Genomic DNA, 72,089 nt, shown 5'->3' with positions numbered 1-72,089 from the left:
TCCAGGGCACTTTGCTACCAAGATTCTGAAAAAGTTGTTTTTTTCCCGAGGGTGTGGTGCTTTTTAATTTTAGAGTATCTCTTTCCTGGCCAATATTAATATTTAATTTTGGCTGGGATTTAGAATAATTTATTTTTTCTCACTACTAAAAGACAACTATTTTGCTTCTATAGTTTACTTTTAGAGCTTATCAATAAATAGAGTATCTGTGGAGTTGTGGCCAGCTTCTGTACTTTTTAGGCAAATGTTCTGATTAGGACGGCTGTGTTCTTGTACTGGCTGTGACATTAACTACTTCGGGCAAGCCATTTCATCTCATGAGCCTTAGTTTCTTTCCAGTATAAAAAGAGGATTGAATGGGTTGGTGAGGATGTGGGGAAATTGGAACCCCTGTACACCATTGGTGGGAATGTAAACGGAGTGCTAAGTCGCTTCAGTCGTGTCTGACTCTCTGCGACCCCATGGACTGTAGTACTCCAGGCTCCCCCGTCCCTGGGATTCTCCAGGCAAGAACACTGGAGTGGGTTGCCATTTCCTCCTCCAATGCATGAAAGTGAAAACTGAAAGTGAAGTCGCTCAGCCGTGTCCGACCCTCAGCGACCCCATGGACTGCAGCCTTCCAGGCTCCTCCATCCATGGGATTTTCCAGGCAAGAGTACTGGAGTGGGGTGCCATTGCTTTCTCCGAGAACTATCATATGATCCAGCAATTCTACTTTTGTGTATGTATTCAAAAGATTTGGAGTCAGAATATCAAAAAGATACTTGCACTCCTGTGTTCACTACAGCACTATTCACAATAACCGAGGTATGGAAACAACCTAAATGTCAACTGATGGATGAATGGATAAAGAAAATATGGCCCAGCATTAAAAAAGAAGGAAATCTTGTCATCTGCAACAAGTTTGAACCAGAAGGACTTACATTAAGTGAAATAAGCCAGTTGCAGAAAGACAAATACTGCCTATTTCCACTTACATGAGGTGTCTAAAATAATCAAGTTCATGGAAGCAGACAGTAGAATGGTGGTTACCAGGGGCTGGGGGAGGGGAAAATAGGGAGCTGCTCAGTGGGTATAATGTTTCAGTTATGTCAGGTGAATAACTTCCAGAAGTCTGAGTAGAAGATGCTGCCTATATTTAACAGTACTGCATTGTGCAATTAAAAAAATTTGTTAAGAGGGTGGATCTCACGTTAAGCGTCATTATCAGAAAAAAGCCTCAAAAACAAAGGGGCATAGAGAACTTTGGGAGGTGATGGATATCTTCATCACCTTGGTTGTGGTGATGCTTTCGTGGGTGTTTGTGTACCTACAAACTCATTAACTATGTATATTAAATTTGTGCAGTTTTTTGTGTATCAAGTATACCTCAATAACACTGTTAACAAATGAAAAATAAATAGGAGAAAAAGGAGGACTGGATTATATAATTTCTAACTCATCCATTTCCAAAATTCATTTAACATATGATTCTGTGCTTCTGATTCTGGGTCAGTGACTACAGGGCAGATTTTCCCCAGATTCCATAAGACTTGTCTACCCCTCTGTTATGGTTATTAAAGGTTTCTGAGTGTTTTCAGATCTGATTAATCTGGCAGAAAGTGTACTGAACAGTTCTCAGTATTCTGCCAGCATATCATAGCAATTGTTTCTCTTTTACAGTGCGATTACTAATTGTAGTTCCCTCTAATCACTTTCAGAAAACCATTCCAGAGGCCAGTTTGAGCCAGAGAGGCAGACAGATTTTCTTTCACCTCAGCCTCTTCTAAATTTCTGCTTTTTAATCTACCTATGTCCTCAAGTGGCTTTCTCACATTAGTAGTACAGTCTTTTTCTATTGCTGCTGTAACATATCATTTCAAATTTAGTGGCTAAGGCAACCCAATTTTTTTAAGTTCTCTAGGCCAGGAGTCTGACACCACTCTAACTGCTAAAATCAAAGTGCCGACAGGGTTGTGTCCTTTCTGCTGGCTCCAGGGGAGAATCTGCTTCCTTGCCTTTTCCAGCTTCTAAAGACTGTGGCATTTTTGGCTTGTGGCTACTTCTGTCTTCAAAGCCAACAATGGCAGGCTGAGTCCTATCCTGTATGGCTCTGACCATGCTTCTACGATTGCATCTGCTTCTCTTTCCCATCTGCTTTCATTTCCCCACTTTATGGACTCTTGTGAACACACTGGGTCCACCTGGATAATTCAGGATAATCTCCATAATTTGAGGCCGGCTGATTAGCCTTCATTCCATCTGCTGCCTTAGTGCTTTGTCATGTAACTCCAAATATTTATAGATTCTTCAGATTAGAACAAGGACATTTTGAGGGGCATTATTATTTAAAAAAAAATATTGTTTATTTGTTTGTATTTGGCTGCACCGGGTCCAGTTGCAGCATGTGAACTCTTAGTTGCGGCGTGGGGGATCTAGTTCCTTGACTAGGGATCAAACCTGAGCCCCCTGAATTGAGAGGGTGGAGTCTTAGCCACTGGCCCACCAGGGAAGTCCCTGGGGGGCATTCTTTTGCTTAGCACAAGAAGAAATCTTTTCAAATTGTAGCACCATCATCCAGACTTTCTACACAGCTTCATCCACACTGTGTCCTTCCTCACAAGGTCAAAGAGTGAGGAGATTTGAAGGATTCAAGTGTGCGCTGGCTAAGAGTTACAAACAAATCCATGTTGGCAGTGTTAGGTTTAGACACAAAGGAAAGATGAAAGCCCTCCCAATACCTCTTACAATTAATAAAATGAACAAATTTTCAGTAAGACTCCCTTGTTTTTCAATCACCAACTCCCTTCCAGAATACACAGTTTATTTGAGGAATGTTTCTCATGTTTAGTAGCCTTAGAGATGGCAGAGTCCTCATTAGTTAATTGAAAAAAAAAAAAAAAAACCCTTCATTTGAGTATCTTTGGGTTTATTCAGGTTGATGTTCTTCAATTTCTTCGTAATTGATGTTGAGTAAAGGAGTACTGCTGCTGCTAAGTCGCTTCAGTCGTGTCTGACTCTGTGTGACCCCATAGATGGCAGCCCACCAGGGTCCCCTGTCCATGGATTTCCCAGTCAAGAGTACTGGAGTGGGTTGCCATTTCCTTCTCCAATGCATGAAAGTGAAAAGTGAAAGTGAAGTCGCTCAGTCGTGTCTGACTCTTCATGACCCCATGGACTGCAGCCCACCAGGCTCTTCCGTCCATGGATTTCCCAGTCAAGAGTACTGGAGTGGGTGCCATTGCCTTCTCCGAAAGGAGTACTACATGCCCTTGAGTTATTAACTAGAGCACTATGTGTGGATAATGGCAAATTATCACCATGCTGCTGCTAAGTCACTTCAGCCGTGTCCGACTCTGTGCGACCCCATAGACGTCAGCCCACCAGGCTCCCCGTCCCTGGGATTCTCCAGGCAAGAACACTGGAGTGGGTTGCCATTTCCTTCTCCAGTGCATGAAAGTGAAAAGTGAAAGTGAAGTCGCTCAGTTGTGTCCGAGTCTTAGTGACCCCATGGACCGCAGCCTACCAGGCTCCTCCATCCATATCACCTCCTAAAGTCATTCCTTCTTTGCCAGGTGTGTTCTACAGGCCTGATGTTCAGAGAAAACTAAGACAACTTCCCACTTCCCAGGTGCCCTATGTTAATGGAAGGACTCTAGGCAAGTAGAGTCTTTCCCTGGTAGCTCAGTTGTAAACAATCTGCCTGCTCTGCAAGTGTCCTGGGTTTGATCCTGGGTCTGGAAGATTCCCTGGAGAAGGAAATGGCAACCCACTCCAGTATCTTTGCCTGGAAAATCCTATGGACAGAGGAGCCTTGTGGGCTGTAGTCCATGGGGTCACAAAGAGTTGGGCACGACTGAGTGACTAACACTTTTCAGGCAAGTAACATCGAAGTCCCCTTGTCAATCACAGTAGCAGCAAAGTAGTTCTTTGCTGAAAAAAAAAAAAATTGGGTGGGCTCTTAGCATGTGATTTTCTTTCTTTAAAATATTTTTTATTTAATCATATATTAGTGCATATGTATGGAATCTAGAAAAATGTAACTGATGAACCTATTTGCAGGGCAGCAATAGAGACACAGAGAACAGACTTATGGACACAGTGGGGGAAGGAGAGGGCTGGATGAAGTGAGAGAGTAGCATTGAAACACATATACAATTCCATAAATAAAACAGCCAGTGGGAATTTGCTGTATGATGCAAGGAGCTCAACCTGGAGCTCTATGATGACCTAGAGGGGTGGGATGCGGAAAGGGGCGGGAGGGAGGTTCAAGAGGGAGGGGCGATATGCATCCCTATGGCGACTCATGTTGTTTCATGGCAGAGACACAACATCATAAAGCAATTAAAAACAAAAAATGCATATATATATATATATAGTTTATTTATTGCCTAGTGACAAGAGATAGGCTTTGGAGTTAGACAAACCTAAGTCTCAATTTTCTCCATGATTCATCTTGGGACCTTGGGAAAGATCCTTAACCTCTCAGAGCCTCAATTGCTTTATCCTTAAAATCAGGATAATATTTTTCTTATACTTTGGTAGAAACATTCATGAAATAACATGTTAGAAATTCCAAGTACAGTGCCTTGCACATGATAGAGGTTTGATAAAGTTATTGTTACTAATGGAACATATGGCACACCCAGCCATGAAATATGACTAATAGAGAATGCTTTTAGAAAGATTATTTTCCTGATTTGTTCTCTTTTGCACTAGAAACTTTTTTTGGTACAAACTTTTAGAAAGTTCAGAAAAGTTTCTATTAGAAAAGTCATGTCTTTCCATTATATAAAGTTTGGAAACTTAAAAAAAAGTAAATAAAATATATCACCATATGTGAAAGAGATGACCAGTCCAGGTTCGATGCATGAAATAGGGCACTCAAAGCCGGTGCACTGGGATGACCCTGAGGGATGGGGCCGGGGAGGTGGGAGGGGGGTTCAGGATGGGGAACACATGTACACCCATGGCTGATTCATGTCAATGTATGGCAAAACCCACTACAATATTGTCAAGTAATTAGCCTCCAATTAAAAGAAATAGATAAATTTTTAAAAATGACATGTATACCCACTTCGTTGACACAACTGCTGTGACATTTTGATGTACTTCCTCTTACTCATGTTCCCTTGTACTTCCTCCAACTCAGTCTTAGTTGGAGGTTTAGATAGATAAGCAACAGAAACTCAAACTAGCTCAAGCATAAATGGAGATTATTGAAAGGACATCCTTGAAATTACTCGAGAATGCTAAGAATGGTACAAGTAACTGAAAAGACAGCAATAACTCTTAGTCTCTTCATTTCTTTAAGGCACGAAGTTTTCTTATCTTGGCTTCCTTTTGGTGTTTTTTGAAGGTCAGCTTTCTCAGCTTTGGATATGCATGTGGTTATTCCAGTTCATGATCTTTGTAAAGTTTCAGGAAAGGCTGAACTGCTGTGTTAAGAGTTCCAAATTCAAGTGGTTTAAATGAAGTTATTTATGTCCCATTCCAGTTAACGGGGTGGGTCTGCTCCATGCAGTCACTGTGGAATCCAGGATTGTTCCGTCTTTTTGCTCTGCCATTCCCTAGAGCATGTCTTTTTCTGCCTGGCTGAAGCTGGTTCATGGACATGTCTGAGTTCCAATTCGTAGGAGACAGTGAAGGGCAGATCTAGTGCAGGAGAAAGAGCTGATCTTTCAGGCAGCAAACAATCTGTAAGTTGCATGCCTTATGCCGTTCATATAACCTCAGCATAATCGTAGATGACAAACTTCAAATGATGACAACAAGACTAGAATTTCAGTTCCTCTCCACTAAGGAATGAGGACAGACCTCAGCTAGATATTTGTGAGAGGAACAGTTTTGGCTCCAGTTTTCTCTGCTGTACCGTCCAAATTTGGGGATCTTTTTCTGTGTATCTCACGATGTTCCTGTTGCACATCAGAAGGCTCCTTCCTTTGAACAGGACATGTCTTACTCTTTGGAGCCAATTTTTAGTTTCCTTCTGCTACTCAAAACACAGAATCCATCTCAGTCTTCAAAAGAGATTGTTGTCAAAGATCATGTCTTTAGTGTTGACATCCTAACTTGTTACCCTTATGGGACTTCGTTTTAGTTACTGATCAGCTTCACTACTAAGGGTTCCTAAAGAGCCTATTCTTGTGGCAAAACTAACTATAATTGCATCCTTGAAAAATGACCTTTTCCTGCTTTTTTATATGTGTAAATAGGAAAGGAAAAATATAGTTCACTTAGCGTATGTGCTAAGTTACTTTAGCCTTGTCCAACTCTTTGCGACCCTATGAACTATAACCCGCCAGGCTCCTCTGTCCGTGGGATTCTCCAGGCAAGAACACTGGAGTGGGTTGCCATGCCATCCTCCAGGGGATCTTCCTGACCCAGGGATTGAACCCGTTGTCTCTTACATTTCCTGCACTGGCAGGCAGGTTCTTTACCACTAGCACCACCTGGGAATCCCTCACATTTGGCTAATATTCCTCTAAATTCTCACTGAACCATATTCTCATAGCATCCAACTATTCCCATAGTAAAAAGCACAAACTTCTGAGAGATTATGTTGTTTATTCTCCAGCTTTATTGAGGTATAATTACCAAGAATATATATATATGAAACTGTTTTCCCCTTCTTCCATACCATAGATATTCCTGACTACCCTAGTGATGGTTGCCCTGGTTTTAGAGTCCTCGTCAGAGTACCTCTATTTGGTGGATTGCCTGGTTATGGTGGTTTTATCTAATGTTCTGGGTTTGGATAGAAATACTGGGTCGAACTGTACAGCAGCATAATCACTGCTCTGTTTCCTCTGTCACGCTGTCATATATCCTCTGGACTAGAGCAGGTCATTTTAATTATTTATTTGCCTACTTCATAATTACAGGCATGCATCCCACACTGTTGAATGGTAAATGTTAAGTTACCACATATAATTTATTACATCAAAACTCTTATTCAGGTATAAAAGGAATCAAAGGGAAACTTCAATGCAGAGATTCTCATTTATTTAGGAATTCACAGGAGCAGCTGGCCTTAAAGTCAGTGGCCTCAATACTTTTGTAACTGTTCCCATTCCAGTAATGATAAGATGACAAAAATAACAATGAAAATCAAAGTCACTGTCCAGTTCAACCAGGTAATTTTTTTTCTGTGTATATAAAGGACTTACTTTAGGAATGAATGATTTGATCTCTATGGTTTGCTTTCTGGTCTAGTTTAAAATAACATCAGAAGCCTTTTAATCTAATGACATCAGGGCAGTAGTTAAAATGTTTAATAGGAGAAGTTGATTAAAGCAGGAAATTATTTTGAAAAAACACCTTAAAGATTTTACTTACCTCAAAAAACATAAACTTATGCTCATTCACCAATAAGGGGAAGACAGAGGATGAGATGGTTGGATGGCATCACCGACTCAATGGACATGAGTTTGAGTGAGCTCTGGGAGATGGTGAAGGACAGGGAAGCCTGGCGTGCTGTGGTTTATGGAGTCACAAAGAGTGGACACAACTGAGCAACTGAACCACAGCAACCAATATTTTTAGTTTAGACCCCCTGTTTCATTTTTTGTATGGTTCCTTGGTTGGAGTTCTGCATCTTTTTTGTACCAACCACACTTGTAATTCATTGTAAGTTCTGGTATGCCTTTTTCAAGTGGAATAATAGCCTGAAGACATGAGCACAGCCACCCACGTGCTGACACCCTCCACATTTTTCAGTTCAGTCGCTCAGTCGTGTCTGACTCTTTGTGACTCCATGGACTGCAGCACACCAGGCTTCCCTGTCCATCACCAACTCCCAGAGCTTGCTCAAACTCATGTCCATCGAGTCAGTGATGCCATCCAACCATTTCATGCTCTGTTGTCCCCCTCTCCTCCTGCCTTCAATCTTTCCCAGCATCAGGGTCTTTTCCAATGAGTCAGTTCTTTGCATCAGGTGGCTAAAGTACTGGAGCTTCAGCTTCAGCATCAGTCCTTCCAATGAATATTCAGGATTGATTTCCTTTAGGATTGACAGATTTGATCTCCTTGCAGTTCAAGGGACTCTCAAGAGTCTTCTCCACATTTCTATGATCATTTAAAAAATTTTTACAATGGTCTCACTCACATCTAATGTGATAGTGTATGAGCTTTAGTGACTCACCTTTATGACATTTTTCTCAAGCATTCCATATGGGTTTTGAAGAAGCCACTACTCTCTTTGCAATCACATATCATTGCCTAATCATGCAATTATGCAATTCAATAAACAAGCGTAAGAAACATAAACAGAGTTGGGAACAAACAATGGAGTCTTGGCAAGCACTTAACTGATGGGAGGAGAACTGAGTGAAGAGACGGGTCAGGAGTCTCTGCGCTGGGCTTCAACAGGCTAAAAGCTTTACAGGGAGGTGGGGGAGCATCAGGTAATGTGGTAGATTAGTCTGGTGGAGGTGGATTAGGTGAGTTCTCCTGGGACTTCCCTGATGGTCTAGTGGTTAAGAATCGGCCTGCCAGTGCAGGAGACATGGGTTTGATACCTGGTCTGGGAAGACTCCATATGTCCTGTGGCAGTTAAGCCTATGAGCCACAGCTACTGAAGCCTGTGCACCCTAGCGCCCATGTCTGCAACAAGAGAAGCTGCAGCAAGGAGAAGTCTGTGCACTGCAATAGAAAGGAGCCCCTACGCTCCGCAATGAGTGAAAGCCTATGCACAGCAACGGAGACCAGTGCAGCCTAAAAAGAGTTGTAGGTCTCCTTATCCCTGCAGACATTGTCACTAAAAATTAAAGAGAGAGAGACAGAGAGTTCTCCTGCATTTCTAAGATTCCTATGAAATATATTTTTTTAGTATATTCATTTTTTAAAATATAAATTTATTTTAATTGGAGGCTAATTACTTTACAATATTGTATTGGTTTTGCCATACATCAACATGAATCCATCACGGGTGAACATGTGTTCCCCATCCTGAACCCTCCTCCCACCTCCCTCCCTATACCATCCCTCTGGGTCATCATAGTGTACCAGCCCCGAGCACCCTGTATCATGCATCGAACCTGGACTGGCGATTCGTTTCATATGTGATATTATACATTTTACAGTGCCATTCTCCCAAATCATCCCACCCTCGCCCTCTCCCACAGAGTCCAAAAGACTGTTCTAGACATCTGTGTCTCTTTTGCTGTCTCACATACAGGGTTATTGTTACCATCTTTCTAAATTCCATATATATGCGTTGCTGCTGCTAAGTCGCTTCAGTCGTGTCCGACTCTGTGCGACCCCATAGATGGCAGCCCACCAGGGTCCCCTGTCCCTGGGATTCTCCAGGCAAGAACACTGGAGTGGGTTGCCATTTCCTTCTCCAATGCATGAAAGGGAAAAGAGAAAGTGAAGTCGATCAGTCGTTTCCGACTCTTAGCAACCTCATGGACTGCAGCCTACCAGGCTCCTCTGTCCATGGGATTTTCCAGGGAATAGTACTGGAGTGGGTTGCCATTGCCTTCTCCATATATATGTGTTAGTATACTGTATTGGTGTTTTTCTTTCTGGCTTACTTCACTCTGTATAATAGGCTCCAGTTTCATCCACCTCATTAGAACTGATTCAAAAGCAAGGTGAAAAGACAGCCTTCAGAATGGGAGAAAATAATAGCAAATGAAGTAACTGACAAAGAATTAATCTCAAAAATATACAAGCAACTCCTGCAGCTCAATTCCAGAAAAATAAATGACCCAATCAAAAAATGGGCCAAAGAACTAAACATGCATTTCTTCAAAGAAGACATACAAATGGCTAACAAACACATGAAAAGATGCTCAACATCACTCATTATCAGAGAAATGCAAATCAAAACCACAATGAGGTACCATTTCACGCCAGTCAGAATGGCTGCGATCCAAAAGTCTACAAGCAATAAATGCTGGAGAGGGTGTGAAGAAAAGGGAATGCTCTTACAATGTTGGTGGGAATGCAAACTAGTACAGCCACTATGGAGAACAGTGTGGAGATTCCTTAAAAAACTGGAGATAGAATTCTGCCTATTGGATTGACCCAGCAATCCCACTGCTGGGCATACACACTGAGGAAACCAGAATTGAAAGAGACACGTGTACCCCAATGTTCATTGCAGCACTGTTTATAATAGCCAGGACATAGAAGCAACCTAGATGTCCATCAGCTGACGAATGGATAAGAAAGCTGTGGTACATACATACAATGCAATATTACTCAGCCATTAAAAAGAGTACATTTGATTCAATTCTAATGAGGTGAATGAAACTGGAGCCTACTATACAGAGTGAAGTAAGCCAGAAAGAAAAACACCATTACAGTATACTAATGCATACATATGGAATTTAGAAAGATGGTAACGATAACCCTGTATGCGAGACAGCAAAAGAGACACAGATTTATAGAACAGTCTTTTGGACTCTGTGGGAGAGGGTGAGGGTGGGATGGTTTGGGAGAATGGCATTGAAACATGTGTATTACGATATGTGAAACGAATCACCAGTCCAGGTTCGATGCATGATACAGGGTTCTCGGGGCTGGTGCACTGGGATAACCCAGAGGGATGGTATGGGGAGGGAGATGGGGGGGTGCTCAGGATGGGGAACACATGTACACCCATGGCTGATTCATGTCAATGTATGGCAAAACCAATACAATATTGTAAAGTAATTAGCCTCCAAAAACAAATACATAAATTTTAAAAAAAGTGAAGAAAGAAGAATTTTGTGATTTGGATGTTTATTATTACCAAAGTACACAGTAGAAAATATGTTCACTGCAATCACTTCTTTTCAACGGAGCTTCATTTTTATCTTTCCTCCTTCTTCTTTAATCCATAATGTGTACTCTGGACAGCACATAATGTTTATCATTTGTTCCTTTTCTTTTGCAAAATGGCAGGTTTTGTAATTTCAGCAAAATGGCCTCAGTTGGGGGAATAAATGAGTTTAATTCTCCTTTAGGTGATTAAAATTGAGAAAAGGTAGGATGTTTCTTTCCTATGTTATATCTTCAGCTTTATAATTTTATGTTCAAGCTAGTTTATTTTTCTAAGTCCTCCCTTTTCTTTTTCCTCCTCTGAAGGCAGTGTAAATCGCTTTACTTTGGAGAAATGTGCCAGCAGCATCCTGCAAAATCTTAGAGGAAGCTTATCTATTGTCATAAATTTTGGAAGATTCATGGATCCCTATAAAAGACATAAAAAGTCAGTGCTTGGAAGTTAATGATGATGATTTTTTACTTTTCTTCCCTTTCATATGCAAGGGGTGGGGGTGGGCATATTTCCTCAATTTTAATGATAGTGATACTTGATCAGAAGTAGTCATTCTCCTCCAGCTTTAATGGGAGGGAGTGACTGCTCATCCAAAAAATAGAGCCTAGTCTGCAGTAAGAGTTATGTGTGTCTGGATGAAAGGAATTGGTTTGGATCTTCTAGCATATATCAATAAGTTTAGTTTCCTTTGTATATCTTACAAAGTTCCTTTCATTTCTTTTACTTTATGAACGGTGGTTGAAGTAGAGGTTTAAAGGGACTAAATATATTGCTGCAATTCCCTGCAACTATTATGCTTCCTTCCATATGTCAGGCCGAAGACAATTATCAATAAAATGTATAGAATTATTATTTGGCACTGACACTTACCACTTATCACACACATTTATAAAGGGCACATGGGATATGTTGGGTTAGGTTTTCCAAGTCTTTACAAATAGCTCTTCTGATCTTTGATTGTTTTAATTCATTTAAAAAGGTGTCTAACACATATTTTTTAATCTTCTGTTTTGTATATTAAAAAAAATCCTCACTATCCTTCATGTCCCACATTCCTAAGGAGAGTTTTCTTTCTTTCCTTTTTGGTTTTTGTTCTTTGGTAAGGAAGCATAATCTTATCTTTTCTCCCTGAAATAATTAAGTGATAGTTTTTCTTTAAATGGAAAAAATGAACTTAAATGGTTCAGTTTAATGGCTGAGCCATTTTTAACTGCTGGTATATATTACAAAAAATACTTCACATTCATTATTTGATATATTACCTAAAACCAAAAGCATTAGATCAGTGAGTCTGTGAGAAAGACTAATCACTTTGGCATTCTCCTGTGAAAATCTTTTCCATTTGTCACTAGTATCTTGTGATGTTTTCTTTGGGGTCCAAGGAATCTTTTACCCTCATGTCTCTTCCCAGATAGGAAATGAGAGACTCTATCTTAAGGAAACAATTAAGGAGAAATATAAATGGTCACATCACCCTGGACATACATTGGGGATATTTCCAAAGTTAATTTCTCCTGAAGGAAGGGCAGTAATCAGGCATTCACTTTGGAAGGTCAAAGTCTTATTTTTAGCCATTTAAAATGGAAATGTTAATAAGAATAAAATTAGAGTAAACAGTCTACAGCCCATGTGAGAATCATCAAAGTTATGAACAAGAGGAGGCATTTAAATGATAAAAATATAATTGCTGAAATCATGTTGGAAAGGAAAAAAGAGATGAGACTGAGAATATGCTGTGGGGTTTTGATCAGATCTTTGCTCTTGTTTACACACCCTCTCAATTGGCCCCCCTCAAGTATCAGGCAAGCTGTGGTCTTCCTCTTGGGTCTGGAGTGGAGGGAGGGTGACCCTTCAGAGAATGGTAGGTAACATATTTCCTCTTCCCATTTCGCACCATGTGCCAGTCTCCTGGCCCAGTTTACTTCTTGCTGGAGCCACACCCACAGGCAGGAGTGGATGCAGGAGGGGATGCCCTTTCCCTCCTCTGAAGGGACGTGGGGCTTTGAGGAGAGATGTCTTTGGAAGGAATGATGCTAAAGCTGAAACTCCAGTACTTTGGCCACCTCATGCGAAGAGTTGACTCACTGGAAAAGACTCTGATGCTGGGAGGGATTGGGGGCAGGAGGAGAAGGGGACAACAGAGGATGAGATGGCTGGATGGCATCACTGACTCGATGGACGTGAATCTGAGTGAACTCCGTGAGTTGGTGATGGACAGGGAGATCTGGCGTGCTGCGATTCATGGGGTTGCAAAGAGTCGGACACGACTGAGTGACTGAACTGAACTGAACTGAACTGTGCTTATAGAAGGGGGCTTTCCAGATGGCTCAGCAGTGAAGAATCTGTTGGCTGATGCAGGAGACTCAGGAGACGGGCTTTTGATCCCTGGATTGGGAAAATCCCCTGCAGTAGGAGATGGCCGCCCACTCCAGTCTTCTTGCCTGGAAAATTCTGTGGACAGAAGAGCCTGGTGGGCTACAGTCCATGGGGTTGCAGAGGGTCAGACACGACTGAGCGACTGAGCATGCATGCGTGTGCTGATAAGGCTTTCTCTGTTTCTCTGGAAATCTAAAAAAGGGACCAGTTGGGCTTCAGGACACCATTTAAAAAACTTAACAGCACTAGAATTGGCACTATTGTTGAAAAAGGCTTTAAGTTTCTGCTTTTTAAGACTTGTCAAGGAAAACATTCAGTTCATCAACAGCTATTCACTGAAGCTTATTTTGTTCTAATGCTCAGAGTTTCCACATCTGCTATCATATGGCTACACCAGGACAGAGCGGGCCCAAGGAAGTTCTTGTTGTGTGTGATTTAAGTTGCTTTGTCCAAGGGGAGACGGGCGGGAGCACCCATCTGATGGGGACCGTGGCCTCTGCAGTCCTGTGGCCTGCCTTTGAGCCCCAGTTCTCTTGCCCACAAGCAGTGGGACCTTCGTAACTTATCCAACCTCACTGTGCCTCAGTTTCCTCATCTGCGATATGGGGGTAATTATGATATCTCCCCCTTAGAGTTGCAGTAAAGGATGGAGAATAGTGTCTGACACATTGTAACTCATGAGCCATGAGTGGAGGAGGCTGAGAATAACAATGAGACTACTTTGCATTTAATGTGAGATGTGACTAAGCTGTACAAAATTGAAGTGACTCATTAAAAAGTGCTACAACAGCAATGAATTTTATTCTACCCCCAAATCTAGGTGTAAGAAATTTCTTTTACTTCTCTAACTCAAATTTAATCTCTTCTGAGCCTGTCTTTCATTTATGTAGGTTGGAGATAATGGCTCACTAGTTACTGGAGTTTTCTCTGTCTCCAGCTTGGGCAAAGGTGCTGTTGAGGCTGAGAGGTGAATTCTACAGTGAGAATGTTTGGGGATAAGTCTTATGTCTTTGGTTTAAATAGATATCTGCTCAAGCTCACATCTCTCCTTGATGGGGAGAGGCTCTTTTGTTCTACAACCCCACCCCCTGACCAACTCCAGATTTATGGTGGGCTCCAAAATCACTGCAGATGGTGACTGAAGCCATGAAATTAAAAGACGCTCACTCCTTGGAAGGAAAGTTATGACCAACCTACATAGCATATTGAAAGCAGAGACATTACTTTGCCAACAAAGGTCCGTCTAGTCAAGGCTATGGTTTTTCCAGTGGTCATGTATGGATGTGAGAGTTGGACTGTGAAGAAAGCTGAGTGCCGAAGAATTGATGCTTTTGAACTGTGGTGTTGGAGAAGACTCTTGAGAGTCCCCTGGACTGCAAGGAGATCCAACCAGTCCATTCTGAAGGAGATCAGCCCTGGGATTTCTTTGGAAGGACTGATGCTAAAGCTGAAACTCCAGTACTTTGGCCACTTCATGCAAAGAGTTGACTCATTGGAAAAGACTCTGATGCTGGGAGGGATTGGGGGCAGGAGGAGAAGGGGACGACAGAGGATGAGATGGCCGGATGGCATCACTGACTCGATGGACGTGAGTCTGACTGAACTCCAGGAGTTGGTGATGGACAGGGAGGCCTGGCGTGCTGCGATTCATGGGGTCACAAAGAGTCGGACACGACTGAGCGACTGAACTGAACTGACAAACAAAATCGTATATGTTTAAAATGTACACTGTGATGATTATGTATATAAGTATACACTGTGAAGGCTTCCCAGGTGCTGCTAGTGGTAAAGAGCCCACCTGCCAGTGCAGGAGACGGGTCTGATCCCTGGGTCAGGGAGACACCTGGAGGAGGGCACGGCAACCCACTCCAATATTCTTACCTAGAGAATCCCATGGGCAGAGAAGCCTGGTGGGTTGCAAAGTTGGACACCACTGAAGCGACTCAGCACACACGCACACATGCACTGTGAACTTATCACCCATCCTCAGATAAATCAACACACTCATCACCTTATGTGCTTGTAGTTTAGTCGCTAAGTCTGTTCAACTCTTTTGTGACCAATGGACTATAGTCCACCAGGTTCTTCTGTCTGTGGGATTTCCCAGGCAAGAATAGTGGGGTGGGTTGCCGTTTCATTCTTCAGTGGATCTTCGTGACCCAGGAATCGAACCCATCTCCTATACTGGTAGGTGGATTCTTTGCCACTAAACCACCAAGGGAGACCACTGTATCATATAGTTACCATTTTTTGTTTGTTTGGTGGTGGTAAGAAGCCTTAAGATCCAAATCTTTAGTAAATTTCAGATATGCAATACAGTATTTTTTTTAATGAGACACAATTGATATTTAGCATATTAGTTTCAGATGTATAATTTAATGATTCAATATCTTATATACATTGTGAAATGATCACAATAATTCTAGTTATTATTGTAGTAATTTACATTGTAGTAATTCCATCAGACATATAGTTACAATTTTTTTTCTTGTGATGAGAACTTTTAAGATCTATTGTCTTCAGTTCAGTTCAGTCACTCAGTTGGGTCCGACTCTTTGTGACACCAGGAACCGCAACACGCCAGGCCTCCCTGTCCATCACCAACTCCTGGAGTCCACCCAAACTCATGTCCATTGAGTCAGTGATGCCATCCAACCATCTCATCCTCTGTCATCCCCTTCTCCTCCCACCTTCAATCTTTCCCAGCATCAGAGTCTTTTCTAATGAGTCAGCTCTTCCCATTAGGTGGCCAAAGTATCGGAGTTTCAGCTTCAGCATCAGTCCTTCCAACAAACACTCAGGACTGATCTCCTTTAGGATGGACTGGTTGGTTCTCCTTGCAGTCCAAGGGACTCTCAAGAGTCTTCTCCAACACCACAGTTCAAAAGCATCAGTTCTTCAGTTGTCAGCTTTCTTTATAGTCCAACTCTTAGCAACTGTCAAATGTACATTACAGTGTTATTAACTATGTCACATGCTGTATGTTCTTCAGAGCTCATTCATCTTAAAGTTTGAACCCTTTAATCAGCATCTCCCCATTTCTCCCACCCCCAGCCCCTGGCAGCCACCATTCTATTCTATGAGTTCCTTATTTTTTTTCGAGTTCACATTTAAGTGATATGACACAGCTTTTCCGTTCTGTGACCAGTCAGAGGCTGGGTCTTTGTGAGGCTAGCTGCTTGCTCAGGTGCTCCTCCCGTCTGGTCTCCCTACCTACACAAAACCGACATTCCTTTCAGAGGTCCTGCTGTCCCCTCACTTTGCAGAACCTTTTTTGTTGTAGATCCCACAGCTCTCAGTTCCTTTCCTAGATCTCAGGAGAAGCTATTCTTCCAACCGCTTACCTTATTTCCTTCTTTTCTTTCCCTTCAGACCCCGCCTCACTCCCTAAATATGTATAGACTTTAAGGGAAAAAGAAAATTCAGAAAGATGCATAATCTTTAGGCAATTTCTGCTTGGGCCTTATCACATGAAGTTCCCTGAAAAGAAAACATAAAGACCTAGTGGCCGTTTTGTAACCAGGAAGGGAAATTATAGGAAAAAGAAAACGCATGTGAATTTCACCATATGGGTTTCAGCAATAATTTCAGAGTGGAACAGGGGACTTAGGCTTTTCTAGAGTTCCTCACACGCTCCTTTGACACTTGTAAGAACCATCTTATCAGTCACTCCTTGAAATCAACAAGTCATGTCACAGGCAGTTAATGCCGTTTTAGTCATTTCCAACCTATTTTTACCACCCATGTATTTTCTTTCATTGGCAAATGCAGCACGATTCTTCTCAGAACAGAGATCTGATGGTGGCAGTGCAGTGCAGTGCAGATTCCAGCGATGCAAACACACCGAGGTAACACTGAAACAATTATATTTGCCCTGAATTTTAAAATAGATGTTCGTTTTATAGTGTTGGGAGAGATTATGCAGAGGTCGTGACTGCCGTCTGACCCGCCATCTGGACTGGGGCAATTGGAGGCTTCCCCGCCCCAGCCTGCTCTTGGAATGTACATTCTGCCCACCACCATTCCATAGCCGGAGCTGCTCCGAGGATTGCACCTTGAGAGAGTCAAGTGCTGTTGAGACCATCTGAACTGAACATATGATGGAACCTCTATATGAACTTTAAAGATACTGATGGACGGGTGTGGAGTTCTACTCATTTTGCCTTGGCCTCGGACAAGCCTGGGAAGTTCCCTTGCTGATTAAACCACGTTAACTTCTCTTGCTCATAAAACCTGCCACTTACCAATCCCAAGTGGCCACTGTCTCCTTGACCTGTGTGTGTGTGTGTGTATGTGTATGTTTAGGGAGGAAGGGGAACAATTTGCAAGCCAATACATAGAACTGAAACAAGCCAGTCACCATAACTTCTGTAAAATATGACCTACTGGATCACACAAAACAAACCTGTGAACTTCGGCTATCTGTGACCTTGGAATACTTATGTGACTTTGAAGAAATTCTTGACAACCTGCTACTTCCCAGGACAGGCACATTCATCTCTTTTGTTTTTCCTTACTGTTTCCTTTCTTTCTACTATTCTCTTCCTCATTATTTACTCTTTGTATCTCTCGATGTTCTCTGTCTCCTTTCTCTGTACTTTCCTTAATTTTCTATTATAGAATAGTTATCTTCCAGCCCCACTGGGGACAATCAGGACTACAGAGATTATAATTTCCTACACGGAGATGTTTTCTTTCCTTTCGTCTGAAGAACTGCTTCATTTTCTCATTAAGAGAATGTTGCATATGTGTAATGCGGTATCCTTTTTTTTTCTAGCCCAGATATCTAAACTTTAATTTAGGGAACCAACACACTCTCAATAAATACCATTCCTCGAGTTCTCATCAGAGAAAATAGGATAATAAGGTCAATTTTCTCTTCACCAGAACAAGTGTTTAGGTTTCTAAGTTGATACTCCCTTGGATATTTTTAAGACCTCGCATTTATATTGAGGTCAAGACTTTAATTGTGAAAGTCCAAAGATTTTTGCTTCCCTTAGGAAGCCACTCAAGAAAAAATGCTGTTGCTATTTTTGCAGCAGCATTTTTCTGGAGGCACTTATTGTCAGTTAACATTGCTTCAAGTGAGCAAAAATTATGTATCAGCAATTCAACCAACTATAAAGATAATAGAAATAGTTTCTGTCCTCTAGAACAGTATTCAGCAAACTATCAAGATTGCCAGGAGAAATATCAATAACCTCAGATATGCAGATGACACCACCAAAGCGAAGAAGAACTAAAGAGCCTCTTGATGAAAGTGAAAGAGAGTGAAAAAGTTGGCTTAAAACTCAACATTCAGAAAACTAAGATCATGGCATCTGATCCCATCACTTCATGGCAAATAGATGGGGATAAGAGTGGAAACAGTGACAGACTTTATTTTGGGGGCTCCAAAATCACTGCAGATGGTGATTGCAGCCATGAAATTAAAACACACTTACTCCTTGGAAGAAAAGCCATGACTAACCTAGACAGCATATTAAAAAGCAGAGACATTGCTTTGCCAACAAAGGCCCATCTAGTCAAGGCTATGGTTTTTCCAGTAGTCATGTATGGATGTGAGAGTTGGACTATAAAGAAAGCTGAGTGCCGAAGAATTGATGCTTTTGAACTGTGGTGTTGGAGAAGACTCTTGAGAGTCCCTTGGACTGCAAGAGGTCCAACTAGTCCATCCTAAGGGAAATCAGTCCTGGGTGTTCATTGGAAGGACTGATGCTGAAGCTGAAACTCCAATACTTTGGCCACCTGATGCGAAGGGCTGACTTATTTGAAAAGACCCTAATGCTGGGAGGGATTGAGGGCAGGAGGAGAAGGGGACAACAGAGGATGAGATGGTTGGATGGCATCACTGACTCAATGGACATGAGTTTGAGTAAACTCCGGGAGTTGGTGATGGACAGGGAGGCCTGGCGTGCTGCAACCCATGGGGTCGCAAAGAGTCAGACATGACTGAGCGACTGAGCTGAACTGAACTGATGGTCTGTGGGCCAAATTTTGCTCACTGCCTGTAAATAAAGGTTTACTGGGACACAGCTTCGCTCATTTCTCCCCCGAAGTGGCTATGGCTGCTTTTGTGCTGCAGTGGCAGGGTAGAATAGTTGTCACAGAGACAGCATGGTTTGAAAACCCTAAAGTACTCTCTCGACCTTTGCAGAGACTGTTTCTGACCCTGCTAAGGAAGCCAACACTGAAGTGTGGGGAGTGGTATGGAGTGGACCGGGAGACACAGGCCCCTTTTTGCTCACTTTTATTATACTTTATGCTGGATAAAGAGGCAAAGCCTGCTGTTTCCATTGTGACCACTACATACTTCTTATGTAGTACTTGTCACTGAGGAATTGCAGTTATTATTTTTAAATAATTGTCTCTCTTACTGTTGCTGCTGCTGCTGCTGCTGCTAAGTCACTTCAGTCGTGTCTGACTCTGTGCGATCCCATAGACGGCAGCCCATCAGGCTCCACTGTCCTGGGATTCTCCAGGCAAGAACACTGGAGTGGGTTGCCATTTTCTTCTCCAATGCATGAAAGTGAAAAGTGAAAGTGAAGTCGCTTAGTCGTGCCCGACCCTTAGCGACTCCATGGACTGCCACCTACCAGGCTCCTCTGTCCATGGGAGTTTCCAGGCAAGAGTACTGGAGTGGGGTGCCATTGCCTTATCTGCTCTTACTGTTAGATTGTCTTATTCAGCAGACACTGAGGATCTACTTTGTGCCAGGCATTGCTCTAGGCGTGGAAGGTATGGCAGTGTGTAACAACAACAACAACAAAATATTGGCACACCTTTTTTTTCTTTCTTTGCTCTCCTTCTACCTCCACCATGGAGTTCACAGTCTAGATCTGGGGTTGCAAATCAAAATGGCTTCAGAGACCAGGCTGGTAATGTGAGTGAGTGAAGCAGTCTGTTTGGGATGCAATGCCAAAATACCATAGATGGGGTGGCTTATAAACAAATGTTTATTTCTCATAATTTGGAGGCTGAAAAGTCCAGGGTCATGGGGCCAGCCGGTTCAGTGTCAGCTTCTCGTTGACAGACTTCTTCTCACTGTAACCTCACATGACTCAAGGGACAAGCAAGCTCTCTGGAGCACTGATCCTATTCATGAGGGTCACACCCTCATGACCTAACGGCCTCCCCAAAGTTGCAACTCCTGGTATTATCCCCCTTGTGGGTTAGAATCTCAATATGTGAATTTTGCAGGGACATGAACATTCAGACCATAGCACCAGGTATAAGATAGATTCACCTAAAAACAATAATTTTTGTGTTTGTTTTGGCTGTGCTGGGTCTTCATCACTCTGCGTGGGCTCTGTTTGTTTTGGCTGTGCTGGGTCTTCACTGCTCTGCGCGGGCTCTCTCTAGTTGCAGGGCATAGCCGTCTCCTTGCTGTGGCTCCTCTTGCTGCAGAGCACGGGCTCCAGGGCGCTCGGGCTTCAGGAGTCACAGCACCTGGGCTCACTAGTTGCTGCTCCCGCTTTCTAGAACACTGGCTCAGTAGTTGTGGTACGTAGCTTAGCTGCTCCTCGGTATGTGGGACCTTCCCAGATCAGGGATCCAACTCATGTGCCCTGAATTGGCAGGTGGATTCTTTACCACGAACCACCAGGGTAGCCCAGTTGTGAATGTTTTTAACATTTCCTTTCCCCTATAGAATTCTCTTATCAACAGATCATAGCTCATCTGCTTCTGTTGAAAGTTGGTTTTCCAGGCTTGCTCAACACAGGTTCTTGGGTAAGAAACAGTCAAGAGACTGTCTCTATGATCTGTTATTTCCATTCAGCATTCTGCATCCACAGATGTTTAAATGTAGATGTCTGATAACTCTTTGCAACTCTCTAAATCCTACTTTAGTTTGTAAATAGCCATCTCAAGAGAAAACTAGGAAGAAAATCAAGTGAAAGGCGTTTCTGCAGATGGATTCAGATTAGCATTATTCATTAACCTCAGCAGTTTGCGCTGGTTAATAATCGCTAACACACTGCACTTGGGAGATTACTTATTAGGTGGTATAAATGTCCCTTCAAAGACATTCTTGCTATTTCATTTAAAAGGCAATGAATTAGCTCTGGACATCTGCCAGCTATAATTTCCATCTAGTGGAACTGTGCTCCTACATAGCATATTAGATTATAGTGCTGGGAAAATTTCACCATCAAGCAACATCTTGTTTCCTAGTGAGGGAAAGAATTGAAGACAAGAACAGTGTCAGGAATGATGGTAAAACTTACGTATTATTTTTTGACACAAATTGTCTTATATTTATTTTAAAGTATCAAGTAAATACATACTTAGATCAGGAAATAGATGCAATATGACATATTATTTTGAAGCATGGTATGGAGTGTGATAGTTCAGATTCTAGAGGCATACAGACCTGGGTTCTGTCTGTCAGTCACCTGCTAGGTGTGATGTGGGCAAATTACTCAACCTCTATGAACCTCAATTTCCTCAGAGCAAAAGAAGGATAATAATAGTGATTCTGTGTGATGTTTTGAAGGTTAAGCATTCAGTGCTTGGAAGGTTCTTAACAGAGTGAATGGCACAGGTGGTGGTGGTGGTGTTGAGTCACAGAGTCATGTCCAACCCTTTGTGACCTCATGGACTGTAGCCCACAAGGCTCCTCTGTCCGTGGGATTCTCCAGGCAAGAATACAGGAGTGGGTTGCCATTGCCTTCTTCAGGGGATCGTCCTGATCCAGGGACCAAACCCATGTCTCCTGAATTGCAGGCAGATTCTTTACTGCTGAGTCACCAGGGAAGCCCCTGTGGCACAGGTAAGGCCCTTAGTAAATGGAAGTTATACTTATTATTCAATCAAATTCTTCTAGAAATTAATCTATTCCTTGTTTTAAAATTTGATGTATAATTTTGGAAAAAAATCTTTTAGACATCACTTTGTAGGGTTTGAAATGAGAATGACTAGTTTAGGGCTCAGTGTCTATCATTTATCAGTGTGATCCTGGACAGGTCATTTGTTCATTCCTGCACTCATCCACTTATGTATTCAGCGTAACTTGGTTCTATTCTATGGCAGCTTTTAGATACGGTGGATAAAGAGTGAAGAAGAAAAGACAAGGTTTTTATCTCTATAACGGTTACACTGTAATATGTTAGACAAAAAAAGTATATAACAAAATAAATGTCAAAATAATAAAAGAAAATACTTTGAAATGATATTATAAAGAAAAACAGGCCACTGTGTTGGTAGGTAATTGTGAGGGACGGCACTAGAGTGTAGCAAGGTTTGAGATGTTATTTCATTTAAGACTTGAATCACAAAGCAGCAAAAATGCAGAGATCTTTGAGAAGAATATTCTAGAGAGAACTGTCGAGGAAGTTCATGGACACCATGGTGAAGAATTTGGATTCAATTTTAAGAATAATAGAACGTCACTGGAAAATTTTAATCAGGAGAAAGGCATGTTCTGATTTTTATTATTTAGTCTTTTGGGGGATCTTTTTCCTCCATGTGAAAAGTGGACAATAATGGTAGTTACACAATAGGATACCAGAGGTTTAAAAGAACAGTGCAAATAAAGTGCTTGGTACTGACATATATAACCTCAAAATACAGGTTGAGCATTATTATTTTTGTGTAGTTGGTGCTGTTTTCACTACAGCTGCTTTGGACTGAATCGTGTCACCCTCCCCCCATTTCGTGTGTTGAAGTGCTAGCCACCCAATGTGACTGTGTTTGAGATAGGGCCTGTAGGAGGTAGTTGAAGTTAAATGAGGTCGTAAGGATAGGCCTTTGATGGGCTGGTGCTCTTATGAGACTAGGAAGAGACCCCAGGAGGTGAGTTTGGATGGAGTAATCTCCATCCAGTCTTACTTGGTTTTCTATGTGAACAGCAGCAAGCATCTGGTAAAAAACACTGGCCAGTGGTAGACGTATTGTCCATGAAGATGAACCAGGAACAAGATTTATTTTAGCTAATACTCTGAGTACATGAACTAAGCAGTCGTGACTTCTAGGTTCATTAGCTCTGAAGCAATGCTTTGCAAATCTGTCTGCATTTACTAATGACTGCGAGATTTTAAAAATCATAGATTCCTGGATTCTACCTAGAGAGATTTTGATTTAGTAGTTTAGTGATGGAACCCTGTAATATGTATTTTTGACACAATATCTCAAATGCTCTGCTAAATTTGGAATGTACTGGTTTTAGAATATAAAATGATGTCATAATTTTTATTCAAAAACATCAGCCTTTATCTAGAGGACATCTGTCCCTAGGAGATTATGGTTATTTAAACTGAGAGCTTAGTTTTTTTTTTTTTTTTAATGAAGCTCTGCTATGTAAAACATGATTTTAAGAAGCTACGTAGGACCACTCTTTGGTTCAGTGCTTGAGAATCTGCCTGTCAGTGCAGGGGACATGGGTTCGAACCCTGGTCCAGGAAGATTCCACAAGCTGCTGGACAACGAAGCCTGTGTGCCAGTTTTTGAGCCCAGGCTCCAGAGTCTGTGAGCCATAACTAGTGAAGCCCACTCCCTCTAGGACCCTTGAGCTGCAACTATTGAGCTCAGATGCAGTGACTACGGAAGTGTGGGCGTCTAGGGCCGGTACTCAGCAAGAGAAGCCACTGCAGTGAGAAGCCCGTGTACCTCACCTAGAGAAGCCCCCACTTGCTGCAACTAGAGAAAAGCCCACGGACAGCAAAGAAGACACAGTGAAGCCAAAGTGAATAACTAAACAAATAAACTAAAAAAGCTGTGCAGACTGAGAGCACAGACATGTGGACATCAAGGGGGGAAAGAGGGTGGGAAGAGGTGGGCGATTGGGATGACACATATACACCATTGATACTATGTATAAAATAAATGACTAAGGAGAACACATAGCTCAGGGAACTCTGCTCAGTGCTCTGTGGTGACCTACATGGGAAGGAAATCCAAAAAAGAGGGAATCTATGTATGGCTAGTTCACTTTGCTGTACAGGAGAAACTAACACAACATTGGAAAGCGACTATACTCCACCAGTAATTCATTGAAAAAAAAAATGTGCCTCAAAATGGCTTTGTACATGTCCTCTGGATGTTGAATTTATAGACTGAAATCCCAGTGACACTACTTACTAGCTATGCAATGTTGGGCAAATTGTTTGACTCATTTTATTCATCTGTGACTGAAATGATGATGATAATGCCCCAAATCCTAGACCAAGTCATATTTAAAACCGACATAAGAAGAAATACAAAGTCTGAATAGTCCCGTCTATTAATTGAACCCATAATTAAAAACTTTTCCACAAATTAAACTACATCTCAGGTGACTTTGCTAGTTTATTCTAGAAAATAATAAGAAATAAGGTCACTCTTACACAAACTCTTTCAGGTAAAGGGGAAGGATAGAATACTTTCCACTTGCTTTTTGAAGATTGCAAAACAATAATAAATCCTGAAAAGCATTTATGAAGAAAGAGTTGTTATTGGTCATGCTCAACCATTGTACAAAACAGTTAGCGTTAGCTGGCCTGAGACTCCATCCTTAGAAAGGCCTGTTTGCAGCATTAGCTCTTGGCTGGTGTCTGGAAACTTGGATTTCAGGAGTATTCCCCCTGTTCCCTGGTTGATGAGTGACACACTGGGCCTAAACAGTTTGTGCAAGAAACACGATTGCTCTGGGAATCTGGAATTTTAGTATGTGCTAGGCAGGATGCCTCGGAGACGGCAATGGCACCCCACTCCAGTACTCTTGCCTGGAGAATCCCACGGACAGAGGAGCCTGGTGGGCTGCAGTCCATGGGGTCGCTAAGAGTCGGACACGACTGAGCGACTTCACTTTTACTTTTTGCTTTCATGCATTGGAGAAGGAAATGGCAACCCATTCCAGTGTTCTTGCCTGAAGAATCCCAGGGATGGGGGAGCCTGGTGGGCTGCTGTCTATGGGGTCACATGGAGTCGGACACAACTGAAGCGACTTAGCAGCAGCAGCAGCAGCAGGCAGGGTACCTATGTGACCAGCCCGGGATTATTAACTCTGGACACTGAGTCTCTAATGAGCTTGCCTGGTTGACAATACTTCTTCTGTGTTGTCACAGTTAAATGCTGGAGGGATTCAGCATGTCCTGACTCCACTGGGAGAAGACTCTTGGAAACTTGTTCTTGGCTTTCTCCATACTTTACTTCTTGTGCTTTTTGCCTTTGTTGAATTTGCTCTGTATCTCTTTGCTTGTATAACTAAATACGGAATCCTGTGAATCCTTCTAATGAGCCATAAAACCTGAAGGCACCGCTGGAGACCCTCAAAAGATACATGCACTACAGCTTTAACCAATATGATGTCATGAAAGAGCAATAAAAGATACAAGAATTATTTACATACGATCATGTGTGTAGAATTAAAAAAAATAAGTTTAGCAAGGCTGCTAGGTGCATCATCAAAGGTTTTCAAATTGGCCACATTTCTTTTTAACAGTAATAGAGTATAAGAAAATCCAGCAGTATCAAATAGTATTAAGGACTCTGTGTTGTTGTTGATTAGTCCCTAAGTCGCTTCCGACTCTGCAACCCTATGGACCGTGTAGCTCACCAGGCTGCTCTGTCTGTGGGATTTCCCGGGCAAGAATACTGGAGTGGGTTGCCATTTCCTTCTCCAGGGGATCTTCCTGGCCCAGGGATCGAATCCACGTCTCCTGCATTGGCAGGTGGATTCTTTACCACTGGTCCACCAGGGGGGCACTAAGGACTAGAGTAAATCTGAGAGATGTGTAATACTGTTCTCAGAAGAAATAGAAAATACTACTGAGAGAAATGAAAGAAGACCTAAATATTTCTATGGATGTGCTATATTCATGGATTAGAAGACTCAGTATAATAAATATGAAAGCATTTTCCAAATTGATTTATAGATTTAATGGCATATCAATTAAAATTCCAATTATTTTTTAGTGAAAAGTGTCAAGCTGATTTTAAAATTTATATGGAAATGTCAGGGACCAAAAATAGTCAAGACTCCTTTGAAGAACAAGATCTAACCTAGGTCTCCTGCATTGCAGGCAGATTCTTTACCATCTGAGCCACCAGGGAAGCCCAAGAACAAGCCAGGAGGACTCATTTTATTCAATAGTTGCCATAAATAAATATATGTAAAATGTTTTTATATAAACATGCTTTTTGCATATTGTCTATGTATATACATATATTTACATATGTACATAAATAAGTAACTATTTTTATTTATGACAATAATTTTATTATGGTGCAGCAGGGAATGAACAGTCTTCTCAATGTGCTGAATCAATTGTTTAACCACATGAAAAACAATATCCTGGGTCTCATAGAAATCATTCCAGATGAGTTATGGGCATAAATATGAAAAAGTAAAACGATAGTCAGTAAAGCTGCTAGAAGAGAACTTTACACTCAGTGGAACTTTACATGATGTCAGAAATATTCTGTAACCATGCTGTCCTTTACAGTAGCCACTAGACTCATGGGCTTGTTGAGCCCTTGACATGTTGCTAATGTGAATGAAAAACTGAATTTTTATGTCTTAAAAATTTTAGTTGATATAAATTTAAATTTCAATAGCCACGTGTACCTAGTGACTATAGTAATGCACAGTGCGGTTCTTTAATATATTATAGGAAACTATGTTTATAGCCTTGAGATGAGGAAAGATTTCTTAAACAGGACAGCAAAATGAGCAATTAAAAAGGGAAATATAATAAATTGGACTACATTAAAGTGAATACTTCTTGTTCCTACAAACTAAGCCATGAGATAATAGTACCCTCAATTGAAAACAGTTAAAAAATATCAAGCATTAATGATGATGTGCAGTGACAGGGATCCTCACACAGTGTCAGGAGGCATGCAAGTTAGTTCAACTGCTTTGAAGATAGTTTGGTATTTGTGTCCTGAAGTTGGAGGTATGTGTGCCCTATAACTCAATCAGTATTTTCCCAACAGCAACACAAGCATATGTGTTGTAAATGACATGCCCAAGTATAGTCAAAGCAGTATTATTAGTTACAGCCCCAACCAAGAAAAAGCCCAAATAGTCATCATGAGTAAAATGAATATATGAATAATGGTAGGTTCATACAATGAACTTTTTAAAATAATAATACAAATGAATCACAGCCAGGGAAGTAAACATGGCTTAATCTAATAAATATAGAATAAAAAAGGCAGACTAAAGAGAATATATAATGTCTTATTCCCCTTCTATAAAATTTAAAAAAAGGCAAAAGGGGACTGTGGGTTTAGAAGTCAGGATAGAAGTTGCCTTGGATGAGGATTAAAGAGTAGTGATTGGAAAGGGGCTTGAGGGAACCTCCGGGGTGAACGGTGTCTTATTTCTTCACCTGGAAACCGCTTGCTTGGATATGTTTGCTATGTGATGATACATAGTTATGTGTTGTGCACTTTCCTGAATATGTGCTTTACCTCCAGAGAAAGGCCAGTTGACGAACAAATTAGATAATAAAAAGTGAGCTACAAAATAGAGTAAATATAGGTATTAAGACAGCTCATTCAAGTACAGAAAACAATGCACTCATTTCAGAAATAATGAGAGCCATCCTGTCCCTGTGTTGATTCAGGGCTCACATCCGCGTTCAGGTCTGGTTTCGGCTGGTGCTGCAGGACCCGCGGGTGGGCAGCAGAGGACCGCTTGGCTTCCACCCAGCGAGCGTGTGAGGCGGGCCTGCGGGCGGGTGGCTGGTAGCTGGGAGGCCTGGCAGTGGTCTGGGGACAGATGTCCTGGCTGGTGGCTGAGGGCTCTCAGACTGGCAGCAGGCAGGCAGTGAGCGTCCAAGCCGGCAGGTGGTCGGTGCCGGGGGGATGATTGCAGGTAGTACTGACCTGCACTTGGTGCTGTGCTAATAGAGCTCGGAGATCGCTCCATGCCCCGAGGAAAGGAAGGGAGGGATGCCATCAAACTCACAGAGGAACATGGCACAGGCAGGAAATCAGGCGCGATGCAGTTCTGAGAGAAGGGTTCCGTGTGGACGTTTTGGCATGAGTCTCGGAAAGTGAAAGTGAAGTCGCTCAGTCCTGTCCGACTCTCTGCGACCCCAGGGACTGTAACCCGCCAGGCTCCTTCGTCCGTGGGATTTTCCAGGCAAGAGGACTGGAGTGGGCTGCCATGAGTCTCCAAACCTGGTGGTGTTTTGAGTCTACAGGTGGGAGGCTGGGCAGCTTGGAGCCTAGGAGAGGGAACTTGGTTGCTATACAGTTTATGGAACCTAGGAAAAAATAATAGAAGTCATAAAATGTGAGCACCAGAGGGGAAGGTACAGCATACCGAATTCAACTCCCTCATTTTGTAGGAAAGGAGACTAATATTATTGAATACCACCCATTAATTCCTTTTTATAAGTGAATCCATTTGATCCCTCGTAACTATCCTGTGAATTAAATAGTATTATCTTAATTTTGGGCTTCTCAGGTGACTCGGTAGTAAAGAATCTGCCTGCAATGCAGAAGACGCAGGTTCGATCCCTAGGTTGAGAAGATTCCCTGGAGAAGGGCATGACTACCTGCTCCAGTATTCTTGCCTGGAGAATTCCATGGACAGAGGAGCCTGGTGGGCTACCGTCTGTGGGGTCGCAAAGCAGTTGTGCATGACTTCACAACTAAACAAGATTTTACACACGTGTCAGAGAAGTTAAGGAACTACCTCTGTGTCAGAACCATCGGTGCCATTTCCACTGTATCAAATAGCACATTATGGCAGAGTGGGGTCTAAAATTCAACCCTCAACTTGTAGGGTTATTCTATTTACAATGTGACAGAAATGACTGTAGTTTTATTTAGATGGATTGACTGAAAAGAGGATTACAATTTCAGTACCTCTCCTACCTCACTTGAGCTGAAAACATGGGTGGATTGATAGTTTAAGTGGGAAGCAAGGGTTTCCTGTGTTTGAGGGTTATTGAAAATCTGATTTCTGCCCAAAATGGACTCAAATACAGAGGGATGCTTGAATGGATCAGCCATATCTTTGGATTCCAGTTGAATTTTCCATGTTCAGAGTTAGGTCAGGAAAACCAGAGTGCGTAAAGAAAAAAATAAGAAAAAACTCAAATAGGAAACTTCTAGCCAACCATTCTGAAGCTCTTTTTGGATGAGAGGTGAGCTGATGGACCGGGGAGAGGCTAATGACACCTTTGCAGCAGACTACGGTCACAGACGTATTAGCCCTGAGGCAGGAGTGGGAAAGACAATGGAAACACTCTGCTAGGAGAGAGAGGAGGAGGATTTCCAAAGCCACCTGAAAGGCGAAATAATTACAGTCACCTCAAATTTAGCCAGAAACATAGCATGGACCAGTTGCTTAACACCTTTATTCATCGTGTCTGAATTGCAGATAAAAGCTTTTTGTCTGCTTTCCTTATGGAGACATAAGAATACATGTAATTTTTGTTGTAAGAATGTTCCAACGATTTCGCAGAGAACCATATCTAAAGACAGGGTGTTGTTATTACTATTTCTTTCTGCCTTGTGTCTAAGGGAGATTTTGAAAGATACTATCAATGGGTTAGGTGGGTCAGGGATAAAACGTACCCCATCCTCCAGGAGCTTGAAATCTGTAGACCACAGACCATTTTCTCTGCCAGCCACTACATGTAGAAATGGAAATGAATACTTATCAGTATGTGGATAATGTCAGAGACTTCACTGCCTTGTCTGCTGGTGTTTAATCTCTAAAGACTCTGTTGTTGTTTAGTTGCTAAGTCATGTTCAACTCTCTGTGACCCCGTGGACTGTAGCCTGCCAGGCTTCTCTGTTCATGGGATTTCCCAGGCAAGAATACTGGAGTGGGTTGCCATTTCCTCTTCCAGGGGATCTTCCCGACCCAGGGGTCAAACCCACGTCTCTTGCATCTCTTGCACTGGCATTCTTTACCGCTGAGCCACCAGGGGAGGCCCCTGTGTTGTTACCTTGCATTAAACTCTCGCATTGTCATATGAGTTTTCTTATTCTATCTCTGTGTCGTGCTCTGTATTTTCTCCCTTTTTCTCTTCCGGCCTGTCCCCCTCCCTTCCTCCCCCCTTCTTTCCTTTATTTTAGGCATTCACTGACTGACATGAAAAGTAAAAATTTTTGTCATGGGAGTTCTCTTTTTCTGTGTGATGCCAAATATCCGAATACTTGGAAACACCTGGTGATTTGGCAGATTCTGTTCAGAATATTGGGCTTCCCAGGTGGGCGCTATGGTAAAGAAGTAGCTTCCCATTGGGCGCTAGTGGTAAAGAGTCTGCCTGTCAATGCAGGAGATGTAAGAGACACAGGTTCAATGCCTAGGTCGGGAAGATCCTCTGGAGGAGGGCATGGCAACCCACTCCAGTATTCTTGCTTGGAGAATTCCCATGGACAGAGGAGTCTGGCAGGCTATAGTCCATAGGGTCGCAAGGAGTTGGACACGACTGAAGCAACGGAGCACGCATGCATGTTCAATAAAAGACACATGGTCCTGTTTTGGAGTAGGCGTCATAAATAAAATGCTCCAGGGATAAGAGACATGTGGTTCTTTCAGTCCAGATTTCATTTTCTCCTGTGGTAAAAGATACTTATACAGAGAAAAATATTCATGACTGTGATGTAAAAAAAGAGACTGTGCCTGCTTGATGATGAACTATTGATACTCAGACTAGGGTCTGCAGGCAAGGTTGGGAGGGTAGGAACTGTAGCTATTAGTCACCATATGGAAACATGGGTCTAGTTTACACATATTTTTCAATTTTTCAAGAAAATCCAGACATTTCCATTTTTAATGTGCAATATCCTCTCTTTCAAACATTAGCAATGATTTAAAAAATCTTTTGAAATACCTCTTTAGGGCAAATAAAATATGCCTGTGTGTCAAATTCTGTTCACAGATCTTTGTCTACAGTCTTTGTGATAAGATCTTGGTGAGAAATTTGGATTTTAATTGCATACAATGGGAAATTATTGACTAGTTTTAATAGCAGTGATATATATAATCTATATTTCCAAAACAACCTCTTGGCCACTGTGTGGAGAGTGGCTTCTGGGTGGGCAAGAGTAAAAGAAGGTCATGGCCTTTATCCAGGTAAGAGTGGTAGCCCTGATATGTGGAGGTGGCCATGGAAGTAGATGAATCTGAGTTACAATAAATTAGAAAAAAGCAGAATCAAGACTGTCTCAGAGATTTGAGGCTGAAGCAGGGTAGAATGTGATGCCATCTACCAAGACAGTGAACAGGGGAAAGGATTAAGTTTCAAGTAGGAGCAGAACTCAGGAGAAGGCAATGGCACCCCACTCCAGTACTCTTGCCTGGAAAATCCCATGGACGGAGAAGCCTGGAAGGCTGCAGTCCATGGGGTCGCTGAGGGCCAGACACGACTGAGCGACTTCACTTTCACTTTTCACTTTCATGCATTGGAGAAGGAAATGGCAACCCACTCCAGTGTTCTTGCCTGGAGAATCCCAGGGACAGGGGAGCCTGGTGGGCTGCTGTCTATGGGGTCACACAGAGTCAAACATGACTGAAGTGATTTAGCAGCAGCAGCAGGAGCAGAACTCAATTTTGGATAAGTTCTTCCTCTAATTTCTTACATGGAATGCTTAGTTCACTTATTATTTCTGTTAAAATTAATAGCATTTCTGTTTGACTCTATCAAGATTGTTATTTTTATTTTTTGGTGATTTCCTTCAATAGTCTATCTTATTTTTTATTTCCTTTCTGATCCAGACTTATTTAGGAGAACATTTTAAAATAACTAAGTGGTTCTGGCTTTGTTATTGACTTCTGTTATTGAATTGTGGTTAGAAAGTGGAGTCTGTTCAGAGTCTCCTTTTATAAATTCATCAAGATTTTCTTTGTATCTGAAAGAAAACTGGTTCTTTTGGAAAGAAGTACATATTTTATATCAATTTTATTTTACCAGGGCTTCAAAATCTGAGGGCTTCCCAGGTGGTGCTAGTAGGAAGAATCTGCCTGCCAGTGGAGGAGACATAAGAGATAAAGGTTTGATCCCTGGGTCAGGAAGATCCCCTGAAGGAGGGCATGGCAACCCACTCGAGAATTCTTGCCTGAAAAATCCCATGGACAGAGGAGTCTGGCAGGCTACAGTCCATAGGGTCGCACATGAGTCAGACATGACTGAGTGATTAAGCCTAGCACATCCAGATTTACTTCAAGAAAGAATTATTGTTCTATTTAAATTAGAGTCTCTATCAGTGAAAACAGCTAATATAAAATTAACCTCATGAGGTTATGTTACCATTTTCCACATGTGAGTTTTCAAATGAACATTTCCTACAGAACCATTTACTTTAGATACGACTTTGACAAAGGTGGTTTCATTTTGGACCTTGTCCAAAGAAGCTTGCCCTCTTCCAAGGGATGGAGGCAACTGAAGCTCCTCCAGCATTACCAGGCGTCTTCAGGACTCTCATTACTGGACCGTGTTCCAGCCTTGCGCCACCTGCAGGCTCCAGGATGTGCTGCTCTTTGCATCACAGATGCTTCTCTCTCAAGTGTGTGCTTATTGTGATTCCCTCAGCTGCTTGCATCTCCTCTTTCTTTCACAAACCCTCATTTCTGTGAGTTCTTTGATAGCAACCCATGAAGTCCTGAATCTCATACACATGTATTTCTTGGAACTTCCCTTTCCAAAGACATATTTTGCAGCTGCTCTGCAATAGAGTGACAGTCTTGTTACTGCCATTTTAAATGGGTTCTTTTAGCCTCTTTTCTCTTCTTTTTAGTAAGCAGATGAGCAGAGAAAACTCTTGGCAAACCTCTATTTCTCATTTTGTTCATCTGTTTTTTTTTTTTTTTTCAGTTTCCTTAAACTATTTGGGAAAGTATAAAGTGTTTATTTCATAAGCATAGTTAATATTTTATACTCATTATATTTTATATTCCTCTGTCTGTGGAATTCTCCAGGCAAGAATACTGGGGTGGGTAGCTATTCCTTTCTCTAGGGGAATCTTCCCGACCAGGGATTGAACCCAGGTCTCTTGCACTGTAGACAGATCTTTACCATATGAGCCAGCAGGGAAGCTCCTTATACTCATTATAAGATATTCAAGAGTAAACCTGTTTGTTTATTCTATACCACTTTGGATTTCAATTTACACATTTGTATATTCTCTTTGTTAATAGTTGAACTCAATTTTTAGCAGAAAGACAATATGAACAGGAGTCTAATGAAGTGCATTATAGCAAAAGTTCATGCCAAAGAGAGTCTATCTTACACAGTTTCTGAAATACCACCAAAGTGAAAGTTGTGCTCAAGGTGAGGTGAGGTAAAGAATTAAATTCAAATTCTTTTCTGAATGGTAGCCAATATTTCTAGTGTATATTGAAAATAAAGTAGCCTACCAGTTACTAAGTAGGCTTGAATGTATTATTATAGGAAAAAAATTATATGGGATTTAAATGCCAGCTCAGGAGGAGAGAGGCCTAAGTTAGCTTTCTTGCCTCCTCTGGTTCCATTTAGCTGCAGCTTGCTTCTGAAAGAAGCAATCAGCAGTGGTTTATGATGCTCAGACATTTCTATGATGCATGCTCACTGAAAATCATTGATGTTTCTGCTTTAACTAGATTTAGCTACTTTGAGTTGAAAGCACTGTGCTGCCTGAAATCCCATTTTACTAAACCTGCCAGTGAGTAAAACCACTGAGTCCTTCAGGAAAGTGCACAGTTAGGGAAAGCTGCTAATTACAGCTACAATCAGCGCTAAAGCTCTACCTTAAAGGTACACAAATTCTGCCTGCTTCAGCGGGTCTTTCTATCCAACCCATGTGGTGCCATTCATGTGGCGTCATGTGGCTTAGCCTCTTTTCATGTGTTTCCTGGGATCCTGTGATTTTTGTGTCCCTGCAAAAATGCTTTGCAAGCAAGGCCATGCATCTTGTAGATATCTTTCCTTTCCATTCCTGGGATTCTAGGCTTTTCCCATCTACCCTCTCTCCCACTCCCCTTTAGCAAAACAGATACTTCTTTAAAAACTAAACCAGCCTCACACGCCATTATTTGTAGAACTGGCCCCCTCTGCAGAGAATATGTTACCTTGGGAACCAAGACAAATTATAGACTTATGGATTATAAAGTTCTTTTTTACTTTAATGAAAATTTAATTTGTTATGAATGGTTCATCATAGCATATGCCAAGAAGAGCATGCCAGAAATAACAATCTGAAGGAACACACGGGATCTAACGCTTCCATACTTTTCCAAGAGTAAAGGAGATCGTTGAACAACACATGTCAAATGCTATTACTGTCATATTGTTGAGGCCATCTGTTAAAAACCAAGATCAGGACCTGCTGCGTTCATTGAATTTGCAGTTCTGAAAAGGACAATGTCAAATGAAATTAAGTTGATTCTGTTAAGAGGAGAGTACCTGAGGGATTAAAACTTTTTTTTTTTTTCCATAAAGATAAGCCCATGTGATTTGTGTTGATGTCAGTAGGAATATAGCAGCCTTGGAAAAAAAAAAACAACTTGAGTTATTTCACTATCCAGTTTTTGTAACACAAAATTGCAACAACAGTTTGTACATTTAGATATATATTTGAATGTATACTGTAAGGATGCAGAATATGGATATATATCAGATACAGTTGTACTAGGAAGATCTGAAATCTTTCAGAATAGATCAAGGATGACTGTAAAAGAATATCTGATAGCTTATAAATGAAAAAAAAATGTGCTGTTTCCTTTGATATTCTGTTGAGGCCTGAAAGTGGAATTTGAGTGGTTTTAATGAGATTCTTGCACACTTTTCAGCCATTCTTGCTTTTGTATTGAAATATCAATCTGGTTTTAGTAAATAATTATGTGGGTCTCCCTGTCTTCTAGAATGTTTCTTTGGATGGTATTTCAAGTGTCCTTGCTAGCATTCCATTTGTCTGTATTATATGCCTTGCCCCCCGTTCTCCCCCAGTTTAGCTTGGCCTCATACAAAGAGCCAAAAAATATATATATTCTTTCTTTCTCATTCTGTTTCTTAACTGATCAGGCTCTGTGACTGGTGTTCTTTAGTAAAAATGTAGTTGCCTAAAGCATTAGTTCTTCATCAGTGGCTGAATGCATCACAGATCATTTTTCCATCTTAGTTTCTTTATCTATAGAATATTTAGAGTGGATTTAATGATCATATATGTCCCTTTTATCTCTAGAAGCTCAGGATCACAGGAACACTGAAATCTTGCATGTGTCCGTAAAGTGATGTAACATGCCCTGTTTAAATTTTATCTTGGCAAATGATATAAGGTTAATTATACATATATAAGTTGCAAAGAAAATGTTAAGAAGAAAATCATTGTGAAGATGATAATGTTTGACAGAAATCTTTACCCACTAGATGAGAACATACTTTCTGAATAGTTCTCAAATTTTTTCCTTTTTTAAAAAAAGTCTTATTCCATGTGATAGCTTACTGTGAATGATGTCGGATTCGTGATCTCTGAAGAAGATTTAGCTCTGGGACCAGGGACCAGGCTTGATCACTCAAGAGCTTTTGTGCAGCAGAGCTTTATTAAAGTGAAAGAGGACAGAGAACACTTCTGACACAGACATCAGAGGGGGTGGAGAGTGGCCACTCACTAGTCTAGGCAAGGAAGCTATATACTTTTTAATTAGTTATTACAATAAATCCAAAGAATGTCTCAAGGTTGTAAAGATTTTACTAGGCCCACTCCCATAATTTACATTTTAAGATAACAGAATTAGCCAGAAGGTTTTCAGGAAGGAGAAACTGTCCTCAAGCAGGACACATTGTTGTTATATAATCCTTAGTACAGAGTTTAAACTGAGTTGTTTGTTGTGTAATCATCAGTTCTGGGCTTAAAGAAAAAAACATTTTATGTGACAAAGACTAAGCAATGTAGAAAAAAAAAGTTTGTCGTTTCCTCCTCCTTGAGAACCCTAGACCCCTGTCTCCTCCTCGGGCTCCCCAGACTTCTTATCAACCTGCCTAGAAACTGACTCTCTCACGTTTCACCAAAACTTCACGTGTATTATGTATGTATATATGTATGTATGCATGTATCTGTCAAATATCTTTCGAGGTCATTAAATGACTCAGATGCATGAGACTTGTTTCTCACTTACTGTCTGTGTATGAGGGGCGGAGCTGTCCCCTTGTTAGGATAAGCTCAGAGAGTTGTCCCTGGTCTTCCCTTGCATGCAGCTGAGGATGAAGGGAAAAGTAAGTGAGCTCGGGAACAGCACTAAACCGCTGTGGACCCAGATAGTTAGAACGATATGGTTAGACCAAAGCAGTGGGGGTGGCTATGGCTGGGAGAGGCGATTCCCTATAATGATTCTGGGTGGGTTTTATTTTGCTGGAATTTATCATTTGTTGTTCTCCTTCCTAGAGATTCCAAAAGGGGACATAGATATTAAGAACTGTATTTAAATCAAAAATAACATCTGAGTAGATACCTGATGGTTCTGTCTAACATGCTGTAGCACAAGTCTTGGGTCGGGAAACTCCTGATTCCCTCTTAGCTGATAGTTGACCTGCAGGGTAGACCCACTCTGACTCACCCAGCCACAAACTGGGAATTAATGTCTCTCAAGTCACTTTAGTGATCCTGTCCATTTGTGCAGTGGATCCAGGGTCTGCCTCAGGCCCTGACTCATCTGTAACCTTGTTATATACCTTAGTTGGATTCTGGAGAATTCAGCTAGTAAGGAAGTGGCTGGTAGTGGAAGCACAGAGCAAGTCACCCCTGTAGGCAGAGCAGAAACACAAGGAGAAAGGCAGAAAAGTCCCCAACACCAGAAGTTCATATATAAATACTAACAGTGGTGAATTTGGTTGATGGCTCCGTTTCTTGGTTCTACCTACAACTTTCAAGGAGCGTGTTGATTATTTTCCATACTTTTAAAAGGATTTGTCTTAATGAGATTGCACTTATTTACAAATGGATACTGGGGATCAAAATGCCTTATGCTTTGGGTTTTATACGTATAATAAAGAGAAATCTGCTTATGTGTTTGTTTGGCCAGGCCACTCAAGATGGCTCTTCTCTTGCTGTCTGTACATCCCTTGCTTCACCAGTGCCCGCTTCACCTACACCCTAACCACAGGACTCTCCGATTCTCTTAATCATAGGGCTTAGTCAGTAACTGCCTGCATGCTTGCCCCTGGCCCTGGGCGCGGGTGTCCCTGGTCACTGATGAGCCTTCCTTTCCCCCTGAGAAGACTGTAGCTGAGTCCCGCCTGCAGTCTGCCGTACGCAGTGGGGTGTCACTCGGTGAATTTGCTCCTGACTTGTAAGATGCCCTGTCTAATAAACCATCCATGTCTCTGTCACAGTCTCTGGGCTCTGTTTTCAGTTTCACGTCTGAGCAAGTACAAATGCAGGCCTGTAGGGTGCAGCCTAACAGTGCTTGGTGGAAATTTCCTGTGAACTTATTTTATTCTAGTGACATTATAAGACACTGATTCATTATGTCTCTTCATAGATTAAGAGATGGTCCCTAACCCACTGAGAAGATTTAAACTGAGTTTTACATATATGATTAAATTAGACAAAAGATGATCTACTACAAAGAAGGCTCTGTAGGGTACACAAAATGAATTTTTTTTTTTTTGCTTTTGAGGATCTTAGAGTTTGATTTAAAAATGTCAGTACTGTACTTACTGATTCTACGTTATATATTTTATCATTTATAATACTGAGATTCTTCTTACAGTTGATGGCATGACAGAGTGAAGTGGCAGCATTAAAAATTTCTTAATGGTAAACAACATTATGTATCTTACAGCTAATGTGTTCAGATTCAATGAGATGTGGTTAGCACGAGAAACTTGGGCAAGTTTATCTGCCATTACCCTTGATAAGCATGTGCTGTGTGTGGATTGTGGGTTAGGAAAGAGGAATCTGTAGTTCTATTGGTTGATTTCAGTTTTCCAGTTTTCACCTGCCTCTCATTGTGTGATCTCTCACCGGCTGTAAGTGATTCTAGGGTTTAAAGGTCCAGGATTATCCTACAAGATGCAAACCAGTGACCTCATTTGGCATTCAGCAGAATAAACATATACTGGTTTGGCCAGCAAGTTTGTACAAACTTTTTGGCCAACCCATTACATATCTCTTGCAACACTGAAGGGAACACTGGATTTTCTAGAGTTACAGAAGGATAACATGAAGGACTTCAATCATGTGACAATGGAAGAGATTTTTAAAGTCACATATGACTACATATAATTTTTTCCATCATAACTAAAAGACCAGGTAAGATATGTCTTCATTTTATACAACAAAGCAGGATATGGTGTTTGGGCATTGGTATGAAGATTATATGATGTCTAAGCTATTTCTATGCATTTGTGATTTGGAAAACATATTAAATGCCTATTATAGGCAAAGTGAGTGTAATAGAGATGGCAAGATACATCATTATGAGTTTTGCCTTCAGGGACTTATATGATATAGAATATGTTATAATATAATATGATATAATTGTAGCAAAGTATATACAGATATTTAAACGAGTTAATATTTGTAATTATTGATATTATTAAATGAGTTAATATTTTAAAATGTATTTAGAACAGTATCTAGGATATTGTAAGTGCTAAATGAAAGTGTTTATTGAAAGAAAGAAAGACACAGAGGAAGCATAAACTATAGTCTGGGGTCAGTGATCTAAGAATGGTACCCCAAATTCTATGGAAATTCAAACAGGTATATTCCAGTTAGGGGTGACCATAGAATCAAAGGAATTTCTGAGCCAAGCTTGTAAAGAACAGTAGGATTCCAGTGGAGAGAGAAAAAAGCACTCCTGATCCAAAGAGTGTCAGAAGAAAAATACATGTACACTAGCTTGTCTTACTACATAAGAGTAGGTTTAATTGTTGCAGGTAGGAGCAAGGGGAGTGAGAAAGGCTGAAGATGCAGGAGCCAAAAAGGACGAGTTAAGAGGTGATGAGATCCAGAGACAGAGGGGTTAGTCTTAGATAAGAGATGTGACATCTATTCCTCTAAGGAACAAAGGAAGGAGAGGCAGATGAATTAATTTTGGGGGTACAGAGTTTGTGACTGATGGCTTCTATTTTCTCTTTGAAATAGGAAGGAGATAAGGTTTTGTGATGATTTGGAAGGGGATGGTGTGTGTAGTGGGGGTGGAGTGGGTGAGGATTGATTAGAGTCATGGAAGTTTGCAATAGCTGCTCTGAGAGTGGAAGGGAAAATAGAACAAACACAAGAATAAAAAAGTATTACCCAGCAATGCCGAAGGTCTGTTTGAGATTGGAAACAATAACATAGTAGCAAGCTGGTATGATCCCCTTAGCAATCCTTAGATGCTGAGGTGTAGGAGCAGAAGAATTGTCTTGGAAGTTGCAGCTCAATAGGGGAAAAATAATCAAGAGTGTATTCAGAGAGAAGAAGGAAATAGAGGGGGTGAGGAATTGGAAGGCTGAAAGAAGTCAATAGTTAGCATTGATGGGCATGAGGGAGTGGGCTACATGCAAGTCTAGGAGGCTCTGCTTGTAGAACAGAGTATTAGTCTCAGGTATTTAGGCTGAGTCAGCTCTCAGTGGTGGAAAAAGTGTTGTTGGATAATCACCCACACTGATACTGAATTATCTCAACTTGCAGAGTCCTCCGTGGATCTTGAGAAATGATGGGGAGGGCAATAGATGATAATAAGGAAGGCTGTAAGGAGTGATGGGGGAATCACAGGTACTTTAAGGAAGCAAACGCACATTAAAAAAAAAAATCAAAGGTGTAAAGAGCTAAGATGATCTACAAGAAACAGTGGCAGAATGGAGAATGATGTCCAAATATTTTAGCGTTGAAGTACACGGATTGTAGGATAATGAGCATTTGAGAGGTAAGTAAAAACAGCAGTATTTTTCAGGGAGAGACATGCCTTGAAAATTAGGTAGATAGCAGTTTAGCATTCTGGACGATGAAATCAGGCAAAGCAGAGTCAAATACAGAGAGCGCTGTGCCGGGGTCTAGCCCCGGCTGATCCAGGGTATTCGAAGGAGAGATGGCATAGGCGACCTATTTATTTAAATATTTATCAAAGATATAAAGAGTAATAGAATGAGGATAGCTCAGTGAGGAAACTCAGTGGAGAAAAGAGGCTGAAATAAGGATAGCTCAGTAGGAAAATTCAGTGAAGAAAGAACGACATGGGGAGACCAAGTTTCGGTGAACAAGGCCCGCACTTTTTTTTCCAAAGTAGTTTTATACCTTAAGTTATGCATAGAGGATAATGGGGGGAGGGGTGGAGTCATGCAAGGACAGCAGTTCCCGGTTCTAATCGAAGCCAGGCTTCCAAACTTATCATATGCAAAAGTTCAGGTGATTTACATCATCTTCTGGCCAGGAGGCCTGTTAACATTTTAAGAAACATCTTTCTCTAAAGGTGATTATTCCAAAGTCAGGCACCAGCCTCCAAAAAAGCATTGGACAAAGCTGCATTCCTATAGGGCAAAGGTGAGGTGGGCTCAATCAAGAAAAGAATTAACTCAAGGGTCCAAGGTTACAAACATTGAGGCTACTACTTACATTTCTATACACCCATTATATCAATCAGTACACTGCCAAGGACATAGTAGGTAAGGGGTATGGAGACTTAGCAGCAAACATTGGCCCAATAAGTGAAAAACCCTTCACCACTACAATTTCTAATCAATCTTTTAACTACTCAAAGGAATCTGTGTTTAGACAGTTTAGAACATCTCCTGCCTCTCACAGTTGGGAGGCTCTGAGCAATCACATGTGGCCTGAAAAACCTATTCAGGCAGGCTAGAGGACTTCCAAAGGAGTTTGTAGGTTGAAACACTGTCACACCCAGGAATTATTAACTGGAGCTGTAAGCTAACTCTTTTTTCAGAGAGGTAGTGGGGGACAGCCCCCCGTAAAGTCAGAGGTGTAGGTGAAAGCACAAAGCAGAAAGTAGGCAGACTCTGATTTTGGGGGTAGATGCCCGAGAATTTCCAGGGGGACTCCTGAGGCTCGATCCCGCCTTTGCGTATGCCAAGCCTCCTTCCTCGTGACCTTTGTCATGGGTGGAGCTCCTGCTCCCGGCAGTGATAGATAGAATTCCAGTTGAGCTATTCCAGATCCTGAAAGATGATGCTGTGGAAAGTGCTGCACTCAATATGCAATATGCCGGCTCCCGGCAGCGCTGTATCCAGCGTACCATAACCTTGCCAAGCCTCAGTGTCCTGAGGTAAAATGGGAATAATAATTGTATGTGCTTACTGCCTAAAGGCTATGGTATTTCTGGCGTATTTCACAGATACCTTATCTTTAGTTCCTTTCAGTTTTTTTATTTTTTTCCCCCCTTATTTTCCTGAATTTTAATGCTGAAGTGTTACAGGGCTCAGGCTTCCCAGGGCTCAGTGGGTAAAGAATCTGCCTGCAGTGCAGGAGATGTAGGAGATGCTGGTTCCATCCCTGGGTCGGGAAAATTCCATGGAGGGGAGCATGAAAAATCCAACTCCAGCATTCTTGCCTGGAAGACTCCATGGACAGAGAAGCCTGGCGGGCTACAGTTGATAGGGTCACAAAGAGCCGGACACGACTGAGCGACTGAGCATGCACGCACGTCATAGGGCTCAGACCTTGTTCTGCTTTCTTTTCTTTCCTCCCCTCTCCTCAACCAACCTAATGGTTTTATTTTATTTAAAAAAAATTGTTTATTTGGCCATGCAGCATCCTAGTTGTGGTACATGGAATCTCTGATTTTTTTGTGGCGTGTGAACTCTTAGTTGTAGCATATGGGCTCTAGTTCCCTGACCAGGGATCAAACATAGTGGCCCTGCAACAGGAGCAGGGAGTCTTGGCCACTGGACTACCAGGGGGTCCCAGGCTAATGGTTCTAAATATCAACCATATGCTGATGACTTCTAAAATTTTATCTCTAATACAGAACTTTTTCTTAAACCTCACACCCATATATCCACCTGGTTATTAGATATCTCCACTGGATGGCTAATACATAATACATCTCCAACAACAGGGATGTATCCAAAACTGAAATCCAGAACTTCTGCTTCAAACCTGCTTCACCCACAGCTTTCTCCATCTCACTCATGGTGGCTCTCCCCAGTTCATTCAGTTCAGTGGCTCAGTTGTGTCTGACTCTTTGTGACCCCAGGGACTGCAGCACACCAGGCTTCTCTGTCCATCACCAACTCCCAGAGCTTGCTCAAACTCATGGCCATCGAGTTGGTGATGCCATCCAACCATCTCATCCTTTGTTGTCCCCTTCTCCTCCTGCCTTCAATCTTTCCCAGCATCAGGGTCTTTTCCAATGAGTCAGTTTTTTGCATCAGGTGACCAAAGTATTGGAGTTTCAGCTTCAACATCAGTCCTTCCAATGAATATTCAGGCCTGAGTTCCTTTAGGATGGACAGGTTGGATCTCCTTGCAGTCCAAGGGACTCTCAAGTCTTCTCCAACACCACAGTTTAAAGCATCAATTCTTCTGCACTCAGCTTTATTTATAGTCCAACTCTCATATCCATACATGACTACTGGAAAAACCATAGCCTTGACTAGACGGACCTTTGTTGCCAAAGCAATATTTCTGCTTTTTAATATGCTGTCTAGGTTGGTCATAACTTTCTTTCCAAGGAACAAGCGTCTTTTAATTTCATGGCTGCAGTCACCATTTGCAGTGATTTTCGAGCCCCCCCAAAATAAAGGCTCTCGCTGTTTCTATTGTTTCCCCATCTATTTGCCATAAAGCGATGGGACTGGAGGCCAGGATGTTAGTTTTCTGAATGTTGAGTTTTAAACCAACTTTTTCACTCTCCTCTTTGACTTTCATTGAGAGGCTTTTTAGTTCCTCTTCACTTTCTGCCATAAGGGTGGTGTCATCTGCATATCTGAGGTTACTGATATTTCTTCCAGCAACCTTGATTCCAGCCCAAACCTTTGAAGTCAGCCTTGTTTCTCTCTCTCAGACCCTACACCCACCTGGCCTCTGTCTTCAAAGACTGTCCTGAAACCAGCTGCTTCTCACTGCTTCTGCTGCTACCACCTAGATCTGAGTTCACCTCCTGCACTATCTCTAGCATTGTGCTCTACCATCTTTTCTCAGTAGCTTGAGCTTGCTAGATCAGATCAGATCAGATCAAAGTATTGGAGTTTCAGCTTTAGCATCATTCCTTCCAAAGAACACCCAGGACTGATCTCTGTCAGAATGGACTGGTTGGATCTCCTCCCAGCTTGCAGTCTTTTCAAGGGACTATTTGCATGAAGTCTTCTTCAACACCACAGTTTAAAGCATCAATTCTTCTCTCACAGTCCAAGGGACTCTCAAAGTCTTTCTTTATAGTCCAACTCTCACATCCATACATCCACTGACTGGAAAAAAAACCATAGCCTTGACTAGATGGACCTTTGTTGGCGAAGTAATGTCTCTGCTTTTGAATATGCTATCTAGGTTGGTCATAACTTTCCTTCCAAGGAGTAAGCGTCTTTTAATTTCATGGCTGCAATCACCATCTGCAGTGATTTTGGAGCTCCCCCAAAATAAAGTCTGACACTGTTTCCACTGTTTCCCCATCTATTTCCCATGAAGTGGTGGGAATGATCAGATGCCATGATCTTTGTTTTCTGAATGTTGAGCTTTAAGCCAACTTTTTCACTCTCCACTTTCACTTTCATCGAGAGGCTTTTGGGTTCCTCTTCACTTTCTGCCATAAAGGTGGTGTCATCTGCATATCTGAGGTTATTGATATTTCTCCCAGCAATCTTGATTCCAGTTTGTGTTTCTTCCAGTCCAGCGTTTCTCATGATGTGCTCTGCATATAAGTTAAATAAACAGGGTGACAATATACAGCCTTGACGAACTCTTTTTCCTATTTGGAACCAGTCTATTGTTCCATGTCCAGTTCTAACTGTTGCTTCCTGACCTGCATAAAAATGTCTCAAGAGGCAGATCAGGTGGTCTGGTATTCCCATCTCTTTAAGAATTTTCCACAGTTGATTGTGATCCACACAGTCAAAGGCTTTGGCATAGTCAATAAAGCAGAAATAGATGTTTTTCTGGAACTCTCTTGCTTTTTCTATGATCCAGCAGATGTTGGCAATTTGATCTCTGGTTCCTCTGCCTTTTCTAAAACCAGCTTGAACATCTGGAAGTTCATGGTTCACATATTGCTGAAGCCTGGCTTGGAGAATTTTGAGCATTACTTTACTAGCGTGTGAGATGAGTGCAGTTGTGCGGTAGTTTGAGCATTCTTTGGCATTGCCTTTCTTTGGGATTGGAATGAAAACTGACCTTTTCCAGTCCTGTGGCCACTGCTGAGTTTTCCAAATTTGCTGGCATACTGAGTGCAGCACTTGCACAGCATCATCTTTCAGGATTTGGAATAGCTCAACTGGAATTCCATCACCTCCACTAGCTTTGTTCGTAGTGATGCTTTCTAAGGCCCACTTGACTTCACATTCCAGGATGTCTGGCTCTAGGTCAGTGATCACACCATCGTGATTATCTGGGTCATGAAGATCTTTTTTGTCCAGTTCTTCTGTGTATTCTTGCCATCTCTTCTTGATATCTTCTGCTTCTGTTAGGTCCATACCATTTCTGTCCTTTATCGAGCTCATCTTTGCATGAAATGTTCCTTTGATATCTCTGATTTTCTTGAAGAGATCCCTAGTCTTTCCCATTCTGTTGTTTTCCTCTATTTCTTTGCATTGATCGCTGAAGAAGGCTTTCTTATCACTTCTTGCTATTCTTTGGAACTCTGCATTCAGATGCTTATATCTTTCCTTTTCTCCTTTGTTTTTCACTTCTCTTCTTTTCACAGCTATTTGTAAGGCCTCCCCAGACAGCCATTATGCTTTTTTGCACTTCTTTTCTATGGGAATGGTCTTGATCCCTGTCTCCTATACAATGTCATGAACCTCATTCCATAGTTCTTCAGGCACTCTATCTATCAGATCTAGGCCCTTAAATCTATTTCTCACTTCCACTGTATAATCATAAGGAATTTGATTTAGGTCATACCTGAATGGTCTAGTGGTTTTCCCTACTTTCTTCACTTTAAGTCTGCATTTGGCAATGAGTTCATGGTCTTAGCCACAGTCAGCTCCTGGTCTTGTTTTTGCTGACTGTATAGAGCTTCTCCATCTTTGGCTGCAAAGAATATAATCAATCTGATTTCGATGTTGACCATCTGGTGATGTCCATGTATAGAGTCTTCTCTTGTGTTGTTGGAAGAGGGTGTTTGTTATGACCGGGTGCATTTTCTTGGCAAAACTCTATTAGTCTTTGCCCTGCTTCATTCCGTATTCCAAGGCCAAATTTACCTGTTACTCCAGGTGTTTCTTGACTTCCTACTTTTGCATTCCAGTCCCCTATAATGAAAAGGACATCTTTTTTGGGTGTTAGTTCTAAAAGGTCTTGTAGGTCTTCATAGAACCGTTCAGCTGCAGCTTCTTCAGCATTACTGGTTGGGGCATAGACTTGGATTACTGTGATATTGAATGGTTTGCCTTGGAAACGAACAGAGATCATTCTGTTGTTTTTGAGATTGCATCCAAGTACTGCATTTTGTACTCTTTTGTTGACCATGATGGCTACTCCATTTCTTCTGAGGGATTCCTGCCCGCAGTAGTAGATATAATGGTCATCTGAGTTAAATTTACCCATTCCAGTCCATTTCAGTTCGCTGATTCCTAGAATGTCAACATTCACTCTTGCCGTCTCTTGTTTGACCACTTCCAATTTGCCTTGATTCATGGACCTGACATTCCAGGTTCCTGTGCAATATTGCTCTTTACAGCATCGGACCTTGCTTGTATCACCAGTCACATCCACAGCTGGGTATTGTTTTTGTTTTGGCTCCATCCCTTCATTCTTTCTAGAGTTATTTCTCCACTAATCTCCAGTAGCATATTAGGCACCTACTGACCTGGGGAGTTTCTCTTTCAGTATCCTATCATTTTGCCTTTTCATACTGTTCATGGGGTTCTCAAGGCAAGAATACTGAAGTGGTTTGCCATTCCCTTCTCCAGTGGACCGCATTCTGTCAAATCTCTCCACCATGACCTGCCCGTCTTGGGTTGCCCCACTGGCATGGCTTAGTTTCATTGAGTTAGACAAGGCTGTGGTCCTAGTGTGATTAGATTGACTAGTTTTCTGTGAGTATGGTTTCAGTGTGTCTGCCCTCCGATGCCCTCTTGCAACACTCACCGTTTTACTTGGGTTTCTCTTACCTTGGGCGTGGGGTATCTCTTCACGGCTGCTCCAGCAAAGCAAGAGATCTTTGAAAATAAAGTCAGGTCACAGCGCTGTCTAGTGGATTCCATTTCTCTTAGAAAACCCTGTCCTTACACAAGCCTGCAAGGCTGTCCTTGATCTGCCCTCCCCTGCTCTCATCTTGTCCTTTCTCACCCTACTGTAGTCTAAGGCCTGTTTATTCCTTGAGCTGGTCACTTATACTCTTCACTCTACAACTTTTGTGCTTACCATTTTCTCTGCTTAGAACGCTCTTTCATCAGGTGCTTTTTGGGGCTAACTTTCTTATATTTCCCTGGAGAAGGGAAAGGCTACCCACTCCAGTATTTTGGCCTGGAGAATTTCATGGACTGTATAGTCCAAGGGGTTGCAAAGAGTCAAACACGACTGAGTGAATTTCACGTCACTTCACACTTCTTACGTGTAAATCTTTGTTCAAATCTTGGGACTTCCCTAGTGGTCCAGTGGTTAAGATTACGTTTCCAATGCTGGGATGTGAGTTTGATCCCTGGTGGGGGAACAAGAATTCCAATGCCACAGGGAGTGATTTAAAAAAAAAAAAAAAAGAAGCTGGTACTGACCACCTTGCTTAGAAATCAATGCACCATGTAGAGCCTTCCTATGGCACTCATAATCTCCTAACCCTGCTTTACTTTTTTATCATCTCCTTATACACTACTTATTTAGTTTAAAACATGAAAAGATGCTCAACATCACTCATTATCAGAGAAATGCAAATCAAAACCACTATGAGGTGCCATTTCACGCCAGTCAGAATGGCTGCGATCCAAAAGTCTACAAGAAATAAATGCTGGAGAGGGTGTGGAGAAAAGGGAACTCTCTTACACTGTTGGTGGGAATGCAAACTAGTACAGCCACTATGGAGAACAGTGTGGAGATTCCTTAAAAAACTGGAAATAGAACTGCCTTATGATCCAGCAATCCCACTGCTGGGCATACACACTGAGGAAACCAGAATTGAAAGAGACACGTGTACCCCAGTGTTCATCGCAGCACTGTTTATAATAGGCAGGACATGGAAGCAACCTAGATGTCCATCAGCAGATGAATGGATAAGAAAGCAGTGGTACATATACACAATGGAGTATTACTCAGCCATTAAAAAGAATACATTTGATTCAGTTCTAATGAGGTGGATGAAACTGGAGCCTATTATACAGAGAGAAAGAAAAACACCAATACAGTATACTAACGCATATATATGGAATTTAGAAAGATGGTAACAATAACCCTGTATATGAGACAGCAAAAGAGACACTGATGTATAGAACAGTCTTTTGGACTCTGTGGGAGAGGGAGAGGGTGGGATGATTTGGGAGAATGGCATTGAAACATGTATAATATCATATATGAAATGGGTCGCCAGTCCAGGTTTGATGCATGATACTGGATGCTTGGGGCTGGTGCACTGGGATGACCCAGAAGGATGGTATGGGGAAAGAGGAGAGAGGAGGGTTCAGGATGGGGAACATGTGTATACCTGTGGCAGATTCATGTTGTTATATGGCAAACCAATACAATATTGTAAAGTTAAAAAATAAAATAAATTAAAAATTTTTGTTTATTCATTTATTCTGGGCTGTGCTGGGTCTTCATTGCTGCATGTGGGCTTTCTCTAGTTGCAGCAAGTGGGGACTGCTCTCTCGCTGTTAAGCACAGACTTCTCATTGTGTGGCATCTCTTGTTGCTTAGCCTGGGCTCTAGGGCACGAAGGCTTCAATAGTGGTGTCTCATGGGCTTAGTAGCCTTGTGGCATGTGGGATCTTCCAGGAACAGTGATCAAACCTGCATCCCCTGCATTAGCAGGTGGATTTTAACCACTGGATCACCAGGATAGTCTTTTAGATGCTATTTAATTTACTTATTATGCGTATTCTTTATTGTTCATCTCCCTATGCAATGAAAACCCCATATGAGCATGATCTGCTTTCACCACTAATGAACACGAAGAATCTAACGTGGTACTTGGCAAGTGGTGGATACTCAGTAAATATTTGTTCAAAGAATAAAACAATGAGAAAGTGAATGTATGACTATAAAACCTTTCTATACACTGGTGTGGTGGTGGTGGTTTAGTCGCTAAGTCATGTCTGACTCTTGCGACCCCATGGACTGTAGCCCACCAGGCTCCTCTGTCCTTGGGATTTCCCAGGCAAGAATACTGGAGTGCGTTGCCATTTCCTTCTCCATCTATATACTGGACGTTATGCTAAGTACTGCATTAATGCTACTTGTTATTATTGTTGTTACTTTTTAGTTGAGGGAGAGGAATAAAGAATACATTTTAGAAAGGTTTGAAAAAAAGGAAAAAAAGGATAAAGAGGAAGACTGTGATGTTGACATGGGCTGGCGAGTAGATTATGACCTTAAAATAAACCCTAGCGGGCTATTGTTTTCTCTGTAGGAGCTCTCTAGAAGAAGTCACCTTTGGGAGAGAGAGTTAGGAAATAATTTACCCAGAAATAATTATCACTATCAGGAAATGAGTCTTTTCCCACCCTGACTCGCCCAATGGAGACTACTTATAAGTCATTATCTTGGTTAAGTTTTATTAATCTTTGGGCACAGAGCGCAGTGGTGCACTTTACTGGGGGACATTCTTCACCAATGAGGTTTTAAAGCTCTTGGGGGAGTATTTGAATGAGAATTTGAATGTGATAGCAGGATTGATTTAGGAGATATTGTTCACATTTTCCTTACTTTTTCTTTTCTTTTTTACATCTTGAATGTTTGGGCAATTAGTGAGCTTAAGAGAGAACGGCACAATTTTAGCTTGGAGAATATGAGATTTTCTAATTACTTTGAGTTTTTAATGCCTCTAATATGTTGACGCTTTGATTGTGTACTGCCCATTAATTTAAATATTGAAATGGCTTATTGCTTTGTTGGATCTGAAAGATTTATGATACACCCAGGGATATAGGTGCACCTTTTTGCCTTAAATTCACCTTTCATTTGATAGACTTCATTCATACGCATCATGGACAATGCTGGAAATGCAGAAAGAAGAAAAACTAGCCCTTGCCGCATCCCCAGAGATAGCCATGTTAGCCTACTGCTGTGTTGTACATGTTCTATTGAGTCATTTCAAAAGGTGGATGATTTCCCTTGGGATTTGTTCATTTGCTGTGTCAAGGTAGTAATTCCTAACCTTTGCTAGGATTGTGGGCTGTTCTAAGAATCTAATAAAAGCTATAGATTCCCTTCCCTTGAATCTTCATATGCTCATGCACACAACTTTTGCATATTATCAGAGGTTTCATGAACAATCTGAATCCTATAATAACTGGTGGATTCTAGGTTTAAATCCTTGATATACAGCATAAGCCTTTATACACACTGAGGGAACCAGAATTGAAAGAGACACTTGTACCCCAATGTTCATCACAGCACTGTTTATAATAGCCAGGACATGGAAGCAACCTAAATGTCCATCAGAAGATGAATGGATAAGAAAGCTGTGGTACATATACACAATGGAGTATTACTCAGGCATTAAAAAGAATACATTTGATTCAGTTCTAATGAGGTGGATGAAACTGGAGCCTATTATACAGAGTGAAATAAGCCAGAAAGAAAAACACCAATACAGTATACTAACGCATATATATGGAATTTAGAAAGATGGTAACAATAACCCTGTATATGAGACAGCAAAAGAGACACTGATGTATAGAACAGTCTTTTGGACTTTGTGGGAGAGAGAGAGGGTGGGATGATTTGGGAGAATGACATTGAAACATGTATAATATCAAATATGAAATGAGTCACCAGTCCAGGTTCGATGCACGATACTGGATGCTTGGGGCTGGTGCACTGGGACGACCCAGAGGGAGGGTATGGGGAGGGAGGAGGGAGGAGGGTTCAGGATGGGGAACACATGTATACCTGTGGCAGATTCATGTTGATATACGGCAAAACCAATACAATATTGTAAAGTTAAAAAAAAATAAAATAAAACCTTTTAAAATCTGATAAATGATGAAAAATTAAAATGCTTTCCTATTATGCTCACACTTATTCAGATCAAACCATAGTGAATAGTTGTGTTAGCTGTTCAGTTGTGTCCAACTCTTTTCAACCCCATGGACTATAACCTGCCAGGCTCCTATGTTCATGGAATTCTTTAGGCAAGAATACTGGAGTGGATTGCTATTCCCTTCTCCAGGGGATCTTCCTGACCCAGGGATTAAACCCAGGTCTCCTGCATTGCAGCAGGCAGATTCTTTACCATCTGAGCCACTAGGGAAACCTGGTTGAATATGTGTTGCTTTTATCTGCCTGGCACCCATTTTTATCCTTCTCTTTTGGTAACACTGCTCAATTGCTTGGTTATAAGGATGGGTATGTGACTCAGGCTGCAGTGAGAAGATCTGACTTTAGAGTAGCTAAAGTATAAACTAAAATTAAACAGAGATGAATATTTTACCAAATGTGTAAGAATCTAGGCATCCAAATGTTTATTTCCCACTGTAATTACTTTGGGAGTTTCATTTCAATTATGTTGTCTTGGTTCAACATACTTTTGAATTTATTTTCTGAAATTGCCTTTAAAGCAAGTTTTTGAGGAATATAAGCAAGTCACATCATCAAAACTTTTGGTTGTAAGTTATAGTAGACCCCACACAAATTAATTAAATAAGAAAGTAATTTATTGGTCCATGTCTTTAGAAACTTTAGGGGAGAGCTCTGCTTTCAAACACAGATAGACCAAGAAACTCAAATAATTTCATCAAGATCTTGTGTTGTTTCATTTGTGTTGACTCCATTCTCAGGTAGGATTTTCCCGTGTGGTGGCAAAAGTTACTATCATTCTTTCAGGCTAAAATCTATCAGAAGCAGACAGCGTCATTTCTGGTAGTTCCCAGATAACTCGGACTTAGACCTCATGCTCACAGTGAAACTACCTTTGAAGCCAAGGGAATGCACTGTGGCTTTTGGTTTCATTCAGGGGCATGTGCCTCTCCATGGAATCTTTGTTTTTATCCAATATGCATGGACCAAGAAGGTCCCTGATAGTCCAGTTGGTAAAGAATCTGCCTGCAATTCAGGAGACCCCAGTTCAATTCCTGGGTCAGGAAGATCCGCTGGAGAGAGGACTGGCTACCCACTCCAGTATTCTTGGGCTTCACTTGTGGCTCAGCTGGTAAAGAATCTGCTTGCAATGAGGGAGACCTGGGTTCGATCCCTGAGTTGGGAAGATCCCCTAGAGAAGGGAAAGGCTACCCACTCCAGTATTGTGGCCTGGAGAATTCAAAGAGTCAGACATGACTGAGCGACTTTCACTTCCATGGACCAAGAGTGGAGGAGGAGATTAAGGGTCAAAATAGGGGGCTATTGTTGGAAGAAGCAAATCTTCATTCTACAGTCAATATGACTCTTTTAAAATCTCAATTTATTTGTGGCTCAAAACATCAACTTTCTTCACAAGTTGCTGTTTGTTGTTGTTTAGTCACCAAATAGTATCCAACTCATTGAGACCCCATGGTCTGTAGCCTGCCAGGCTCCTCTGTCCATGGGATTTCCTAGGCAAGACTACTGGAGTGAGTTGCCATTTCCTTCTCCAGGGCATCTTCCCAACCCAGAGGTCAACCTGCATCTCTTGCATCTCCTGTATCAGCATTGGCAAACAGGTTCCTTACCACCATCACCACCTGGGAAGCCCAGGAAAGCCAGGTATGACCCTAAATAACTGTTGATAATAATGAAGGTAATTTACTAATGTCAGAGGATTCAAAAGAATATGTTTTAGATTGTAATATTCATTCCAAGAGGGCAGAGATAATACCTGGGAAAATACAATTTACTCATAGGAGTTATCTCTAAATTTAAGTAAAACAGAAGGAATAAGAAATAATACAAATAAATCTAAAATAGCAAGTAAGCAACTATTGACTTTTTTATAGTATTTTTAAAAATTAATTTATTTTAATTGGAAGATAATTTCTTTACCAAATTGTGGTAGTTATTGCTGTACACCGACATGAATCACCCATGGGTGTGCATGTGTCTCCCCGTCCTGAACCCATGCTCCCACCTCCCTCCTCACCCCATCCTTCTGAGTCATCCCAGAGCACTGGGCTTTGAGTGCCCTGTTTCATGCATCGAACTTGCACTGGTCATCTATTTTACATATGGTAATATACATGCAACTATGGACTTTTAGCCTGCATTCCTTTTTTTTTAACCTCCGTGCATCTCCCACCCGTTGGCCCGCAGAGCCCGAACCTCAGCCAGGCCCGGACGGAAGTCTAGCCTGCATTCTTAAAGGCTGTATCTTTAAAAGAGATTAGGAAATTCTCATGAGAGTCTGAAACACTGAATTATAGGGAAAAAAAAGTCAATCTAGTAAATTCTGTTCTGAAAAACATGCTAAATAAAATGTGATTTCTTGCGGATGTTCCTGTGGGCTCAAAAATTATATGAAATCTGTGTTACTGGTTTTAATGTTCTATGTGATCAAGCTTATTGTGGGATTTGTACATTTTCTATTTGGCTTACTTTTGTCTGTTGATCTAGCAGTTTCTGATATGAACGTGTTAAAATCTTACTTAAATTGTTGATTTAGCTATTAATCTGTCCTAATTTTTAGTGATTTAAAAAATAAACATACATTTCAAGGCTACATACATATATATACCTGTGATTTTTGTATATTATTCATGTAATATTCTTTTTATCAGTATATGATGTTTCTCTTTTCCCTTATATTTTCTACCATAAGTTCTATAACCTGCTTTATTTCTTATTTTCCTGGGATATTTTCTGTTCTCTTATTGATATTTCTGTATACTTTCTTTACTTTTTTACCCATTAATATTTACCCTTGGATTCACTGCCTTTTGACTGAGTATGGTTCATTTATATTCAATTAAATTTTTCCCTCAAACGTTTCTGTCATCTTATTTTTTGCTTTCCATTTACAGTTCCTTTCACTTATTTTTCCCTTTTATATGCTCCATTAGGTAGATGACAGTTTTTCTTCTATTTTAAAAATAAACAGTTTATTTTTATACTTGTGGTGTATACTTTTTTACTCCCAACTTAGTAACACTTAGAATTGTGCTTATTTTTCCATATCAAACAATTACACTGAATAGGATAAGATATATTCTAACTTCTCTCATATCCCTCTTAAATCTTCCCTTAAACTTCATTGTACTATTAGTATTGTCTAGAACTTTAATTTTAGGTTTTTATGCATATGCATTTATGGTTACTGCTTATTAGGTAAAAGCAAATTAAGTTTTGCCTCATCCTTACTTCTCAAACCTTATTGTTTCCCCTTGGGTTCATTACTTATTATGTTGGAGTATATTTCTCAAGAGTTCTTTCAAACAAAATCTTTGTATGATAAGTTTTTGTGATCTCTTAAGGCTTTGAATAACTTTATCTCATCATTACATTTAGGTAATAGTTTAGCTGGATATAAAATCACAGATCCCAAACTCGTTGTTCAACATTCTGTAGATTTTTATTACAATATTTCATGTATCAGTGTTCAGTTCAGTTTAGTCACTCAGTCGTGTCTGACTCTTTGTGACTCTGTGGACTGTAGCACGTCAGGCTTCCCTGTCCATCACCAAGTCCCAGAACTTGCTCAAACTCATGGCCATTGAGTCAGTGATGCCATCCAACCATCTCATCCTCTGTCGTCCCCTTCTCCTCCTGCCTTCAATCTTTCCCAGCATCAGGGTCTTTTCTAAAGTTCTTTGTATCAGGTGGCCAAAGTGTTGGAGCTTCAGCTTCATCATTTGTTCTTCCAATGAATATTCAGTAGTGATTTCCTTTAGATTGACTCTTTTGATCTCCTTGCAGTCCAAGGGACTCTCAAGAGTCTTCTCCAACACCACAGTTCAAAAGCATCAATTCTTTGGCACTCAGCTTTCTTTATGGTCCAACTCTAACATCCATATGTGACTACTGGAAAAACCATAGCTTTGATTAGACAGACCTTTGTTGGCAAAGTAATGTTTCTGCTTTTTAATATGCTGTCTAGGCTGGTCATGGCTTTTCTTCTAAGGAGCAAGTGTCTTTTAATTTCTTGGCTGCAGTCACCATCTGCAGTGATTTTGGAGCCCCCCAAAATTAAGTCTGTCTCTGTTTCCACTGTTTCCCATCTATTTGCCATGAAGTGATGGGACTGCATGCCATGATCTTAGTTTTCTGAATGTTGAGTTTTAAGCCAACTTTTTCACTCTCCACTTTCACTTTTATCAAGAGGCTCTTTAGTTCCTCTTTGCTTTCTGCCATAAGGGTGCTGTCATCTGCACATCTGAGGTTATTGATATTTCTCCTGGCAGTCTTGATTCCAGCTTGTGTTCATCCAGCCTGGCATTTCATATGATGTACTCTGTATATAAGTTAAATAAGCAGGATGACAATATATAGCCTTGACGTACTCCTTTCCCAATTTGGAACCAGTCTGTTCTTCCATGTCCAGTTCTAACTATTGCTTCTTGACCTGCACACAGATTTCTCAGGAGGCAAGTAAGGTGGTTTGGTAGTCCCATCTTTTTAAGAATTTTCCACAGTTTATTGTGATCCACACAGTCAAAGGCTTTGGCATAGTCAATAAAGCAGAAGTAGATGTTTTTCTGGAACTCTCTTTCTTTTATCTATGATCCAGCAGATGTTGGCAATTTGATCTCTGGCTTCTCTGCCTTTTCTATATCAATGTTACTGTTGAGAATTTGATATCCATTTGATTCTTCTTACATTGTAAGTTGTTTACCTTTTTACTCTAAAGGAGTTAAAATTTTAGAAAAATTTTAATATAATTTCACTAAGCCTGGATTTTGAAAACTTATGTGTTTGACACTTTATGTTTTTGCTTCCTGTCAATTTCATTAATTTTTGTTTAAAATTATTGGCTTAGTTTAGTTTTTGTGTAAGGTGTTCTATTTATTATGTTTCTTTCAGAATCTGTATTCTCCTCAAGGGCTTCTGATACTTTTATAGATGTATTTTTTCCTCCTTTACAGATGCAGCTGGTTTGAATTGCAGTGTTGACTTGCAGTGTTGACTTTGAGGGGATGGGCATAAACTCTGGCTCTAGTTTGTACTCCTGAGGTAAATTTAAGATTTCAGTGCACAGGGAGAGACCCTTGTGTGTAATCTGGGTTTTACCTTGTCCAGTTTCCTCTGCTTCAGGTGTCGCCACACCTGGCTCCATCCAGAGGCCAGCCCAGCACCTTTGTATGTAATTACGTAGCCCACAGGGTGAGGAAGAGGAGAGGAGGGGATATTCAGTTGCCAGTCCTGCTAGGTTTCATCATTATAGTGCTTTATCCTGCTGCATTCGAATGTTTCTCTGATATTATTTCTTTAGCATCTGTGCCTTCACTGCTGTAGTGAAGTGGCAATCAGTGTTCTCACAGGGCAATGGGGAAGAGAGGAGAAGAGTTCATAGAAAACTCTCTGAGCCATTCTGGTGTGGCCTCAGATCTTCTCAGTCTCCAGCAGACTCTTCTTCCTCAGTGGGAAGAAGCAGCCCTCTGACTCCCCAAAGCTTTCTTGTGGTTTATGTGCAAGCAGGGCTCTGAGATCCGTCAGTCTCCCCACTTCTCCTGTGAGATTAGATGTTGGCAGTGGGACCATCTGCATATACTTGGAGTAATTTCTTGTCCTGAACTTCTTGCTACATTGTTAGAAACTGGAAATCATTGTTATGTTATAAATTTTTGCTACATTTATTTCTCATATTGCACATTAATGTAAGGACATAATAGTATAATGAAAAAAACTATGACAATAACACATTTTAAATATTTTATTCTCTCAATATATCTCTCAATACTTAAGAATCTTCATCCATAGTTGGAATATTTTATGCATTTAAAATATTTATTTTTTTTAAAGTGTTTCTTAATAATCACTAGACTTCTGAAAGGCTTTATCTGAATGTTAGGAAAGCCTTTATATTAGCTGACAAAAAATTTAAGTCAAAGAGATAGCTATGACTTGGAGTGGCATTCATTCTTCATTGTCCCAACAAACATATGCAGCATCTATCCTGTGTCAGGCAATGTGCTGAGTGAAGTGACAAATATAGAGAATGTGATGTGACTCTTGCCCTCAGGGGCTGTGCAGTCAACTAAAATCACAAGAACAGCTATAAGATCATTTTAACTCAGAGCAACCTATGATAATTTACATTTCCTGCTTTGGAATCTATTGTCACAACTTCTTTATAAAACCAATTTGCCTCTTTTCCATATTGTTTTTTTTTTCTTGTTAGAATATATGTCCCTTAGAATGCATTTCTCTTATAGCTCTTATTTTTTTAAAATTTTCTTTAATTTTAGCAAGAATATTTACTGAGATCTGCTTTCTTAACACTTCTTCAGTATGTAATACAGTATTGTTTACTATAGCACACTATTGTGCAGCAGATCTTTAGAACTTATTCATCTTGCATAAGTGAAACTTTGTGCCCATTGATTAGCAATTTTCCATTTCCCCCCTGCCCAGTCCTTGGTAAACACCATTCTACTATCTGATTATATAATTTAATTATTTTAGATACCTCATATAAGTGAAATAATATAGTATTTGTCTTTTTGTGACAGGCTTATTTTACTTGGCATAATGTCTTCAAAATTTATCTATGTTGGTGCATATTGCGGAATTTTCTTCTTTTTCAAGGTTGAATAATATTTGTATGTATATACCACATTTTTGTTGCCCATGGACAGACATTCAGGTTGTTTCCATATCTTGGTCACTATGAATAGTGCTGGAATAAACACTGTGTGCTGACATCTCTTCAAGATCCTGATTTCAATTCTTTTGAATAAATATCTAGAAGGGCGATTACTGGATTAACTGGTAGTTTTGAGAGAGTTATGATCTTAGTTTTCTGAATGTTGAGCTTTAAGCCAACTTTTCCACTCTCCTCTTTCACTTTCATCAAGAGGCTTTTTAGTTTGTCTTCACTTTGGGCCATAAGGGTGGTGTCATCTGCATATCTGAGGTGATTGATATTTCTCCAGGCAATCTTGATTCCAGCTTGTGCTTCTTCCAGCCCAGTGTATCTCATGATATACTCTGCATATAAATTAAATAAGCAGGGTGACAGTATATAGCCTTGATGTACTCCTTTTCCTATTTGGAACCAGTCTGTTGTTCCATGTCCAGTTTGAACTGTTGCTTCCTGACCTGCATACAGGTTTCTCAAGAGGCAGGTCAGGTGATGGGATATTCCCATCTCTTTCAGAATCTTCCACAGTTTATTGTGATCCACACAGTAAAAGGCTTTGACATAGTCAATAAAGCAGAAATAGATGTTTTTCTGGAACTCTCTTGCTTTTTCAATGATCTAGCAGATATTGGCAATTTGACCCCATCACTTCATAGGAAATAGATGGGGAAACAGTGGAAACAGTGTCAGACTTTATTTTTTGGGGCTCCAAAATCACTGCAGATGTTGATTGCAGCCATGAAATTAAAAGACTCCTACTCCTTGGAAGGAAAGTTATGACCAACCTAGATAGCATATTCAAAAGCAGAGACATTACTTTGCCAACGAAGGTCCGTCTAGTCAAGGCTATGGTTTTTCCAGTGGTCATGTATGGATGTGAGAGTTGGACTGTGAAGAAAGCTGAGCACTGAAGAATTGATGTTTTTGAACTGTGGTGTTGGAGAAGACTCTTGAGAGTCCCTTGGACTGCAAGGAGATCCAACCAGTCCATTCTAAAGGAGATCAGTCCTGGGTGTTTTTTGGAAGGATTGATGCAAAGGCTGAAACTCCAGTACTTTGGCCACCTGATGCGAAGAGTTGACTCATTGGAAAAGACTCTGATGCTGGGAGGGATTGGGGGCAGGAGGAGAAGGGGACGACAGAGGATGAAATAGCTGGAAGGCATCATCGACTTGATTGACATGAGTCTGAGTGAACTCTGGGAGTTGGTGATGGACAGGGAGGCCTGGCGTGCTGCGATTCATGGGGTCGCAAAGAGTCGGACACGACTGAGTGAACTGAACTGAACTGAACTGAGAGAGTCAGTTTCTAGGCAGGTTGGTAAGAAGTCTGGAGTCCCCGAGGAGGAGAGAGGGGTCTGGAATTCTCAAGGAGGAGGAAAGGACAAACTTTCTTTTTTCCTACATTCCTTAGTCTTAGTCACATAAAATGTTTCTTTTTCTATAAGCCCGGAACTGATGATTATACAACAAACAACTCAGTTTGAATTCTGTGCTAAGATGGGGAACACATGTATACCTGTGGCGGATTCAGTTTGATATTTGGCAAAACTAATACAATTATGTAAAGTTTAAAAATAAAATAAAATTAATAAAAAAAAATAAATTCTGTGCTAAGGATTTTATAAAAGCAATGTATCCTGCTTGAGGACAGTTTCTCCTTCCTGAAAACCTTCATGACTAATCCTGATATCTTAGAATGTATATTATGGGAGTAGGTCTGGTAAATTCTTTCCATTGTTAAGTTCTAATCCTGTTATTTTAAAATGTAAACTGTGGGAGTGGGTCTGGTAAAATTTTTACAACCTTGAGACATTCTTTTGATTTATTGTAATAACTAATTTAAAAAGTATATAGCTCCCTTGCTAACACTAGCGAGTAGGGCACTCTCTGCCCCCTCTGATATCTGTGTCAGAAGCTTTCTTTGTCCCTTTTCACTGTAATAAAACTTCTGCCACACAGAGCCCTGTGCTCAAGCCTGGTCTCTGGTCCTGAAGCTAAATCTTCGGAGATCATGAATACAACATCATTCACCGTAAGCTATCAGTTCTATTTTTAATATCTTGAGGAATCTCCATACCGTGTTGCATAGCAGCTGCATCATTTTGCATTCTGGATCAATGGGGTAACTTCCTTGATTGTTAAAAAATCACATCTTAGGTGCTAAACATAAATGTGCTATGATAGGAAGTATAGGGGATAAAAGAGCATCTTTGTGTTTCCAGGAATAGTGAAAATGCAATTTGACATGGGTTGCCTCTTGGCTTTAGCTCAAATCCTCTTTCCTCAGGTAAGCTTTCAAACTTTTCTTGATCATCTTGAAATATCTCTTCCCTCTGAGCAGAAATTTCTCAGAAACACAGAGAAGGGCTGAAAGCTTTTGTCATCATTTCTGTCTTTTGGATCCAACTTGTTTTCCTTTGAGAAAACAAACATCCACCTGATATAGCTGAGAAAACCTGTTAGTGTGGGCTGCCTCCAGCAGTTCAGCATCACCTTGGCTAGGTTGCTGCCAACACCCACAGACCCCGTTATTGCTATTCTCAGAAGCACACATCCCACTTTTATTTAAATAGCATAAAGATTGCAGCTGGAAAAGAGAACAATACCCAACCCGGCATTTGAAGTCCATATTATAAACACAGACTGGAGAGCCTCTAGGGAGGGTAACACAGTGGTCCTTGATGAGAGAGATTAGAAGCATGGCAAAATTAAATGTTTAAAGGTATTTGGAAATCACTAGTTCTGTTCCCCTCATCTTGGTGCTAGAGGTAACAAATGCGCCTGTCAGTGCAGGAGACATAAGAGATGAGGGCTCGATCCCTGGGTCAGGAAGATCTCCTGGAGGAGGGTGTGGCAACCCACTCCAGTATTCTTGCCTGGACAATCCAGTGTACAGAGGAGCCTGGTGAATTGCAGTCCATAGGGTCACAAAGAGTCAGACACGACTGAAGCAACTTAGCATGCATGCATACACCTCACCTTAAACTGAAATCCAGCTTGGTCAAAAGACTTGGTTGAATTAACACCAGACTTGTGACTGGAACTCAGGCTTTTTTTTTTTTTTTTACTGATTTTGAAATGCTCTTCCTATCATATCCAACTATGCATACCGTGTATTTCAGATATGTAAATCAGTGATAGCACACCAGGAGTATGTTTTTCTATAGATCTGGGTTTTGTAAGCCAGAAAAATTTTAGTTGATTTGGGATTGCATGGAGCAATTTGCTAAAATTTGTCATTCCTCTATTTAGCGGGATGGTTAATTTTATGTGCTAACTTGGCTAGACATAGTGCCAGATATGTGGTCAAATATTATTCTTGCTGTTCATGTGACAGTGTTAGGGAGACTAACATTTAAATCAGTGGACTTTGAGTAAAGCAGATGGCTCTCCATAATATAGGTGGGCCTTATCCAATCAGTTGAAGGTCCTCGAAAAATAAAAAACTGACCTCTGCCCAGCAAGAAGGACTTCTGCTAGTAGATAGCCTTCACACTTGAACTGTAATTTTGGCTCCTCATGTGTCTCCCCTGTAATAACTCACCTTGCAGATTTTGAACTGGATGAGCCATTTCCTTAGAATAAATCTTTTTTCTCTATACATATACATCTTATTTGTCCTGTTACTCTGGAGAGCTCTGACTAATACATTTAAAGAAACACTTGTCTCTCTTGTCTAGCACTTGGACCTTACATATGTGGACCCAGAGCACCTTGTTTGATGTTTTGGGTCATCATATACCAGCATCTATCCCTCTAATACTCTGTAGACACAAAGATGCTTCTCTTATATTTTGGTACTAGTAACAGGGATCACTTCATAATATTATCCTGATGTGTCTTTCTCAAATTCTGAGACAAGTGCTGCTGGCTCTATCTGTTGAGCAGTGAGGCAGGCTTTTGGCTCAGGTGCCAGAGAAGGCAAGAAAGCAAGTACACAGTGACTCAGTTTTCATTTTCTTCTCTGAAAAATTGTCCAGCCCTCCATCTTGCTTTGCCAAGACCTTCCCAGATTCTCTGAACCATCTTCCTTTTTATTGCTTGGGTCACTTTCAGTCATGAGTAGCAGTAACCTGACACAAACTAGCTTAAGCCCAAAGTGAATTTTATTTGTTTGTGTGATAAAAACAAAACAAACAAGCGAAAGAAAAAAAAAGCTTGACATAGAGTCCTGGGGTAGATGACTTCAGAACCTCAGATACGTTCATTAAGAACCATTCTCTCCCCGTCTCTGCACTTGGCTTTCCTATGTGTTGTGCCGTTTTCAGGCTGGCTATCCTAGTCTTGGTGAGATGCAGTCAGCCGCTCCTAGCTCATACACTGCTCATTTAACACCACAGGAAAAAGACTGCTGCCCCAGCATTCTAGAAAAGTCCTGCGCCTGACTTTCACCCTGAGTGGGCTTCCTTAGTGGCTCAGAGGCACCCCACTCCAGTACTCTTGCCTGGAAAATCCCATGGATGGAGGAGCCTGGAAGGCTGCAGTCCATGGGGTCGCTGAGGGTCGGACACGACTGAGCGACTTCACTTTCCCTTTTCACTTTCATGCATTGGAGAAGGAAATGGCAACCCACTCCAGTGTTCTTGCCTGGAGAATCCCAGGGACGGGGGAGCCTGGCGGGCTGCCGTCTATGGGGTCGCACAGAGTCAGACACGACTGAAGTGACTTAGCAGTAGCAGTGGCTCAGAAGATAAAGAATCTGCCTACAGTGCGGGAGACTGGGGTTTGTTGCCTGGGTTGGGAAGATCCCCGGAGGAGGAAATGGCAACCCGCTCCAGTATTCTTGCCTGGGGAATCCCATGGACAGAGGAGCTTGGTGGACTACATACAGTCCATGGGGTCCCAAAGAGTCGGACACGACTGAGTGACTGACACGCTTTCTATCCCTGAATATGCTGATTAGTTTACTCCTAGATCATATGACCATCTTCTTACTTAAATTAGGACTGGCCTCAATCAAGCCACGTGTACAAGGAGCAAGGAAGAAGCAGTTTTCTCAAAGGAAAAGGGAGCACAAATACCAGGGAAACAAAAGCAACAGACGACATGGCAACATCCCTGTCAAGTCTGGGCAGCCGTAATGTGTCGGGAAGGGGGTTGAGGAAAGAAGAAGCTCAGTCTCGAATAGTTACGTTTCTTTATCTTAAAAAAAATGCTCTTGGCTTTGTTAAAAGGTAATTGACAAAGTTGAAATATGTTTACAGTATGCAATGTGACGATTTGATAAATGTGCACATTATATGTATGTTATTCGTACGTATGTATCATACATTCAGTTGCTGCTGCTGCTAAGTCGCTTCAGTCGTGTCTGACTCTGTGCAACCCCATAGACGGCAGCCCACTAGGCACCCCTGTCTCTGGGATTCTCTAGGCAAGAACACTGGAGTGGGTTGCCATTTCCTTCTCCAGCGCATGAAAGTGAAAAGTGAAAGTGAAGTCGCTCAGTCGTGCACGACTCTTAGCGACCCCATGGACTGCAGCCTACCAGGCTCCTCCGTCCATGGGATTTTCCAGGCAAGAGTATTGGAGTGGGTCGCCACTGCCTTCTCCATTGTACATTCAGTACACATATACAAATGCCTGTGAAATATCCCATGGTTCTGGGTTACTGGAGTCTGGAAATAAAGAAGACTGAGCTAGAGAGCCTCCTAAGCTTTAGAAACAAATTACACTTCCTGGAAACAAATTACACCTTCCAGGAACATTTGAATAGTTTGTAGTTCCTTATGTTATAGTACCATTTTTCTCATTGATTATTATCAGCTCCTGAGCCTTCTCCTCTAGTCTTTTTTGTAGCTTGCCATAGTATTCAGATTGAAATATTGGGAAGTGTATTTCATGAGGAAAGGGGTTTAGTCCTTTGCTCGCTCTTTTATTTGCAGTGCCTAGAAGAGTACTAGGCCCATGATAGACACTCAAAGGATATTTTTGGAATAAATGGTTTGATAAATTGCACACGTTATTTTATATCTGGCCTCACCATGAATGGGTAAATGTCATGGTAACAAGTTTTATTTTGTTTATTATGCTTTTCATCATTCTTTCCAGTTGAACTTTTTAAATTAAACTTTTTCTTGAATAAAATTATAGACTCAAATGTTATTGTAAGAAATAACACAGACAGATCTCATGTACTCTGTTTTGCCAGTGGCAACATTTTGCAAACTATAGTACAGTATCATAACTGGGATGTTGACATGTTGACATCAATGTAGTCAGTCGGGTTGACCTTCCCTCTCTCTTTCTCTGTGTGTGTGTGTGTGAGTTTGTGGTAAATTGTTTCATGGCCACAAGTCCTTCACATCCAATATACATCCTTTTGCCATGTGACTTGCTGTTCCCACACTCCAGGGTAAACTCTCTTTCTCCAGACCCTTGAATTTGGGCCAGACTTATTTGGCTGTGATCAACAGAATGCGGCAGAAGTTATGTTGTGTGAGTGTTAGTCTTGGCTTCCAAAGACCTTGCATCTTTTATCATCTCTCTTGATGTATTTTCCTGAGACTCCGCTCACCGCACCCGACTTGAAGAATATATTCTAGGCTACTGGGGGTGAGGGACTGGAAGGGGGCAAACCGAGGGAGCCCCCACAACAGCTAGAGCCAATTCTGGACGTGTGAGTGAGGCAATCTTGGACCTTCCAGCCTGGCTAAATGCATTAGTAAGACCAGGTGAAATCAGCAGAAGACTGGCCTAGTCAAAGCTCACATAATTATGAAAAGTAATAAATCATTGTTGTTTTATATTTTGGAATGTTTGTTACATAGCAGAGGGTAACTGAGATAGTAGCATCTCACACTGAAAATTTTTAGGTATAAAGACTCAGATTTTAATCCTTGGATTATGATATGGTCACTAGCAGATGAGGATTAACTATGTGTAGCTTGGATGTTTTTCCCTTAAATACATTATCTGTCAATTGCTTCCATCTTGTCATGTTTCCACTCAGCTACAGATCAGGAAGCCCTGATTAATACCAGCCTTACTTTATCTACTTTTTTAGCATGCAGAATTTTTACTGGTATCTGACAAAGCAGTTTCATGGTTTCATGTAGATATAGACCCAAACCTGGTTTCTTAGGTTAATATTTATATAGATTCAAATCTAGCCAAATAAATGTTTCAGTAGAAAAATCTACATTACCATATTATAAATATTGAAACTTAGAGTTTAGGCTCAAGAAGAAAATTTAAAAACTCTATGTTTTCTGAAAAGCATTCAGCTCTTTATTTTTGTGTTGATCCTCATGTTAATAGCCATGATAAATCTTTAGATGTAGTCCAGGAAGATACATTATTTCAGAAATCCCAAGAAAGCATCTGGACATGCAGATATTTCGATAGATAGTGAAAATATGAATGAGTTTATATTTACTGGCTCTTTATATCATTTCTCTTTTAGATACATTAGAGATTAATCATATAAACCGGTAAGTAAGATTATCTTTGCATAGTGGTTAAGAAATCAGTCTTTGGTGTTAGACTCCCATCTAATCCTATCACTTACAGACTGTGGAATCTTAAGCAGGTTGCTTAATTTCCTTGTGCCTCAGTTTCTGCATCTATAAAATAGGGATGATAATAATACCTGTCTCATGTTTGTTGTGAATATTAAATGGGAAAATGCACCATCCCTACCACATTGTAATCACTCAGTGTTACTTAATGCTCCATCTCCCTTTTATTCCTCCCCTGATTGCCACCATCATTAGTCTTCATTCTCTCCTTGGTTGACCACTAATAGGAATTGTCTTATTCCCAGATTCTTCTCCCAGTGCTAGGACTCTGAACATTGAACACAAATCTAATGACTTGTTGTCTGACTTAAGCTTTAGGTGGTTACAGTTAGTAGATGTTTATGATGAGGCCAGCAATATGTAGCATGGGAGAAACTCCATGGGTTCAACTGGCTCACCATGGTGTGTTCATTATTGTCAATTATTTTTCTTCCCTGGATATCACTTACACTTTCTCTGAAAGTGTTAGTCCCTCACTTGTGTCTGACTCTTTGCAACCCCATGGATTGAAGCCCACCAGGCTCCTCTGTTCATGGAATTCTCCATGCAAGGATACTGGAGTGGGTAGCCATTCCCTTCTCCAGGGGATCTTTCTGACCCAGGGATTGAACCTGGGTCTCCTGCATTGTAGGTGGATTCTTTACCATCTGAGCCACCAGGGAAGCCTTTCTCTGAGGGAGGAGATAAATAAACATTTCTGAAAATTGCTGCCTCCTGGTCTTTTTGGGTTTAGGTGAAGAATAGTCCCCTTGAAATGGTAGCAAACTTTCCTTATCCTGGCAATACTTACCTCTCTAAGACGTATTGTGATCATGACCCAATCATTCTACCAAAGTGCAAGGCTTGTTTAAATTTATTGAATCATTGGCTGGGTTACTTAACCACCTCACATACATGGTGGGGTTGTATCAGTCTGCGAATGGATGACAGCTCAGGCCTTAACAAGATTCCTTATTCTTTCTTCTGAATAGCTGTGATTCATCTCAGCTGCTAAATTCATCCCGGGGTACATACATTCTGAGTCTTCTGGATGCAAATAAAGCTGCATGGGATGTATCCAAATTCATAAGTAAATGAAGAGTAAAGTGGTATGCTGATGTGACTGCAGTCAGACTAATTCCAGTCTATTTGCCCTTCATCATTTCTGTGTCAGCGTAGCCATACCAAAGTGGATTCTGTGAAGCTGATTGAATCACAGCCCCTAGAAGCTTTAATAAGCTGCTAAAATGTAAATACTGACCCAGGGAATTTTGCATGGCTAATGAAGGCAGAGTTCAGTGTCCATGATTATATTGCCCAGCTTTACTGAAACAGCCAATAAATGTTTACACATCCGTTTGAACTGCTCAGTTTGCCTGGTCACAGTATAGGTGGGGTGATGATATGTTTCAATAACAACTTAGCTCTTTCAGGGAGAATAGCGCAAAGCAAATGAAGCATTAGACACAGGAGGAGTCTGCGTTGAGTCCAGGTTTTAAGGATGGTTAATGCACATTTCTCAGAGTCTTCTGTTTGGTGATCACAGTATTATTTTTATGACTTCTGCCAGTAAGTCTTTCAGATAGTTTTGCTCTAGAAGGAAATGGAGAGGAGGGGGGAGAAAAAAAAGAGTCCATATGCTTTGTGCTATGAGTCCTGGATCTTCCCATCTGAAATCTGTAGATACAAGATAGATTTTCCTGGCGTTGAGTTAGATTTGGCAGATCCTTCATTCCATTGATCTTGAGGGTAATAATATTTATCGTAGTGTAATCTGTTAGTACAAGCAAAAATACTTTTGACTGAAGAGGCATTCCAATCACTCATGTCCCTTCGTTATTGTGCTATTATCTTTATGTTTGTTTTGTCTGTTTTGGTGAAGAAACAGATTGACAAAAATGCGGAATCTGAAATGGTACAGGGTGAATACCCTAGAAAATGATAAATGCATATGTAAGTTTTTACTTTGAATTAGAGTCAAAGTTCATTTCCAAACTAAAAACATAATTAGTTATAATGACAGCCTGTTTTGTTTAGATCACTTTAAATTTTGTAGTGTGTTTCTAAATGCACAGATTCATTCTTTTCATCTCTTCTCTCTTGTCAAGTTTTGCTTAAAGCAAGGACCTTCATGATAGAACAGAAGGAAGTTTTATAAAGCAGTAATCAGGCAAAATGAGCACAATGGGGAACTCAGAGACTTGGTGCAGATTATGCTTTTCTGGCCTTTAGGTGTCTGGACATGCTCACTCACACCCTGATTGTTGGGCAGTTTGGGTACCCCTTCACCTCAGATAGGAGCAGTGCTTTGAAGGAGGTGAAGGAGAGGGGTGGAGTGACACACTTGAAAACCCAGTCCCCTCAAAGGAGGCTTTTCTCGAGCCAGACTGGCTCTGTCACCCACCTTCCCAAATGTGGGAGAAAGGTTTGTTTCCCTGACACAGAGGGATGCCAGCCATTTGATGGCTCCATTGAATACTTACATAACCTAGCTGTCTTCAATGAATTGGACTTGATTGTCAGACCTGAGTCAGCTGGACTATCTGATGCTACTAACCCCAACCTAAGTTTGATTATGCATGCCATTGAATTCTAGCTTGTATTTATTTATTTAAAAGTGAAGTTTAGTTGACTTACAGCATTGTGTTAGTTTCAGGTGTCTGGCAAAGTGATTCAGTTATACACACATGTATATCTATTTTTTTCAGATTCTTTCCATTTAGTGGTTATTACAAAGTATTTAGTAGAGTCCCCTGTGCTCTCCAGTAGGCCCTTTAGTTATCTCCTATAAATTCCAATCTTGAACTTTAGCTAATTCAACTGATACTAGGGAGCTCATGGGATTCCAGAAAACGTGTTTGGGGCCTGACTGTATTGGCAGAAGCCTTGGGAGTCTAAGGGGAGGGGAAGGGGCCCCATGGGATTTACTGACACTGTGGGACCTATCACTTTAAAAGAGATTCCCGTGGATCTGGCCGTCAGGCTGAGCAGTTAGGTGGGTCCCTGTGTGATAATGGGCAGTGGGAGACATTGTCTGGCCTCTCTCTGAGGGACGGCTTGTGGCCTCAGCTGCTGGCAGTGCTCTCAGTAGACAGTCTGTGGGCCTTGGTGATTGGAGCAGAGAGAGCCAGCTGCCTCACTCAGTGCCACCATTTCAGGTAGTCTGCAGGCGATGACGCATCTACTCGGGGATGTAGAGGCCTGAGGCTTTCGGCTCACAGAACAGGTCCGACGGCTTTCCACATCTCCCTCGGACACTGGCCTGCTTTTTCTCCACCTTCCTCAAAGCACTGTCTGCACGCTGAGTTCCATCTCTGAGTCAGCTCTGGAGAACCCAACCTGAGCACAACGTGAACACTTTGGGTCCAGTTGAGAAGGCAGCTGTGGTTTAGTGACGCAGAGCCGAAGTGCCCTGGTTTGACTTACGGTTACCAGAGGGGATAGTGGCAGGGGTTGCGTGGGAGGGAGATAAATTAGGAGCTTGGGATTAACATGTACACACTACTCTGTGTAAAATAGGAAAAAACAAGGACCTACTGGATAGCACAGGGAACTCTCTTTCATATGCTGTAATAACCTATAATGAGAAAAACCTAAGACTGCATATATGAATATAAAACTGAATCACGTTGCCCTATACCTGAAACTAACACAACATTGTAAATTAACTATACTTTAATTAAAAATGGTTTAAAAAAGTGCCCTGCTTTGAAAGGCAGAGAAGGCAGAGGTTAAAGTTTATTGCTCATAGATCCTTTGCCACATTACCTATGTCCAGTCTAGCTTTTAAAATATTTTATCTTTAGGGAAGTACTATAATATTACTAAATAATTATCTTTTCCAGTGAATTTGTGGAAAAGCCTGCCACTTAAAGAAATCCCACTTTTGGCATGGCAACCCACTCCAGTATGCTTGCCTGGAGAATCCCATGGACAGAGGAGCCTGGCGGGCTATAGTTCACGGGGTCACAAAGAGTCGGACACATGATTGAGAGACTGAGCATGCGAGCGGGCATTGCTAACAGGAAAAGTGAGAGGCGAGCCCTGTGCCTCCTCTGCCTAAAGCCCTGTTGTATGATTTCTATTTACTGTGAATCCTATAGTTTCTGTTTTTTTTTTTTTTTTAACAGTCCTTACTCCTTTATTAAAGAAATATTGTTTGCAGCCTGGCTTTTTTTACGAGAGTATAAGATCTTTAAGAGCATTATCTTAGTTTGGGTTGCCCTGGGAGCAGAGCAGGAGATAGATTTGAATGCAAATACTGGATTGGCAAAAAAGTGCATTTGAATTTTTCATAAGATGGTGTGGAAAAACCTGAATGAACTTTTTGGCCAACAAAACAGTTCACACTCCCCGTCACCGCAGGTGGAGATACAGAGAACACTGACAGGGAGTGGGAAAGTAACAGCAAGGGAGAGGAGGTCAATAAATGCACATTATTAAGTTGTAGTGGGTCCCTCTGGAGAAGGAAATCGCAACTCACTCCAGTATTCTTGCCTGGAGAATCCCATGGACAGAGGAGCTTGGCAGGCTACGGTCGATGGGGTCCCAAGAGTCAGATACAACTTAGTGACTAAACCACCACCACCACCAGTGAGTCCCTCACGTGTCTCAAAGGCTTCCCTGGAGGCTCAAATGGTAAAGAATCTGCCTGCAACGTGGGAGACCTGGATTCCATGGGTTAGAACGATCCCCTGGAGAAGGGAATGGCTACCCACTCCAGTATTCTTGCCTGGAAAATTCTATGGACAGAGGAGCCTGGCAGGCTACAGTCCATGGGGTTGCAATGAGTTGGACACGACTGAGTGACTAACACTTTCACTTCTCACTTTCATGTGTCTCAGCCTTACGCTCCTCAAGTGTCAAGGGAACTAAGTGATTTTATACCTTTTGTTACTCAGAGGTCAAGGGTTGTGGGGGAAGGGGTGAAGGTCAGAGAATAAGGGTGAAGGAATGGAAAGCTGAAGAGGCGTTTGTGGTTGTTTAGTTGCTAAGTTGTGTCCAACTCCTTTGCAGCCCCATGAACTATAGCCTGCCAGGCTCCTCTGGCCATGTGATTTCTCAGGCAAGAATACTGGAGTGGGTTGCCATTTCCTTCTCCAAGGGCTCTTTCTGACCCAGGGATCAAACCTGGGTCCTGTGCATCTCCTATATTGCAGGCGAATTCTTTACTGCTGAGGCACCAGGGGAGCCCTGGCACAAAAGCCTGGCACTTCTGGCTTTTGTGCTTTGAAAGAGTTTCTTTCTAGAAGAATTTCTCAGGCTCAGAGGTGTACATGCCTAGTGATGAAAGTGGGAAGACACCCAGTCAGTGAAGTCCAAAACGATGGATGTAGGGAGAGAAGCTGGCCGTGGCTGCTCAGGAATGGATTACATTCTTATATTTCTCCTCAGGAATGGATTACATTCTTATATTTCTCCTGACACGCCCTGTGCCTGGTGTGCAGTGTATGATCCGTTGTTATTCTTTTTATTTCTCAAGCATGAAGCCAAACTGGGCTTTGTGGTCCTTGGGTACTGGGGTCTGAGACTCCCAGTAGGCTGGGGAAAGTTAATGTGCTAAGACTCAGATCATCTCTTGTTTCTGTAAGAGAGACTGGAGAGGTTCTTAGAGATTAATGTAGCCCTTGGTTTCCCTGATAAGCTTTAAATTAAAGTTGGAAATTGCCTGATGCAATTCACAAAGGGGCATATACAAGAATGGAGAAAAAATTCTGATTACAGTTTTATTTGCTGACACTCCTTAACAATTTATGTTTGAGTGCTATTTTGTTAATTAATGGCTGCTCAAGAAATGCCATGTGTCAGCAGTGAATCACTTACGTTTGTTGCTCTTTAATGGTATATGGATAATGAATAAAGACAAGTCATATAATGAAAGCTGAAAATAGCCCAGTTGTGGGACAGAGGCTTGTCAGTAGGAAAAGGTATTATGTTTGCTAGTATCCATCCCAGGCTTTTTAAAAGTTAAGCTAGTTAAAGCCTAAAAGAGCACTGTATTGACATTTGTAACCCAGTCACCAAGGTACAGAGGACATGTGGAGTTAGCTTCAGGGACAAGTAGAAATTCCCACTCTCTAGCCCTCATCTCTGCCTCTCTCTGTTTCTTTCATTCTCTCACATCAGCTCTTACATGGGTTTGGAGCCATGGCTCTTGGTAGCTTTGGGCTCACAACTAACACTTCTGTGCTAGTAAGGAGAGGGGCTGGTCTTCCCCACTGGAACTTGAGGTACGTCAAGGCAAGACCAACTAGCCAAGGAAGTGGACCTCCGTCTTTAGAAGCTTCTCAGCTAAAAGGGAGAGGTGCCCTTGGAGGTGAACAAGACAAAAGACTGTGAACTATAAGCAGCAGTGCAGAGAAGTAAGTGATTGAAAGTCCAAATGAGCCGTCCAGATGGAAACTGCCATTATAATTCAGAGGAAGGACAGGGGATGGTTCTGGTGGTTGAGGAGGTGGGACTTGAACTGGATTTTATGAATGGGTAAATAGAGGAAAAGGCATGTTCTGTAAGCGATGCTAAACGAAGAGAATGTGGTCAGGATTGAATGCAGGGTGCTGGGGAGACTAGTCTAGCTGGCACAGAGCTGGGCTGTGCTTGGGAGGAGAAGGGAAAGTATAGAAGAGAGGAAAGGGCAGTATGAATATCAGGCAGGAAAATCACAATATTGAGCTAGAGAGTGATATGATAATATAATAATGGTAATAGCAAATACTTATATAGCACTTTCTCTGGGTCAGGGACTATTTTAAGTTGACTCATTGGAAAAGACTCTGATGCTAGGAGGGATTGGGGGCAGGAGGAGAAGGGGACGACGGAGGATGAGATGGCTGGATGGCATCACTGAGTTGATGGACGTGAGTCTGAGTGAACTCCGGGAGTTGGTGATGGACAGGGAGGCCTGGCGTGCTGCAATTCATGGGGTTGCAAAGAGTTGGACATGACTGAGCGACTGAACTGAACTGAACTGACTTTTAATACGATAGACAGGAAAAGCCAACACAGTGGACATTTCTACATTATAAAAACATCAGTCATTTATTTGCTCACTCCTTTCATTCACTCACTTATCCCACAAACATCTCCCATTTGCTCCAGGTGTCCCGGTGCTCTCAGAACATTTTTTGAAATATATGCACAGGCATGATGGTCTAACAGTATACTATCCCCACAAACTTCCTTTAATGTGATTTTTAGGGTTTTTTGTTTGTTTTTTCATTTTCAATTATCCTGAGACTGCCCCTTGTTGATAGAAATCTATCTGGTATTATGATATCTTTGGTACAAATGGAGTTTATTTTCTACCTAAACTTGAAGAGCAAGATGCAACAATAATCCAAATATATGTCAAATCCTTGGGAGCACAGGACCCTAAGAGAGGCCTCTAGGGTGTGGTTGTGATGCTGTGACTCCCTCCCTGGATCTGTTTGTTGCCTGGATGGATGTAAGTGATGAGGTGAACTCACTCTTTCTGAGCCCTTTAGAGTCTCTAATGGAATTGTTCTGTTTCCTGTCTTCAAGGGAGAGATCATTGGTGCAGCCAGGAGCTAATTCTAAGGTGTTAGTGGCATTTGGAGATGCAGAGTTTT

The sequence above is a fragment of the Bos mutus genome, chromosome 5 (genome assembly GCF_027580195.1).
Source record: "Bos mutus isolate GX-2022 chromosome 5, NWIPB_WYAK_1.1, whole genome shotgun sequence".
In the NCBI taxonomy this organism is placed as follows: Eukaryota; Metazoa; Chordata; class Mammalia; order Artiodactyla; family Bovidae; genus Bos; species Bos mutus.
This window is presented reverse-complemented; position numbering follows the sequence as displayed.